The sequence below is a fragment of the Haematobia irritans genome, chromosome 2, assembly GCF_050003625.1.
Source record: "Haematobia irritans isolate KBUSLIRL chromosome 2, ASM5000362v1, whole genome shotgun sequence".
Lineage (NCBI taxonomy): Eukaryota > Metazoa > Arthropoda > Insecta > Diptera > Muscidae > Haematobia > Haematobia irritans.
In genome coordinates, this window is record NC_134398.1 from 113,252,908 (window position 1) to 113,324,996 (window position 72,089).

Consider the following 72,089-nt stretch of genomic DNA (forward strand, 5'->3'; position numbering starts at 1 on the left):
GAACGAACACACAACAAATAAGCGAACCTGTGTCGTAGTGTTTATCCGACCGTCTAAGATCCGCTTAAGATTCTTTACAAACACCGACATTCCGTCCGGAATAACTGATAATCTGTAAACGGCATTCGATATCGAATTCATAATCGTATCGAAAAAATTGTCCATACGATTAAAAGTTTGGATCACGGCATTCGATTGAAATTTTATGCAATTTCTCTAGCATTGCCAACAGCAAAAAACGAAGCAGAACAAAATGAAATGACAAAATTAAGTTAGAGGCACAAAATAGAATGTAGAAAAACATATGTTTTTGAAGATTTCAAAGTAAAAAGTTAATTGAATTGTATTATATCTATGAACCTATATCTCTTTTTACATTCCTCCAAATTCCTTCCTAATTGGAGGATGAGATGAATATAAAATAATTCGGCGACAAATAAAGAATAAAAGTGCACATTGTTATTGGTGTAAGTACATGGGTTTGAAATGGTGTGCACTGTTAGAAAGTCACCTTTTTGCAGGCGATTTCGGCTGACGAAGGAGGCGTTCAAATGGAAAATAATTTTTGGTGGTATGTCAACGTCAATTCTATCGCTTTACAATTGTCTGCCGTCTTTTTGCCAGTGGAAGCCTTCATCCACTATTCTTACAAGGTGGTCCAGAAGCGTTATGTTGCCACGGAATGGTACGGTCTTGGATATCGATCTAGCATGTGCACTTTATATATGGTTCTTTGCCAAGCTAGGATGCTCGCTCCCGAACTCGAACTATGACCAATATTTGTTTAACTTTTATTGGAGTTGCATTAGTCCTAAATATTCAAAATATGTTCATTATATGTAAATTTGCTACAAATTAGAAACATTTTGAACTAAAACTAATATATTTACTATTCCTATGAGGCGAAAACAATCGCCCTTATTCCTGAAGTCGCCCTCGCCGTCGCTTTTTGTCAGTCGCCAATAATTGGTATTCCGTTCGTCGATATATTCTGCTATCGAAGAAAATCGGTATTCCTGGTGTCGCTTTTTTTCGCCAACATCGTCGCTTTTTGTCGCCTTTAAATTTACCAGCGATGAGTTTAGTGTTTAATTTTTGAAGAAGTTGTTTAGACTTTATTAATCGAACAATTGAAAAATAAATGTAAAAAATGGAAATTGGTAATAGGTAAGGTGACTAATCTTCAACAATTACAAAAAAAAAAAAATGGGGAAAAAAAATATAGCAGTTATGGTCATCACATTCAAATCATAGAAAAGAACACTGTACAATTAAAGTAAACGTGTTGATTTTCAATTCCATTTATTGTTAATAGAAATCCTTCAAGGCCAATGTATTTTATTTAGCACCAAACTTAGGTAACAATTGATGATTCTTGGACACATAATGTCAACGTCGTTCCAATTGTATATGCCGGATGTTGTTATTGTCCTACTGTAGATATCTAAATCATGTCCCGAGTCAAATTTATCTTTTATTTTGATTTTCCAAGTCAACATTGGATTACAAACAAACAGCATTTTAAACACAAATAATTAAAATTCAGTTTTTTCTTTCACGATGATCCTTGTGCCATTGATCTCAGCGTCGTTTTGTAGTTTTGGAAGCTTTAACTGTCCTCGAATATATATATCCACATTTTTTCCGCGTCAAATTAAATATTTTTTCTTGATTTTCCGACTTAGAATTGCGTCAGAAATAAAAATATGTTAAACCGAAAAAATTAAAATTCTTTTTTTGCACATCAGCTGATTGTTTTCTAGTGATATCGGCCTTTATTACCGAGTATTGTAATTGGTACAAAAAGTAATCGTCGCCGTCGCCACTTCGCAGGAATACCAAATGAATGACGAGACGACTTAAAAGCGACAGACGACAAAAAGCGACGGCGAGAGCGAGGACGACTTCAGGAATAAGGGTGAATGTAAAAAACAAGTGAAAAATGTTTTACAATTGCAATGTACCAATCGAAAAAATTGTCCATCAAAAAAACTCGATTTCCCGTGATCCGAAAAATTTAGATTTCGATCAAAAGTTCTCGATATCGAATGCCGTGATTAGCCCCCAGATTTGCCACATAGGAAACTTATATGTGCGAACCATTAGAAAGTCAATCAACACAGAGTGGATAACACACAGACCTGTCAAAAACTGACCTTCGTTCTAAAAAGCATATTTACGCAGTAATCCCCCAAAGAATTTTCATGTGAAGTCCAAGATCTTCTGTGAAACTTATAAGTATATCGTTTTATTAAATGCTTATACAAAAACTAACAAAGTCAAAAAATAATTTCGAATCCGATGTTCTAAGAACATCAACTGATTCTGTTTTAAAATTAGTTTCGCGTCTTAAAGTTTACACCAAGTCTTATGATAAATCTCTAGCTGCTTCTGGATTTGTAACATCCATGTCGAAACATCTACATGAGCATGACGAAACTGGGCACTCAGCGTATTGTCTAAAAAGGTTGAAAATTTTACATTAATTTCCAAATAAGCACTGGTTGTACAAATATTTTACTTAAACCATTGCATGAGGTGTTCAGTATGACCACCATGGCGACAGGTTTGACACCAAGAAAACCATTTCGAAAAGGGTTTTGATTGCCAACCAAGGCTTTCGTGGCCCCCTTCTCCTGTTGGATAAGCATTTAGAGTTGTTCCCATATGTAATAGGCATAAGGAGCAACGTGGCAGTGGTTTACGACAACTGGGACAAGACGAAAGCTATTTATGGAGAATATCATATTAAAAAAGTCTATTTAAACATTCCTGTGGTTCTGACCTTATTGATATTCGAAGAAACATTACGCATTCGAGCATCTTCTTGTAAAGCGTTCGATACAGATTTGCCACAGAAATTGCATGACAAATAAACCGTGCGGGGACTTCGTTGTGTTGTTGACCTTAAGTTAGCAATTTTGATTTCTAGTTCTGCACGTTTTTCCCAGAAACCCCAAGAGTTAAGACAGTCCATATAGCTGAAATGAAAATAGTTTTAATGAATGTTTTCCTTATCTCCAAAGATCTCAATCCTACCAATTTATCCAATATTGTATGCGGCTATCATTGAAGAGATCGCGATGGAAATAATTAATTGCAATAAGTGCTACCGTTTGTATGTCGAAGTCTGAATCCATATAAGCCTGCAATATATTGATGCCATCCTGGGACTCGCCTGTGAGCAGTAGTCCATTTAGATCGCCTTTTTCTATAGATTTTTGTATTTGCAGCTTCACATACTCCGAAAGTTTTGATTCCGATAAATATTTGCAAGCAAATCCCATTCGATCAGCTAACGAAATTCCTTCATCCGACTATGAAATAGATATAATATGTTAGAGGTTTACAAATTTTAGCTAAATGCCTGATGAAAATCGGGTATATTCTGGATTTCCCTTCACATAGATTTCACCTTTCACTTGGATTTCGCCCCAACATTTTTTGGTTGTTCTGTTTCCCGTGAAACAAGATTTTTCCAATTCACCTGCCGAAAAATGAAAATCTGCAAATCATATGATTTGCAGAAGAAAAAGTAAACAAGTTGTTTACATTGCTGTCATGAACCAAGTATTTTTCAAAGTTTTTGGAAAAATACAAAATGCATGCTTCTTGTTTGCTAATAGTTAATTGTATACGAAGAAACTCATTTTCTGAAACACGAATTCACTTTTTTAAGAGTTCAGAGCCGAGCTACTAATTTGAAGATTTAAGACGATGCGCAAAAACTTTTAACGCCGTTAGAAATAATCTTTATGTTCGCACTAAAATCGATTACAAATGAAATGAATTAATTTTCATCGAATTACAAATTCAAAATTGCCGAATATTTTGCATTTTATGCTTTTTTTTTACTACACAAAACAAATAATTTTGTGAAGACGGCGAGAACTCTTAACGCAGTTTATTATACTTGACACATGATGAGCGTTTTTCAAATGCAATAACTTTTCAGTTTGAGGGTAAATATAATTTTCAACATAAATTCAACTTGACTTGAAACAGCTCATCTTCAATACATCTTCAAATTGTTTGCGAATTACTTCCAATTTGCCAAAATGTTGATGAAATCTTTCAAAAAGTGTTGAAGATAATATGAGAAAACTTTGACAAAACACTACCCTAAAATGCAACGAAAAAACCATGCGGTTTTCAATACTTATTTGTGCAACAAAGTTCGTGGTCAATTGGAAGAAATAAAAAAAATTTAGACAAATAACTGAATTTACTCCAAATAATTTATAATAATAGGTAAGTGAAAATAAAAAATTAAATAAAACTTTAAGGAAGTCACTAAATGTATGTCTTTGCAGAAAACCAAAATTATGGATTCTACGTTCTACGATGAAAACATTAAAAAGCTGACCGATGAAAAAGTTGGACAATTGACTGGTTTGTAAACACTTTCGCATTGATAATTCGATTTCCTTCCTGTTGGTGTCATAAAACAGCATTAACATTTATTAATATACGGGCAATTTGAAATTAGAACGTGCTGGACCGCATGTTAGAATAGATTTCCAGCAGAAGGAATTCACAAAATATCCATTTTAAACTGATAATGGGATGTAAATTAAACTGACGATGTGATGCACATTTTCATCCAGAAGTTGTTGATTTTTACAATTTGTTGTTTTTAACAATTTTAATTGGTTGCACTTTGAAATGTTTCTGGAAACTTTTCTTGTCGATAAGCCACTCATTTCTGATTGGTCAGCTTCTTAATGTTTGCAAGAATGTAGCATCCAAAGATTTTAGTTTTCTGCAAAGGGATTTAAATTTAGTGACTTCCCTAAAGTGTTGATTTAATTTTTCATATAGACTTACCAATTATTATAAACTATTTGAAGCAGTTCCAGTCAATTGTCCAACTTTTTCATCGGTCAGCTTTTTAATGTTTTCAAGAACGTAGAATCCATAATTTTGGTTTTCTGCAAGGACATATACATTTAGTGACTTCCTTAAAATTTTATTTAATTTCTTATTTTCACTTACCTATTATTATAAACTATTTGGAGTAAATTCAGTTATATGTCTAAAATTTTCCAATTTTTTTTATTTCTTCCAATTAACTACGAACTTCGTTGCACAACTAAGTATTGAAAACCACATGGTTTTTTCGTTGCATTTTAGAGTAGTGTTTTGTCAAAGTTTTTTCCTATTATCTTCAAAACCTTTTCAAAGATTTCATCAACATTTTGGCAAATTGGAAGTAATTCGCAAACAATTTGAAGATGTATTGAAGATGAGCTGTTTCAAGTCAAGTTGAATTTATGTTGAACATTACATTTACCCTCAAATTGGAAGTAATTCGCAAACAATTTGAAGATGAGCTGTTTCAAGTCAAGTTGAATTTATGTTGAACATTACATTTACCCTCAAACTGAAAAGTTATTGCAATTGAAAAACGCTCATCCTGTGTTTATTGGGAAGTGGAAGGAAAATCTTGGTCAATTTGTGATACATTTTTAAATTTTGTTTTTAAGAGGGTTTTCGCGCTATTTTATCATCCAATACTTATGAAGCATATGGCAGATTGAAACTAAATGATTTACTTTGGCATTAAATCCTTCGTTTTGTAAATATTAAAGATTCCACTAAAAAAATTCCGTGCAAAGTTCTTACTAGATACAAATTGTTGCTGTAAATTAAAAATCAAATTTCCTTTGTGATTGCTAGTGGTTGAATCTTTCGTCAAATACCACGGTTCAGACAATAGATGTACTATATAAGGGGCCTGTCTCTAAAAGTACGTGGTTAATGATGTACGAAATTTAGGATCCAAAAAATCAAAATGATGATGATGATCTGATTCTACATTGATATTCATTTTGTTCGTATGGTTGTTAGTCATATACATTTGATTTGATGTAAAGAGGTAAAGAGAAAATTCTCTCAAAATAAAATTTTATATTTGCGCCATTTTTGACTCATTTTTGGTCAATTGTAGTTTTTTAATTAATTTATAAAACGTGTGGCCCATAAAAGTTCAAATTTTTGGTAAAATTGGAAAATTGTGAAAAGGAAAAAGAAAGAGAAGGTAAATGTCCTCTTATTTTCTTTTTTGTTCCTATGTAATCTATAATCTATGTAAGGTTTTTCGCCGATTTCAAACAGAGACACTAGTGAGTCACGCTAAGAATACACATATATTGTTATGGATTGACATGAAAACTTTGATTGAATAGCAAAAGATTGTGCAGTTGAAAAAAAGTAAAATACTTCGGTTATAAAAAATGGAGTTAGATATAGTGAGACTCACTTATATTGCTAGTTTAGCTAGGACAGATCTAAATATATCTTTAAAACTAAATTAATAAATTGATGTCATCATAGAGGATGACATTTTTTCATTTAATTACAATTTCCTTTTAATAATTATTATAATATGGAAATGTAAAATCCCCGGATGGCAACCCGTAAAAACCCCCTAATACTGGTATCACCTAAATAAGATCCGATATCGCCCATGTACAACACCAGCCGAACTACAACAATGAAAAGAAATGAGCAAAGTTTGAGCTGTCGAACATACTTGTCGTTGATCTTCTAATAGTTAGCGTGTTCGCCGTGAACCAATGACGCCCAATTCGTCATGGGTTCAATACCAGTTTCGTTCAACACCAAAAAGACATCTACTCTATAATGCTGGATACATTTCTGAGTGTTTAAAAGCTTCTCTAAATGATTTCACCGCTATAAAAGGTTCCCTGTCATAGGACTAAAAACATAGAATCGTGAGAATCTGGGAAAAATCAGGTTTTTTAGGTGTATTTGCTCAAAAATCTGAGACAATTTCCTAAAGCGTATTGCTTTCATTATTTTAAATTTTTTGCTTGTTTGTCATACTAAAAAAATTATTTGGCAAATCGCATTTAAAAATAGCTTTCTATTTTTGCTGTTTTGGCAGATTTTTTCTGCTATGTCTACTAAAAAATATTTTCTAATTTAACGTGTTGTTATTTTTATTCTATCCCTGGATGCATAATATTGTGTCTCATTCACTTGAAATTCGGCTACAAGGGCTGCACTCATTAACAGAGTGAAGTTCAACCTCATGAGATGATAATTGATATCAGTATCAGAACTTAAACTAGTAGTCGTCACTTTTATACAATGTAGATAACACAGTGTCAGACTTATTTTAAACAATTTAACATGCACCGATCGACTTTATTAAAGTTTTTTTAGTAACTTATTGTTTTTATGTTTGTTTAGTAAGTCTTAATATTATTACCAGCGGCTATTTGTGGCTGGGATGCCCTTAATAGTGTTTTTTACTGTGTTATATTTTTCCTAGCATTAATTGTTGTCATTGTGAAACGTGACATATTAGCCACGTTTAATGTGTTTATTTGTATAAATAGTGGTGTATTAGTTAAGCATACTTTAAATATTTTTTATGAAATAAGAAAACATTCAGAAAAAAATAATTACCAAAACTGCATCGAAATTGTCATTATCTGCTATCAGAAAAGAAAATATCGCCCTTAGATGAGCATCCTGGATTTGCATGTTTGCCAATGATCTCTGATTACGCCATGCTGTACTTGTTCGATCCGCATTAAAGCTAGAAAGTGCTATAGCAGCAATACGAAACATGCTAGGATCTTTGGACTGTTCCACCGCTTTGGATAATATATCACAGGCTGCAAGAACTTTAAGGTGGAAGACATAAATCATGGCAGCACGACTGAATTCCTTTATAAATTGAAAACAAAATTACTAGTTCTTCATCAATATGCTAAGGACATACGAATACTTACCTTATTTTCACATAAGGTATTTATAAAACGGTCCAAATCCTGTTCTGATGCCCAACCACATAACTTCAACGCCGTATCACGTTGGTCACTTCTGCAAAATAATTGTAATAGAAAAACAAGTAAAGAAAGTCTAAAGTCGGGCAGGGCCGACTATATTATACCCTGCACCACCTTGTAGATCTAAATTTTCGATACCATATCACATCCGTCAAATGTGTTGGGTGCTATATATAAAGGTTTGTCCCAAATACATACATACATACATACATAAATATCACTCGGTCTGGACAGAATTTGATAGACTTCCACAAAATCTAAAGACTCAAAATTTAAGTCGGCTAATGCACTAGGGTGGAACACAATGTTAGTAAAAAAATATGGGAAACATTTAAATCTGAAGCAATTTTAACTTCGCAAAAGTTTATTTATGATTTCTCGCTCGACATATATTATTAGAAGTTTAGGAAAATTAGGGTAGTTTTTAAAACTTTTTGACTAAGCAGAGGCGTTTTTACAAGGAAAATGTTGGTATTTTGAACATTTTTGTCGAAATTAGATAAACATATATAAAGGGTGATACCGTCAAAATTTGGTCAATATAAACTTGACGTATTTCTTTCAATTTTGCATTTAAAAAACCTGAACACCCCTCATTTTGAAGGTGTGTGTGTGTAGAATGTTGCTCCTATTTTGATTTTGGAATTCACTCTTCAGTTGTCAAAATGCCGTCCAAGCAAGAAGAGCAGCGTATCAAAATTTTGCTCGCGCATCGCGAAAATCCGAGCTACTCGCACGCAAAGCTGGCAAAATCGCTAAAAGTTGCCAAATCAACCGTTACAGATGTAATTAAAGTGTTTGGGGAACGTTTGTCGACAGCCAGGAAGTCTGGATCGGGGGGAAATCGAAAACCGGAAGCCGCTGAGACGACAAAGAGAGTTGCCGGTAGTTTCAAGCGAAACCCTAACCTCTCTCTCCGAGATGCCGCAAATAAGCTGGGTGTATCGTATACAACCGTGCATCGAGCCAAAAAACGAGCCGGACTATCGACTTACAAGAAGGTAGTGACTTCAAATCGCGATGATAAACAAAATACGACGGCCAAAGCGCGATCCCGGAGGCTGTACACGACGACGCTGACGAAGTTTGACTGCGTGGTAATGGACGACGAAACCTACGTCAAAGCCGACTACAAGCAGCTTCCGGGACAGGAGTTTTATACGGCAAAAGGAAGGGGAAAGGTGGCAGATATTTTCAAGCACATAAAGCTGTCAAAGTTCGCAAAGAAATATCTGGTTTGGCAAGCCATCTGTACCTGTGGCTTGAAAAGCAGCATTTTCATAGCTTCCGGGACTGTCAACCAAGAAATTTGCGTGAAAGAGTGTTTGAATAAACGTCTGTTGCCTTTCCTGAAGAAACACGGTTGTTCCGTACTGTTTTGGCCGGATTTGGCATCTTGCCTTTACGGTAAAAAGGCCATGGAGTGGTACGCCGCCAACAACGTGCAGGTGGTTCCCAACACCCAAAGAAATTTGTTAGTAGGGACAGCAGAAAAGTCTGCTAAAACAGCAGAAAGTCTGCTAAAACAGCAGAGTCTGCTGAAAAAGGGACAGCAGTCGGTGTTTGCTGAAATAGCAAACATTTCCTGCTATTTTTGAAGCTCGATTACACTAAAACATTTTTTGTTTTGGCTAAAACAAATAAAAATGTCAACTTAGGAGCTATCCTAACATAATTAAAACAATATTTTATGAATATCTATAGTATTTGACCAAAAATCTGAATATTTATCGAAGTGAGGCATAACAGCAAACAAAATGTTTGCTGATCGTATTTAGGAGCTTGTAAGTATATTGCAGTGCAAAAATATACCAAAAACTACTTTTTGTTCTTAAATAGGCTTTGGGTAAAAATGTATAACCTAAAAATTTTATAAATTGTTGTTCATTTGGCCCTGAAGTACAAAAATATAACAGCAGACGTCGACTGCTGTTTTTAGCAGACTTTTTTTCTATGAGTGAAGGACAAGAACCCTCCCAACACGCCAGAGCTCCGCCCAATTGAGAAATACTGGGCTATTGTCAAGCGGAACCAAAAGAAGACCAAAAAAACTGCTAAGGACGAGCAGCAGTTCAAGGCAAACTGGCTTTCTGCGGCGAACAAGGTGGACAAGATGGCTGTACAAAATCTGATGGCAGGTGTCAAACGTGAGGCCCGGCAATTCGGATTTGGAAAAGCGAAAGCCTAACTGAATATTTTTCCTGAATTTTATACTAATTGAACTTGAAAAAGAAATTTAATTTGATTTTTTAAATAAACGATTTCACCGATTTACACGCGTTTTCCCTTGACCAAATTTTGACCGTATCACCCTTTATGGGAGCTATATCTAAATCTGAACCGATTTCAACCAAATTTGGCACGCATAGCTACTATGGCAATTCTGTGCAATATCGGAGTAAAAAATTGGCCTCTGTGGTCATATGAGTGTAAATCGGGGGAACGATATATATGGGAGCTATATCTAAATCTGAACCGATTTCAATAAAATTTGGCACACTTGAGTACACTACTAATTGTACTCCTAGTGCAAAATTACAACCAAATTGGAGTAAAACTATGGGACCATATTAGTCCACAGTTTGGCGCAGGGTATAATCAATATTATGCGTTTATATAAACAGCTTACCTGTAACATACTAAATTACTAGAGTTGTTTATAAAATCTGGCCATTGTAAGACATGGGATTCAATTCTGGATGTATTCATAAATGCCTCAGATGTATGGCTTAGACCAATGCCCAGTACACTTTTTAAACCAACCAACCTCTCTTCATTGCGGTAAAGATTGGCTAAGCTCAGCCAAACTGTGATGAGATATGCAGTCAAATGGTAATCCCCGCTTAGACGCTTACCATTTTCCATTTTCAAACCGTAATCACTCAATGCCCGCTCTCTTGTCCAAACAACAAGATCTTCCTCCAAAAGCTTGTGGTCTATGACTTGAAAATTTAATGATGAACTCGCATTCGTAAGCTCCGATGAACTTGTTTGACTTGTTTCGCTGCTATGAACTGGTGTATTGGGAGCAGAGAGTGGTCGCTGCAATAAAAGGGGCAATTTCTTGTGATTGCTATAGGCAGTCAGTATAGATAAGGGTAAGCGAAAGTCCATAATGCTCCCTGTTTCCGAAAGTAGTAATGCTCTTTCAAAGTCAAGATTATGCCAGGACAATGCTGTCAGAGCGTAACCTTTATGAGAAGCATGGTGTTTGGTATGGAATGGCAATAATTGTTTCTTTACGCTATACACTTCTCGAGATTTATCCACATCCACACACCGTATGTCGTATAACGAAATGTAAGGGGATTCTCGTTGCAATGACGACAGAAGGCTCGACCTTGTGGGACACCAACTAATTTGTAAGTGATTCTTAGCCGACTGAATTTGCTTGAGGGGCCTATCGATTGCACGAAGATCCCAAACCACAATGACTGAATCGAAGAAGCTACAAATGTAGTTTCCATTTGGAGCCACTCCCAAACCATACACTGTTTTTGTTTGTATAGACTGACAGGTGGCCGTACTTTCTACATTAAGCATAAACATTCATATAAAGAATTTGGTGTTTCTGTATTTACTTACGTCGTAGATCGAAGAGTTTAATTTGTTTTTGGTTCATTCCTGCAATGAGAATGTGATGATTTTTGTCCCAACATAGGGAATGTGCTGACTCCGACACACCAAAGAAAGTGGAACCTGTGAAAATCAAAAATCGTTATCCTAATGGACAAATAGTGGAGTTTTTTGTTACTCTTTTTATGGCGAAAACGTGTGTTTAGTTACTTCAACTTGGAAATATTTCTTATCATATCAACCAATTTTATAACTTCATAATAAATACCAATTTATTATGAAATAAAGAGACTAAATACAATTAAAAAATTGCATATTTACATAATTGATTGCATAATAATAACATATTATATTCAACTTTACCTAGTGCTTACAGTATAGAGACTGTAATCAAAATATAAAAATCGAGCCACTTTGATGCAATGGTTAGCATGCCCGCCTTACATACACAAGGTTGTGGGTTCGATTCCTGCTTCGACCGAACAGCAAAAATTTTCAGCGGTGGATTATCCCACCCCAGTAATGCTGGGGGCTAATCACGGCATTCGATATCGAATTCATAATCGTATAGAAAAAATTGTCGATACGATTAAAAGTTTGGATCACGGCATTCGATCGAAATTTGATGCAATTTCTCAAGCGTTGCCAACAGCAAAAAACGAAGCAGAGCAAAATGAAATGACAAAACTAAGTTAGCGTCACAAAATAGAATGTAGAAAAAAAACATGTTTTTGGAGGTTTCAAAGTAAAAAGTAAATTGTATTGCATTATATCTTATGGACCCATATCTCTTTTTACATTCCTCCAAATTCCTTCCTAATTGGAGGATGAGATGAATATAAAATAATTCGGCGACAAATAAGGAATAAAAGTGCACATTGTTATTGGTGTAAGTACATGGGTTTGAAATGGTGTGCACTGTTAGAAAGTCACCTTTTGTAGGCTCAATGGACGATTTCGGCTGACGAAGGAGGCGTTCAAATGGAAAATAATTTTTGGTGGCATGTCAACGTCAATTTTATCACTTTACAATTGTCTGCCGTCTTAAAACTTTTTGCGAGTGGGAGCCTTCATAATTCACTATATGTTGTCACGGAATGGTACGGTATTTGGTCGATCACAATCTCTTGAATATCGATCTAGCATGTGCGCTTTATATATGGTTCTTTGCCAAGCTAGAATGCTCGCTGCGAACACTACTATGACCAATTTTTGTTTAACTTTTATTGGAATTGCATTGGTCCTAAATATTAAAAATATGTTCATTATATGTAAATTTACTACAAACTAGCAACAATTCGAACTAAAACTAATATATTTACTATTCCTATATGGCGAAAACAATGTAAAAAACATGTGAAAAATGTTTTACGATTGCAATTTACCAATCGAAAAAATTGTCGATCAAAAAAAACTCGATATCGACTCCCGTGATCCGAAAAATTTAGATTTCGATCAAAAGTTCTCGATATCGAATGCCGTGATTAGCCCCCTGGTGACATTTCTGAGTTCGGACTCAGCTATAAAAACGAGGTCCCTTGTCATTGAGCTTAACATGGAATCGGGCAGCACTCAGTGATAAGAGAGAAGTTCTCCATTGTGGTATCACAATGGACTGAATAGTCTAAGTGGGCCTGATACATCGGGCTGCCAACTAACCTAACCTATCACTAGGAATATTCGACAAAATGACGTTTAAAAAGCGTGGTGCATTTTTTCGTGTCACCAACGATCGCCACAATCTCATAAAGCCTTTTACCGGAGTTCCAACATTTGTTAAATTTAGGTAGGCATTATGCCTCTTGTCTAAATACAAAATGGAAGTGCAACGACTCAGTATAAACTGGGTAAATGGTAGAGTTTAAAACTGATTACCAAGAGTGTTTCTGGCATACTCTCACCAATACCGTAGTCTTGGAAATAATGAATTACCATCACCCGAAGGTTTAGATTGCTATCATTAGAGTTCTATGAGTACTTCTAGAAACCTCCATACAATACTTACAATTTAGCTGTTAGTAATGCAGTTGTAGTACATTTCTCAGAGGAATGTCCTCGAAGGTAAACAAGATTTCAATTTAATAGTAATTGGTTACCAATTGCAAATATACTAACAATGGCAAAATGGGAGTACTGATAATAAATTTCGCTCGCAAAAAAAGTTGCAACCCTCTCACTTCCGTCTCAGACAAAAAAAAAAACAAATATAGCATTACAATTATTCGATATAATTGTGACAATCGTAAATAAATTGCCAAGATTATATTTCAATCTAAAATTTAGTGCTAAGTTCAAGTTTAGCCGCTCAAATCAAAAATAAATTTGAAAAAACTGTATAAAATGATAAATTTTTGTACCAAATTTTCTTGCAACTTGATAAGGTGCAAGAAAATTGAAAAAGAATTCGCTCGCGCATAATTAAAATTGTCTTAGGTTGAGTACTATGTTCAAATTTCAAGTTGAAAACCAGCTTGTTTTCAAGGTTACTTGTTTTAATTAATTAATTTAGAAATATAACAGGTTGGCTGATAAGTCCCCGGCCTGACACATAGATGGCGTCGCTAGTATTATATGCATATTATTTTTATATAGTACCAACCTTCAAATGATTCGTGTCAAAATTTGACGTCTGTAAGTCAATTAGTTTGTGAGATAGAGCGTCTTTTGTGAAGCAACTTTTGTTATTGTGAAAAAAATGGAAAAAAAAGAAATTTCGTGTTTTGATAAAATACTGTTTTCTGAAGGGCAAAAATACGATGGAAGCAAAAGCTTGGCTTGACAATGAGTTTCCGGACTCTGCCCCACAGAAATCAACAATAATTGATTGGTATGCAAAATTCAAGCGTGGTGAAATGAGCACGGAGGACGGTGAACGCAGTGGACGCCCGAAAGAGGTGGTTACCGACGAAAACATCAAAAAAATCCACAAAATGATTTTGAATGACCGTAAAATGAAGTTGATCGAGATAGCAGAGGCCTTAAAGATATCAAAGGATCGTGTTGGTCATATCATTAATTAATATTTGGATATGCGGAACCTCTGTGCAAAATGGGTGCCGCGCGAGCTCACATTTGACCAAAAACAACAACGTGTTGATGATTCTGAGCGGTGTTTGAAGCTGTTAACTCGTAATACACCCGAGTTTTTCCGTAGATATGTGACAATGGATGAAACATGGCTCCATCACTACACTCCTGAGTCCAATCGACAGTCGGCTGAGTGGACAGCGACCGGTGAACCGTCTCCGAAGCGTGGAAAGAATCAAAAGTCCGCTGGCAAAGAAATGGCCTCTGTTTTTTTGGGATGCGCATGGAATAATTTTTATCGATTATCTTGGGAAGGGAAAAACCATCAACAGTGACTATTGGCGTTATTGGAGCGTTTGAAGGTCGAAATCGCGGCAAAACGGCCCCATATGAAGAAAAAAGTGTTGTTCCACCAAGACAACGCACCGTGCCACAAGTCATTGAGAACGATGGCAAAAATTCATGAATTGGGCTTCGAATTGCTTCCCCACCCACCGTATTCTCCAGATCTGGGCCCCAGCGACTTTTTCTTCTTCTCAGACCTCAAAAGGATGCTCGCAGGGAAAAAATTTGGCTGCAATGAAGAGGTGATCGCCGAAACTGAGGCCTATTTTGAGGCAAAACCGAAGGAGTACTACCAAAATGGTATCAAAATATTGGAAGGTCGTTATAATCGTTGTATCACTCTTGAAGGGAGCTATGTTGAATAATAAAAACGAATTTTGACAAAAAAAAAATGTGTTTTTCTTTGTTAGACCGGGGACTTATCAGCCAACCTGTTAAAATAATTTGCAATCAATTCATTGTATCTTTTCCATCTATTATTTGGCAAGACTTCATCAAAATATAATCGTCTTCATAAATATATATGTTCTTTCAATTTAGTGTTTTAATGAAATAACCGAATATAGTACTCACCTTTAACCAAATTTCACTATCAGCACTTACCACTTTCTTTCGGTGAACCCCTTTCAGTATCCCAAATCGTAATGCACGAATCAGAGCGATAACGATCATGACCAATGGCCAGTATATTGGGATTAATTTCATTCCAAGCTAAGCACAGACACATTCTTTGTTGACGTGGAGCTAGAAAAATTTCGTATGCATTGGTTAAATTCATATGTGAGGGAGGAATCTTTTCAAGCTTACTGTATTCCCAGCTGTTATCTACAACATCGTGAAAGTCAGAAAGGCATATTTTTCCATCTCCCAGACCTACAGCAATAATTGGTCGGTCTTTGTAGTAGGAAGGTTGAACACATCGGGCATATTGGTATCGATTTTCAATGGCCAAAAAATTGGCAGATATATTGGGCAGACGGGCTGAAAGATGACACAAAATGTATATGGTACAAATGTCTGAATGAATTCTTGCGCTTTGAAGTGTGTACAGCCTCTTAAAAGATTACCTTTCACATCAGTTTCACCTTTTCGAACTTCATACAAATTTATTTCCTGTCCCCATGTCACGAATTTGTCTGGGATGTTGGGAAACCAACTCAATCCATGAATGTTCCCACTCATTTTGATGGCCGCAAATCTGTTCCAAAAAATAAGTAAACACAAAGAGCATTTAATAGAAGAGAAAGTTTTATCTCTACAATTTCTATGCGCACATACTTAATATAGATGGCGCTTCTCGTATACAATATAGTAATTACTGAAAAAGTTGCATTTCATTAAAAGATGGCGCTGATTTCATGTTAGTATGATCCCAGCAAAAAATGGAGCACTATTTCAGCAGTTTTGTAAGGGAGAGAGACACTCAAAATGTTCCCACTCATTTTGGTGGCCGCAAATCTGTTCTCTTCGAGAATCTGCACTTCACCAAAAAATAAGTAAACACAAAGAGCATTTAATAGAAGAGAAAATTTTATCTCTACACCTTCTTTGCGCACCTGCTTAAATGTAGATGGCGCTGATTTCATATTAGTATGATCCCAGCAAAAAACGCAGCACTATTTCAGTAGGATTGTAAGGGAGAGAGGCACGCTGCCATCATTTCAAAGTTCCATTTCATCCTCATCGCTACTACAGACTCGTGACACTGCAACAATCGCCAACTGTGATGGTGGAAGCGTATGAAAAGTATGAACTTTTTCTGATTGTTTGAAGGGGCTCTTATTGGCGTTGTTCTAAATTTATTAGGTTAGGTTAGGTTAATGTGGCAGCCCGATTAAGATTCAGGCTCACTTAGACTATTCAGTCCATTTGAGAACCATTTAAATGCTGATTGCCAGCATACATGTTTCTCTGCTCGAAAATTATTTTTACAAAGACAAAATACATGGTTTTCGCGACAATTACTTGCTCTAGATAAGCATTAAATGGATGCGGCAACCATGTCCAAACAAGTTTTTTCTGTGTGTGTGGGAAATTTTGTCAACATTTTATTTCCTCACATTTCACGTTTCACATTTGCGGACGAATGTTGCATAGGCAATATTCCTCTCAAAAATTTTGAGATCTTGTAATAAAAACTAAAATATCCTCATTGTGGTATATGTTTATTTTTTCAATGTCCGCTATTTAAAGGGTGATTTGTTAAGAGCTTGATAACTTTTTAAAAAAAAAAAAACGCATAAAATTTGCAAAATCTCATCGGTTCTTTATTTGAAACGTTAGATTGGTCCATGACATTTACTTTTTGAAGATAATTTCATTTAAATGTTGACCGCGGCTGCGTCTTAGGTGGTCCATTCGGAAAGTCCAATTTTGGGCAACTTTTTCGAGCATTTCGGCCGGAATAGCCCGAATTTCTTCGGAAATGTTGTCTTCCAAAGCTGGAATAGTTGCTGACTTATTTCTGTAGACTTTAGACTTGACGTAGCCCCACAAAAAATAGTCTAAGGCGTCAAATCGCATGATCTTGGTGGCCAACTTACCGGTCCATTTCTTGAGATGAATTGTTCTCCGAAGTTTTCCCTCAAAATGGCCATAGAATCGCGAGCTGTGTGGCATGTAGCGCCATCTTGTTGAAACCACATGTCAACCAAGTTCAGTTCTTCCATTTTTGGCAACAAAAAGTTTGTTAGCATCGAACGATAGCGATCGCCATTCACCGTAACGTTGCGTCCAACAGCATCTTTGAAAAAATACGGTCCAATGATTCCACCAGCGTACAAACCACACCAAACAGTGCATTTTTCGGGATGCATGGGCAGTTCTTGAACGGCTTCTGGTTGCTCTTCACTCCAAATGCGGCAATTTTGCTTATTTACGTAGCCATTCAACCAGAAATGAGCCTCATCGCTGAACAAAATTTGTCGATAAAAAAGCGGATTTTCTGCCACTGATTTTGGTAATAAAATTCAATGATTTGCAAGCGTTGCTCGTTAGTAAGTCTATTCATGATGAAATGTCAAAGCATACTGAGCATCTTTCTCTTTGACACCATGTCTGAAATCCCACGTGATCTGTCAAATACTAATGCATGAAAATCCTAACCTCAAAAGAATCACCCTTTATAATTTTTAGAGTTGAGTTCATATCTGAGAACCATTCACATTTAGGGCAGAATAACTCTATATAGAGTAATTGTGATGAAAAAGTATCAAATGGCTCGCGGTCGTGCCACGGTGCTTTTCACAGTCGAAATGTATCAAAAAAAGCACAAAGTGTCAACTTTATCAATCCTGAAGCCAACACACTATCCACTGGGCTACGTGGCTGTTAATGTCAACAGGCAGTTATCAACAGACAATTATCGTTATATTTCTACAGCATAGTTTGCGGCGCCCACGAGCCGATGCAAACAAAACCTTAATTAACAGAAACATACATTTGTTGGCCACGTGGTGCAATGGTTAGCATGTCCGCCTTGCATGCAAAGGGTCGTGGGTTCAATCCCTGTTCCGACCGATCGCCAATATATTCCAAAAATACCGAAAATATGTTCGACATTACATATTACTATATTAAATTTTTACAATGAAAATTCGAAATGTGGGTTATTAAAGATTTACAGTCAGAAAAGAACAGTACCAGATATACACGAAATGCAAAAATAACAATTTTGTAACACAAAAATGTTTGTGGTATACAAGTGTGAAATTTTCGAAGAAATTAAAAAAACTCTAACAAAAGAAGAACGTGAAGTCGAGTATAAACATAAATATTTTTCCATGGAATCCTAAAGTTTACGATAACCATTCAAAGGCACATTTTATTTAAATCCAAAACAATAATGTTAGGTTAGGTTAAAGTGGCAGTCCGATTAAGATTCAGGCTCAGACTATTCAGTCCATTGTGATACCACATTAACTAAAAGTACCTATTACATATGGGCACTTCTAGTTTTAACCGCTCAACCGTCTCGATTATTTTCTTCAATTGAACCAACCAGATTGTTCCAAAAACATTAGCAGACTGCTTAAGTCCGCCAGTAATCTAAAGTTATATACCTCTAAAATTTGCTTACGCCTTACAAAAAAAGCAGGACACTCACACAAGAGGTGTTTAATTGATTCCTTTTCCTCCGCATCATGACAGCTCATACAATAGTCATTATAATTCGCGCCAATAGTTTTTGCAAAATCGCCTATCCGGCAGCGACCCGATATAGCAGATACCAGGAGTGATATCTAACGTATCGAGAACACTAGCATATCTAGTGTGCGGTTTAAGTTTAAATGGGGCCATATTTGCTTGGTATCGTTACAACCCTTGATATTCTCCCATCGAACATTTGCCATCATAACAGCCTTCTCACGCAGTAAGAGCTTGCAGGTAGCCAGATGCATACCAACAGTTTCTAGTTCCCCTGGAATATGTAAAGTAGTCCCTAGCCTTGTCAACACAGCCGCTTCGCAGTTCCCCGGTATGTTCCTATGGTCAGGCACCCAGATTATGTGAATATTGTGCCGCTCAGCCATCTCATTGGGAGATTTGCGGCAGTCGATGGCCGTTTTCGAGGTAAGGAACACAGAGTACAAGGATTTTATTGCAGGTTGACTGTCTGAGTATATATTAATGCCAAAATTTTTTGGAACATTACTTCTCAGCCAATTCGCCACCTCTCTTATTGCTAATATTTCAGCCTGAAAACTCCTACAGTGATTAGGTAATCTTTTCGCTTTTCGAAGTTCCAGATCTTTAGAATATACTCCGAAACCCACTTGTCCATCCAATTTGGAGCCATCAGTGTAGAAATCTACATATCGTTTATTCTCCGGGGCCTGTGTGCACCACGCCTCACTTTTGGGAATTAGAGTTTCAAACTTTTTGTCGAAAAGTGGTCTCGCCAAAGTATCATCCACTACGTTAGGCACATCTGGCATTATTTTAAGGACCGAACTGTGACCGTAACTTTTTTCCGGCCACAGCGATAGCTCGCGCAAGCGCACAGCCGTTGTTGCAGCTGACTTTTTGGCCAAAATGTCTAAAGGCAATAGATGCAGCATGACATTAAGGGAATTTGCCATACGCTGAACTTCTTGTGAACTTGTCGGCTGGTGAAGTGCCGGCCACCAGACTACAACACCATATGGCATTATAGGTCTAACCACTGCCGTGTATAGCCAATGCACAATTTTTGGTTTCACTTTTTTCCTATTGCCTTTTTGCACGATTACAAAGCTACCGTTGCTTTCCTCGCCCTTTCTTCAATATTAAGCTTAAATTTACGCTTCCTGTCCAAAATAACGCCAAGGTATTTTGCACACTCCCTAAAGGGAATTTCAATACCCCCTAAGGAAATGGGTCTAACCGTGGGAGTTTTGCGATCTCTGCAGTACATGACTAGTTCTGTCTTTGCAGGATTTACACCAAGACCATTATCTTTCGCCCATTTCTCAGTCATCCGGAGGGTTCTCTGTATAATATCTCTAACTGTTGATGGGAATTTTCCCCTGACTGCTAGAGCCACATCATCTGCGTATGCCACCACTTTTATCCTTTCTTTTTCTAGGGTAACCAGAAGGTTCTTTATAGCAACATTCCAAAGGAGAGGTGATAGAACTCCTCGTTGGGGAGTGCCTCTGTTCACATACCTTTGTATGTTTGCTTGTCCTAGTGTGGCTGAAATACGTCTCTTCATTCGTCTAACAACTTTCAATAAAGCTGACTAGTTCATGTAATGCGGTCTCAGTAGACCTGCCCTTCGAGAATGCATGCTGTCGTTTCGAGAGCAAACTTGAATCGACGCTAGCTCTAAGATAAATATCTATCATCCTCTCCAGAGTCTTAAGTAGGAATGAGATGATTGGTCGGAAATCCTTTGCACTCAAGTGAGAGTCTTTTCCCGCTTTAGTGTTACAACGACAGCGCAGTGGGACCTTTTTAGGCAGCACAGCGTTGGTTTGGGTGAGTATGATACAGAGAATGAAATAGAGTACTCATAAGGGGAGTATATATGGGAGCCACCGTGGTGCAATGGTTAGCATGCCCGCCTTGCATACACAAGGTCGTGGGTTCGATTCCCGCTTCGACCGACAACAAAAAGTTTTTCAGCGGAAACATTTTGAATCCAAAAATATTATATGCTTAGAAGAATTTTCTCCCATAGAAGATTTGGCTCAAATTTTTTTTCTGCCTAATTTATATTAACTCACATTTTTCTCACTTCCACGAGTTTTTTAGTTCTTAGCACCTTTTTCTGTAATACAAACATTTTAGAAGAAATTATTCAATTTTATATTTTTTTTTAAATTTTACCTTTTGCCGGACGGGGATTCGAACAGCGGACCACACAGTTTGTAAGCCAGCATACTAACCACTGAGCTACGTAGCTGTTATGGTCATCAAGAGATAATTATCGTTATAAGTTATATTTATATAGCATAGCTTGCGGCGCCCACGAGACGTTGCAAACATAACATTGTTTAACAACATAACATAGTTAAACATACATTTGTTGGCGGCGTGGATCAGTGGTTGGTACGTCCGCCTTGCATGCCAATATTTTTTTTTTTACATATATTTTTTACGTATATTCCAGATACGTTCGGAATATCCCGAAAAGGCGTTCAACATTACATACTACTATATTAAATTTTTACTACGAAACTGTAAAGTGTGTCTTATAAAAGACTTAAAGTGAGAAAACAACAGTGCTTGATATAAACGAAATGGACTGAGTTCAAATCATATATTACTTTTTATTGCAAAATTAAAAATTTTGTAACAAAAAAGGGTTTGTATACAAGTTTGACATTTTCGAAGAAATTCAAAAATTCTTACAAAGGAAGAATGCGAAGTCGAGTATATATATAAATATTTTTCCATCGAATCCTAAAGTTAACGATAACCATTCAAAAACACATTTTATTTAAATTCTAAACAGTAATTTTACAACCAACACATGCATTTATTTAGGTGTGAACAATTGTTTGCTTTCTTTAATAATTTATTCTAAAGAAAATAAACTTATTCAATTGTTGCTTGGGATCATTCCCCACCAAGTTATAATACAATTTGCCTAAAAAAGTTATAATGTTATTCTGGTTTTACCGATCCGAGTTTTGCCGTTAAAATGAGAAATAATTTTAGTGCCAAAACTCAAACTCAATGTCCGCTTTTATTTTCGAAAGTATCCGTTAACTCCTCTTGGACTACTTATTAATAAAGAGGAACTAAACTTTGTTTTTATAGATCTTACTGTTTAATTTTTCACTGTTTCCCAATGTTTTCATTTTACTGTCACAACTCTAAAAAGAGTACACTCGGCTTCATTGGCTCGGAATCAATACCAAATTTGTTAAAATAGAGACACAATCTTTGGAACCGAGCATGGTATTTTTCAGTGTATAGTGTCCTTTCGTTAGTTTTTATGAAGATCCCTTTAATTACCTTTGTTTGAATATTTTGACTTACTCGTCCTACGTTACGATTTGTTTTGACGAAACAAAGAAAAGTGCCCGTAATGCGAAAATGATAAACAAAACTCATGCTCTTTTTTTCAAATGTCTTTTCTCTTGGTTCCGAATGAGTTTTGTCTCCGAATACTGGTATACTGGTTTGGTGGTCTTATATCAACATATATATGTTTACTCCAAATTTGTAAATTTATACTTGTTTATATTCACACATAGTATTTTTCCAATCTTTAATGGAATTTTCTTTGTGTATATATATTTTTAAGGCGCCAATTGGTTACTTTCATTATTTTACTTCCAGCATACACTTTAGTCTCTCTTTCTAAACACATATATGTTCATAGTCTATTTCTAAATTAATATATGTTTGCATCGAAGCATATTATATTTACAAACATTTTATGTCCCAAACATAATATGTTCTAACATATTAACATATATGCCCCAAACATGTTATGCTAGTTTATGAACATTATATGCTTGCACTTAAAAATATTGTGTTTACAAATTTGAGTTCCAAACACATAATTTTTACACCCAAACATATGAAAAACAGTCTTTTTCGTCCGTGTAGGATGAATATCAGTATGCATTGCTATAATACTCCCTTCGACATAGGTATTTTGGGTAGATATAAATCCATACCGGTTTGCGTTCTCTGGTACGAAAGTATAAAAAAAAGAAGATTCGTGGATCGATATGGAACAATTTTTGCATGATTGGTACACGCTCACAAAAAATCGCTTCTGTAACATATATTCCCTAACATATTTTGCTTCAAGCATATACATTTTTGGCTATTGCCCAAACATTTATATGTTTGATCTCTTCCAATATATAATATGTTTGAAAGCATATTGGTCTAAACAATATATGTTTGGGTAGTCAATTTCCAAACATTTTGTATTTTTGCATCCAAATTCAATAATGTTGTCTTCCAAAAAACAATATGTTATTATGTGAACATATAATATGTTTGGAAGCATTTTGCACCCAAAAATATTATATGCTTAAAAAAATTCTCCCAAACAATATTGTGCTCAAAATTTTATTTGTTTATTTATATATTTACAATCATAATGAATTATGAAAATAAACAGGTAATATAGGTGCTAACAACATAGGTTTTCGACCTGAATGCTCAAAATTTTGTTTCTGCCCAATTGTATATTCCCCCACCTCTTTCTCACTTTCACGAGATTTTTTAGTTCTTAGCACCTTTTTCTGTAACACAAACATTGTAGAAGAAATTATTCAATTGTATGATTTTTTTTATTTTAATTTTACCTTTTGCCGGACGGGGATTCGAACAGCGGACCACACAGTTTGTAAGGATCAAAGAAGTAGCTGATCAATTGCCCAAGGAAAAATAAAATGTTAATTTTGTAATAACAAGCAACAACCACCAACTTAATTCAATATCGCTCCCTGTTAAATAGCGCTCCAAGCTACTAAACACATATATGTTTATAGGCTATTTCTAAATTAGTATATGTTTGCATCCAAGCATATTATATTTAAAAACATTTTATGTCCCAAACATAATATGTTCTAACATATTAACATATATGTCCCAAACATGTTATGCTAGTTTATGAACATTATATGCTTGCACTCAAAAATATTGTGTTTAAAAATTTGTGTTCCAAACATATAATGTTTATAGCCAAACATATGAAAAACAGTCTTTTTCATCCGTGTAGAAGGCAGATCGGATGAAATTTGCTCTCCCAAGAGGCTCCGTAAGCCAAATCTGGGGCTCGGTTTATTTGGCGGCTATACCTATACCGTACATTTGCAATACCATCCGACCTATCACTTGTACAAAGTTTCACGTCGAAAGCTTGTTTGTTTCAGATGTTAGCGTAATTTCAACAGACGAACGGTCAACGTTAGATCGACACAGACTTTCACCATATACTTTATGGGGTCTGAGACCAATATTTCGATGTCCTACAAAGGGAATGAAAAAATTAGTATACCCCTCATCCTATGATAGCGGGTATAAAAATCGTAGTGTCAAAACGAGATACAAAAAGTTTTAATTAGCAAAATATTCATATTTTTCAGACGATATTTCGGGCCAATACGCTATGGTGCATACATTGATGTCTTTTTTAAATAGAACCTAATATGGCAAGTATTTTATATGTTTTTTTCGGAAGTGAGTAATTATCGTTTGATTTAAAAAAATATGTGTTAATAATTTTTTGTAATTATTAAATGATCTTTACATTAAAGTGATCATTTTTATATTCAGATATACATAGTTTCAATGTATAGCAGTTTCTGTTAAATATGATTAATTTTGAATGCAATCAAAATGCAAGTAAAAAATAGTTCACTTCTAAATACATGTATGTGTGTAGAAAAAATATTGTTTGGGGTCAAAAATAATGTATTTGTCGTTAAAGGACTATAATATTCGACGGAAAATATTAATGTTCATATGCAACTATGCACAAATAATTTTTAATTTGAAAGAAAATCACAATCTTGTTTGGGGTGAAATGTTGTAAAGTGCTTCCGAAGATATTTTATGTTCAAATGAACAAACATCATAATGTTTCGGTAGTATATTAAAATATGCGTGTTTCCTGCGAGTGCAAGTATATTTATTTATTTATTTACACAGCATAATTAGCAGCTGGTTACAGTAAAATAAAAAGTATGACGCTTATAATACATTAAAAATAAAATAAAATAAAATAAAATATATCTATATAATCTATTTTAGAAATTGTAGGGACAATAGAAGATTTATAGGCACACTGTTAAAAAAATATGTTTTTCATATGTTTCGATATAAACAAAATGTGTTTCGGGCACAATTTTTAAACACAATATATTTAAGTGCAAACATTTAATATTCCTAAACTAACACTAAATGTTTGGGACACATATTTTCATATGTTAGAATATATTATGTTTGGGGCATGAATGTTTCATAAAAATAATATGTGTGAATGTAAACATATATAAATTTATAAATTTCGAGTAAACATATATATGTTTGCAATTTCTGTGAAACGGTTGTATGTTGTTTCGGAATACTGCTTTATGATAAGGCCAAAAATTTGATATGCTTAAGTCTCAATATTATTTAATTTGAATATTAGAATGAGTATTCGGAGTAAAGAGAATAGACATTCGGAACCAAGAGAATAGAGATTTGAAAACAACAGCATGTGTTTTCGCATTGAGAGAAGAATTTTATGTATGTGTGGACAAGTGTTTTGTTTATCATTTTGGCATTATGGACACACATTTTTTTAACGGCCTTAAAAATGAAATTAAGTACAAAACTCGATAAGTTTTACATGCATTTAAAATGGTGTTAAATGCTAATAAAAAACGGTTAACGCCTAAATAAATTTATGTGTACATTATAAAATTATTTATGTATGTTATGTTTATACTCTTCTTTTGTTAGAGTTTTTGATTTTCTTCCAAAATTTCAAACTTTTATACCAAAAACAGTTTTTTTTGTTATAAAATGTTATTTTTGCAATAAACAATAATATTTTATCCAAAAGCCATTTCGTTTATATAAGCACTATTTCTGACTGTAAATCTTTAATAACCCACATTTCGAAGTTTCATTATAAAAATTTAATATAGTATAAATGTCTAAATTAAAAAAAAAAATGGTTCGGTCGGAGCAGGAATTGAACCCACGACCCTTTGCATGATAGGCAGACATGCTAACCACTGCTCCACGTGGCCAACAAATGTATGTTTCTTTTAAATAATGTTATGTTTGCATGGGCTCGTGGGCGCTGCAAACTATGCTATATAAATGTAACTTATAATGATAATTGTCTACTGGTGACTATAACAGCTACGTAGCCCAGTGGATAGTGTGTTGGCTTACAAACTGTATGGTCCTCGGTTCGATTCTCCGTCCAGGCGAAAGGTAAAATTTAAAAAATTTATAAAATTGAATAATTTCTTCAACATTATTTGTATTACAGAAAAAGGTGCCAAGAACTATAAAATTTCGTGGAAGTGAAAATTATATGAGGGAATGAGCACAATCTTCTTTGGGGAAAATTCTTCCAAGCATATAATAATTTTGGGCTCAAAATGGTTCCAAACATATAATATGTTCACATAAAACAAACATATTAATGTTTCGACAGTATCCAATGGTATATGTGCTTCCTGCAAAATATGTTTGGAACATATGTTAGAGAAGCGATTTTTTTTGAGGGTGCAGGATTGGGACTAAGAATTGGATACAAACAACAAAAAAACAAGATAAAAAAAGAAGAGAAAAAAAAACGATAAGATAAGGAACAATTTTACAACAAGAATTGGGAATATAGTGTAAAGCTGGAGTAAATTCATTGCGGAAAAACTGGGATACCAGGGATAGAATGGGTTTTGTATTAGACGAATTATGGGTCAGGAACTAAGAGAATCAGGAACTAGGATGAATCAGGAACTAGGATGAATCAGGAACATGGTGATAGCAGGAATAAGAACAGCAGGAACGGATACAGGAAATGACGCCAAAGCATAGTAGGAGCATAGTAGGTATGTTGAAAGGAAGAAATTTAGGCAATTACAAGTCAGGAACCAGGAAGAATCAGGAACACAGCAGTATAAGGATGAATCAGGAACTAGGGTGAATCAGGAACATGGTGATAGCAGGAATAAGAACAGCAGGAACGGATACAGGAAATGACGCCAAAGCATAGTAGGAGCATAGTAGGTATGTTGAAAGGAAGAAATTTAGGCAATTACAAGTCAGGAACCAGGAAGAATCAGGAACACAGCAGTATAAGGAAATGGAAAATAAAATCGGAGAGAATAATATCGCTTGAACGGGAGTTATTGCAGGAACATGGTGATAGCAGGAATCAGGAACACAGTGATAGCATGAATAAGGATAGCAGGAACGAACACAGGAAATTACGTTAATGGACAGGAGCATAATAGGGAGTTATTGCAGGAACAGACAGGAACAATAAAATACGAAATACGATATAATGTTCATAAACTAGTATATGTAATATGTTTGTGGCATATATGGTAATATTTTAGAACATATTATTATTTTTTTAACATAATATCTCTGATAAACGAGCAGTATTTTATATAAAATGGAGGGATAAATACTACAAAAACATTATTTTTATTACCATTGAGTAAATCGTCATTCTCATTACACTTCCAAAATCTACTTTAACAATTTTCAACTGTAATTTTCTTTGCAAATAAGGGACTTCAAATCCATTTTGAGCAGATTTGGAGTCTCATGTGAATGGGGTATAATATAGCATAAGTAGAGAAGAATATATAATATAATTTAATTGTTTTTGGCATTTTTGTTCAGATAAAATAAACTATGAAATGAAATAATTTAAGTTAAAATTTTCAATTTCTTTGGAAATTACATTCTCCTATTTGAATATGGTTTGAAGTATTGAATTTGTAGTAGTAATAGTTGCCTTGTCCGACACATATAGTCGTGGGTTCTAGCCCGGGTTCTAACGGCCTACCAATTGGTTAAAAGAAGGATGCTCTTCCTAATTTTTATCGTCAGATTTCTGTAAACCGTCATTCCAACACCCTCAAAAAAAATCGCTTCTCTAACATATGTTCCAAACATATTTTGCAGGAAGCACATATACCATTGGATACTGTCGAAACATTAATATGTTTGTTTTATGTGAACATATTATATGTTTGGAACCATTTTGAGCCCAAAATTATTATATGCTTGGAAGAATTTTCCCCAAAGAAGATTGTGCTCATTCCCTCATATAATTTTCACTTCCACGAAATTTTATAGTTCTTGGCACCTTTTTCTGTAATACAAATAATGTTGAAGAAATTATTCAATTTTATAAATTTTTTAAATTTTACCTTTCGCCTGGACGGAGAATCGAACCGAGGACCATACAGTTTGTAAGCCAACACACTATCCACTGGGCTACGTAGCTGTTATAGTCACCAGTAGACAATTATCATTATAAGTTACATTTATATAGCATAGTTTGCAGCGCCCACGAGCCCATGCAAACATAACATTATTTAAAAGAAACATACATTTGTTGGCCACGTGGAGCAGTGGTTAGCATGTCTGCCTATCATGCAAAGGGTCGTGGGTTCAATTCCTGCTCCGACCGAACCATTTTTTTTTTTAATTTAGACATTTATACTATATTAAATTTTTATAATGAAACTTCGAAATGTGGGTTATTAAAGATTTACAGTCAGAAATAGTGCTTATATAAACGAAATGGCTTTTGGATAAAATATTATTGTTTATTGCAAAAATAACATTTTATAACAAAAAAAACTGTTTTTGGTATAAAAGTTTGAAATTTTGGAAGAAAATCAAAAACTCTAACAAAAGAAGAGTATAAACATAACATACATAAATAATTTTATAATGTACACATAAATTTATTTAGGCGTTAACCGTTTTTTATTAGCATTTAACACCATTTTAAATGCATGTAAAACTTATCGAGTTTTGTACTTAATTTCATTTTTAAGGCCGTTAAAAAAATGTGTGTCCATAATGCCAAAATGATAAACAAAACACTTGTCCACACATACATAAAATTCTTCTCTCAATGCGAAAACACATGCTGTTGTTTTCAAATCTCTATTCTCTTGGTTCCGAATGTCTATTCTCTTTACTCCGAATACTCATTCTAATATTCAAATTAAATAATATTGAGACTTAAGCATATCAAATTTTTGGCCTTATCATAAAGCAGTATTCCGAAACAACATACAACCGTTTCACAGAAATTGCAAACATATATATGTTTACTCGAAATTTATAAATTTATATATGTTTACATTCACACATATTATTTTTATGAAACATTCATGCCCCAAACATAATATATTCTAACATATGAAAATATGTGTCCCAAACATTTAGTGTTAGTTTAGGAATATTAAATGTTTGCACTTAAATATATTGTGTTTAAAAATTGTGCCCGAAACACATTTTGTTTATATCGAAACATATGAAAAACATATTTTTTTAACAGTGAATAGACTGGTAGACTAAGTAAATCTATATGAACAATGAGTCATTTTACCTTATATAACCACTTTTGCAATTGTATAATTTCAAAATATTTTCATAATTATTGCAAGGATGTGTTTATGAAATATTAAAATGACAACTTTTATTATGATAGTTACTTTAATTTCACACTCTTAGAAAAATATGTTTTTCATATGTGCCGATATAAACAAAATGTGTTTCGAGCACAATTTTAAAACACAATATATTTAAGTGCAAACATATACTGTTCCTAAACTAACACTAAATGTTTGGGGCATCTATGTTAATATGTTAGAATATAAAGGGTGATTTGTTAAGAGCTTGATAACTTTTTAAAAAAAAAAAACGCATAAAATTTGCAAAATCTCATCGGTTCTTTATTTGAAACGTTAGATTGGTCCATGACATTTACTTTTTGAAGATAATTTCATTTAAATGTTGACCGCGGCTGCGTCTTAGGTGGTCCATTCGGAAAGTCCAATTTTGGGCAACTTTTTCGAGCATTTCGGCCGGAATAGCCCGAATTTCTTCGGAAATGTTGTCTTCCAAAGCTGGAATAGTTGCTGGCTTATTTCTGTAGACTTTAGACTTGACGTAGCCCCACAAAAAATAGTCTAAAGGCGTCAAATCGCATGATCTTGGTGGCCAACTTACCGGTCCATTTCTTGAGATGAATTGTTCTCCGAAGTTTTCCCTCAAAATGGCCATAGAATCGCGAGCTGTGTGGCATGTAGCGCCATCTTGTTGAAACCACATGTCAACCAAGTTCAGTTCTTCCATTTTTGGCAACAAAAAGTTTGTTAGCATCGAACGATAGCGATCGCCATTCACCGTAACGTTGCGTCCAACAGCATCTTTGAAAAAATACGGTCCAATGATTCCACCAGCGTACAAACCACACCAAACAGTGCATTTATCGGGATGCATGGGCAGTTCTTGAACGGCTTCTGGTTGCTCTTCACTCCAAATGCGGCAATTTTGCTTATTTACGTAGCCATTCAACCAGAAATGAGCCTCATCGCTGAACAAAATTTGTCGATAAAAAAGCGGAATTTCTGCCAACTTTTCTAGGGCCCATTCACTGAAAATTCGACGTTGTGGCTCGTTAGTAAGTCTATTCATGATGAAATGTCAAAGCATACTGAGCATCTTTCTCTTTGACACCATGTCTGAAATCCCACGTGATCTGTCAAATACTAATGCATGAAAATCCTAACCTCAAAAGAATCACCCTTTATTATGTTTGGGGCATGAATGTTTCATAAAAATCATGTGTGTGAATACAAACATGTATAAATTTACAAATTTCGACTAAACATACATATGTTGTGATATTTTATTCAAAGCGACAGAGAGAGTATAGAGAAAGAAATAGAGATGGAAACCGGGAGAGTTGACAAAAGATATCAACATAACACAGCGAAAGAATCAAAAGATAGCAATTTCTGTGAAACCGCTTGTATGTTGTTTCGGAAAACTGTTTTATGATAAGGCCAAAAATTTGATATGCTTAAGTCTAAATATTATTTAATTTGACTAAAGAGAATGGACATTCGGAACCAAGAGAATAGACATTTGAAAAACAAACAGCATATGTTTTCGCCTTGAGAGTAGCATTTTATGTATGTGTGGATATGTGTTTTGTTTATCATTTTGGCATTATGGGCACAATTTTTTTCTTGGTTCGTTAAAAGAAATCAGGGGTCTTCATAAAAATAACGAAAGGGCACTATACTCTTTTTAGAGTTGGGACAGTAAAATGAAATAAGGAGGAAATAGTGAAAAATTATGCAGTAAAATGTATAAAAACAAATTTTAGTTCCTCTTTATTAATAAGTAGTCCACAAGGAGTTGACGGACACCTTCAAATATAAAAGCGGGCATTAAGTTCGAGTTTTGCAACTAAAACAATTTAAAAAGATTATTTTCTTTAAAATGAATTATTAAAGAAAAATAAAAGGCATTTTAGAGCGATGGTGTTAAATGCTAGTAAAAAACTGTTCACGCCTAAATAAATTTATGTTTATATTATAAAATTATTTATGTATCTTTTTACTCGACTCCACGTTCTTCTTTTGTTAGAGTTTTTGAATTCCTTTCAAATTTTAAAGTTTTGTACCAAAAATAGTTTTTTGTTACAAAATTGTTATTTTTGCAATAAAAAATAATATTTTATCCAAAAATCAGTCAATTTCGTTTATATCAAGCACTGTTACTGACTATAAATCTTTAATAACCCACATTTCGAAGTTTCATTATAAAAATTTAATATAGTATAAATATAAATGTGTAAATTAAAAAAAAGTGTTCGGTCGGAGCAGGGATTGAACCCACGACCCTTTGCATGCAAGGCAGACATGATAACCACTGCTCCACGTGGCAAACAAATGTATGTTTCTGTTAAATAATGTTATGTTTGCATGGGCTCGTGGGCGCTGCAAACTATGCTATATAAATATAACGTATAACGATAATTATCTGTTGGTGACTATAACAGCTACGTAGCCCAGTGGATAGTGTGTTGGCTTACAAACTGTAAGGTCCTCGGTTCGATTCTCCGTGTAGGCGAAAGGTAAAATTTAAAAAATTTATAAAAGTGAATAATTTCTTCAACATTATTTGTATTACAGAAAAAGGTGCCAAGAACTAAAATATTTCGTGGAAGTGAAAAAATTCTTCCAAGCATATAATATTTTTGGGCTCAAAATATATAAAACAAAACATATAATATGTTCACATAAAACATACCTATTAATGTTTCGGCAGTATCCAATAATATATTTGCAATATAAAAATCTTACTACGAAATGTGGACAATTTACTAAGAAAAAAATTTGTATGGAAAAAAATTTTTGTAGTAAAAATTAACTTAACGATATTACCGATTCGTATGATGGCTACCTACAGATTAATTCCCTTTTTATTATAAGTTGGAGTGTTTTTCCTCACATTGAAAATTTTAGATAAAGTATAATAAAAAGTACACTGTTAGAAAAATATGTTTTTCATATGTTCCGATATAAACAAAATGTGTTTCGGGCACAATTTTTAAACACAATATATTTAAGTGCAAACATGTAATGTTCCTAAACTAACACTAAATGTTTGGGACACATATGTTAATATGTTAGAATATATTATGTTTGGGGCATGAATGTTTCATAAAAATAATATGTGTGAATGTAAACATATATAAATTTACAAATTTCGAGTAAACATATATATGTTGTGATATTTTATTCAGAGAGCGACAGAGAGAGAGAGAGAGAGAGTATAGAGAAAGAAATAGAGATGGAAACCGGGAGGGTTGACGAGAGATATCAACATAACACAGCGAGAGAATCAAAAGAGAGCAATTTCTGTGAAACTGCTTGTATGTTGTTTCGGAAAGTCTAAATATTATTTAATTTGAATACTCGTGTAAAGAGAATAGACATTCGGAAGCGGGCATTAAGTTCGAGTTTTGCTAAAAAATTGAAAAAAGGTTATTTTCTTTAAAATGAATTATTAAAGAAAAGTAAAAGGCAAAACAGGGTCATTTTAGAACGATAATGCCAACTTAATACCGGCCTTAAGGGTAAAAATGAAATTAAGTACAAAACACGATAAGTTTATTATAGAATTATTTATGTATGTTTATACTCGACTCCACGTTCTTCTTTTGTTAGAGTTTTTGAATTCCTTCCAACATTTCAAGCTTTTATACCAAAAACAGTTTTTTGCTACAAAATTGTTATTTTTGCAATAAAAAAAATTATCCAAAAGCTCAGTCCATTTCGTTTATATCAAGCACTGTTCTTTTCTGACTGTAAATCTTTAATAACACACATTTCGAAGTTTCATTGTAAAAATTTCATTTAATAATATAAAAATATAAATACAAAAATTAAAAAAAAAATTGGTGTTCGGTCGGAGTAGGGATTGAACCCAGGACCTTTTGCATGCAAGGCGGACATGCTAACCACTGCTCCACGTGGCCAACAAATATATGTTTCTGTTGAATAATGTTTTGTTTGCATCGGCTCGTGGGCGCTGCAAACTATGCTATATAAATGTAACTTATAACGATATTTGTCTATTGGTAACTATAACAGCTACGTAGCCCAGTGGTAGTGTGTTGGCTTACAAATTGCATGGTTCCCGGTTCGATTCTCAGTCCAGGCGAAAGGTAAAATTATAAAATTGAATAATTTCTTCAACATTATTTGTATTACAGAAAAGGGTGCCAAGAACTAAAAAAATTCGTGGAAGTGAAAATTATGTGAGGGAATGAGCACAATCTTCTTTGGGGAAAATTCTTCCAAGCATATAATATTTTTGGGCTCAAAATGCTTCACAACTTATATGTTCACATAAAACAAACATATTAATGTTTCGGCAGTATCCACTAATATATGTGCTTCCTGCAAAATATGTTTGGAACATATGTTAGAGGAGCGATTTTTTCTGAGGGTGTAGTTAATATAATCCTTGACGGGTGTATATCATTTTTTATAGATTCCTCATAAATTTGGTATATATTTTACTTTAACTTATAGATAGAATTCCAACTAATCAATAAAAGTGCTAATGGAAAATGAAGTGAGAAGAGAGTAATGAAATCATTGCATCATGAGAGGGAATTTTTAGAGACATTTTGTGTATATCTCGTATGATTGTTTGTGTTTGTTATTGCGTCATTTATGCTGTTGTTGGTTGTTTTGATTCTAGAGACAATGGAATGTCCCTTGTGTGTTGTTGGTATTTTTTGTGGTGAGAGTTGTTTTATTGCAATAGCGAGATCAGAAATGGATCGTGTGTGTGTGTGGAGTTGTTTTTTTTTCGGCAGGTATTGTAACGTGTGGGAAATTTATTCTAGAATTTCCATTCTAAAAAAATCAAACATAAACCCTTTTTTATGGTAAGAGCACTAAGTCGAGTGGGACTCATAAATCACTAGCTACAACGGTGAATGGGGGGGTTCTTGACTAGCCTCTTACAAGTAAACGTTACAACTTTAATTTAATGAGTCCCTTTTTCCTCAAATTAATACGGAAACTAAATGAGCGATTGGACAGTAAATAATATTTTAATTTTGAAACGGGGAATTTCATGCATTAATGATTCAGATACTCTTTGGTGACATGTGGTATCCTCTTTCACCCACCCTACCAATATCTTCTTGACTTACATGTTTGTAGAAGATCCCATAACGCTTTTACCCACCAGATAAGAAGAAAAGTCTAAATTTAGCAATTCATTTTTTCAGATTTAATGTATTAAGTAAAAAGAATCATGTTTACAATATCAATTTTAGTACGTACTTCAATTAACTGTTGAATAATCTTTAATTTAAAATTAAAGTATAACATAATAGAAAGCAAATATTAAATAACAAAATAAGAACAAAATAGATCATAGTTTTGATTGTTTTGCTGTACAGTAATATGTAAACTTGAACATGTTACATTGATTGTATTGTTGTATTATTGGTATCTTTTTTCTTCTACGTCATACTATATTCCCAATATGTTTCTCATTTTTACCATGTTTTAACAAATAGCTTATAACTATCATAGAGTACAACTCACCAAATGAATGTAGTACAAAAACAAAACTCACAACAGTTGTAGAGGCCTCTGGAACTTATTGCGGTGAATGCTGTTATTAATTTTCTGTAATTAATGGGAATAATGTAATTCGGTAAAAAGTTAATATCGTATAGTAGATCAAACCCGAAGATTAGAAAAATTATTGTTTTGTTCTGTTTTTTTGTTTTTTTTTTTATGAAAATTAAGCTCCAACAAAATTTAGTAATGTTGATAGAAATTTCTTTTGATAAATATAAATAAAAAAAATAATACTTTGATTCGAATATATTTCAAAATACAATATTTTGAGGTTATTTGTTTTTTTTTTTTTTTTTTTTTTTGATTATTATTATTTTCTTTTTTTTTTCTTTTTAAAACGTTTTCAAGACTATCAGGAATTTAGGTTGTAGAAAGCTGCATTGGTTTTCAAAAATTTTGTTTTGTTTTTTTTTCTGGACGATCAATAGGGAACCGGTATAGACAATTGAATGGGATACAATTAGTAGCACGTTGCAAATTCCAAAGCTCCACTTCTATTTCCAGCAAAAGAATTTTCAGGAATTTGGTTTTTAATCCCACGTTGGATGGTTTTAAAAATTTCAGTGATTTCACGGAATTTAATTGTTCATTTAGACACTTCATAAGATTTCTTTGTCTATTGTCAATTCCGACTTATTTTATTCGATGGAATTTTATGTAATATAATTTTTGACACAATTATTTTAGTTAAGTCTTAATAATTTCTGATTGTCTTTTTTTCTGGAGATCTTTGCTTGTCGAAGTATAGTTTTAAAAAAAGATCGACATGAGTTTTCTATTTCTAAGCAAGTCTCCTCAACAAACAAAAAAAATGCTAACGGTCTGTCCGTTTCTCATTTATGACCCTCACCAACTCACTATTATCATTCAATTTATGCCAGCGAGAACCAAAAAATAGCAAAAAGAATTAAAAAAAAAATTATGATATGCTCCTTTGTCTTCCTCCCATTACTAGTTCATTTCTGTTATACCTATAGTTATAGGAGAGATGCAATTGGAGGCTCTGTTATATGATTGCCTAACATAACTCTGTTATAAATATGTTTCCCAATAAAACTCTCACTTGCAATCTCTGCAATTGAGCCTATTGCTTAGACTCTTCGTGATGTTTTTAACAGAGGTCTGAGTGCAAACAAATACCATAGGGGACTTCAATTAGCATGTCAGATTTTGTATATTAATTTCGAACATTACAAAACCAGATAAGATGTGTTTGTTTAACAGACATCTTAGATGGAAATGTTAGATATTCTAAGACTTGATGTCTTTAGCATGGAACTTGCCTATTATTCTACCATTTAAATCTTCTAGTAAATATATATTATTGCCACATTTTTCCTTGACTTTTGCCTTGACAAATGGTGGTGCTAATTTAGCACTGAAATTTCCAGATTTTCTACTCTGCACAAAATTTCGTCTATAAACATGTTGACCAATTTCGAATGATACTTGCCGAGCACGTAGATTATATTGTTTCACATTTGCGTTATATGCCTTGCGGATATTTGTCATTACATCTTGCCTGATCAAGTATAATCGGTCGTCCTGATTTAATTGGAATGAATGTTCACCTAAAGACTGAATATTATTGAGAAGAGTGTACGTTGAACCATGGGTAATCATATTTATCCCAAATAAACAATAATATGGCGATGTACCAGTAGATTGGTGATGGGAATTTCTTAGCGCGCAGGATATACCAGTGAGATTTTCGTCCCAGTTTCTTTGATCCATGCCGATGTATGCTCTTATTGCCGCAAGTAACGATCGGTTCACGCGTTCTGACGCGTTTGCTTGCGGACAATAGAGAGCAGTATAAACATGTCTTACCCCCAAGTTCTCCAAAAAGTCATTGAATTCCTTCGCCCGAAATTGCACCCCGTTATCACTAATCAGTGACTCCGGAACTCCATATACATGAAATATGTTTCTAAGAAGAAATTTTTGAATAGGTTCCGTTGAAAATTTCTTCAAAGGACATATCCAGTGAAATTTGGAGAAATGATCAAGTACAATAAGTAGACCAATGTAACCATTTCGGCTACGGGGATATGGACCCAAAAGGTCCACATACAGACGTTGAAATGGTCTAACGGACACAGTGGGAGCTCCCATTAATGGCGTCAATTTCCTATTAGTCGGTTTGGTACAGTTACATACGTCACAGGCTTTTATATAGGCACGGACGTCCTTGACTAAACCAGGCCAATAGAAATACCTTCTGATTAGCTCGATAGTCTTAGACATTCCTCCATGGGACGCTATTACACAATCATGAGCGCGTTGTATTACAGCTCCTCGTAATGATGTGGGTACCCAAAGTTTCCAACAAAGGTCCTCTTGGTTCACGTCACCAGCATAATGATCGGTCCGTATATATATAAATCTATCAATTATTTTGATATCAGGATACTTGTCCTGATTATCGAAAATTTTCCTTTTCAGAAGAATGTATTCCTCTTCATCGAAACCTGGGGATTGTAAATCTATCTCGGGGCCTATCATTTCTATAGATTCAACGCATTCTCCTATCCTAGAAAGTGAGTCTGGAACGATATGGTCCTTCCCCTTCCTATGGCTTATGGTGAAGTTGTAGCCTTGGATCTTTAGGGCCCAGCGAGCTAGACGACCGCTGAGGTTCGGTTGCCTCATTAGCCATACTAGACTCGCATGGTCCGTGATGACCTCAAATTCCTGAAGCTCCACATAACATCGGAACTTCTCTATTGCCTCCAACGCCGCCAGACATTCGCGTTCTGTGACGCTATAGTTCCTCTGGGCCGAGTTGAGTTTCCGGGACATGAAGGAAATAGGCCGTTCGTCTCCATTTTCGTCTTTCTGTGTCAAAACTGCCCCGATTCCCACATCACTAGCGTCACAGTGAATATAAAATTTTCTTGAAAAATCAGGATTTACTAAAATGGGTGCGGACGTCAAAAGTTCCTTTACCGCTACAAACGCCTCATTAGCCTCTTTAGTCCATATAAATTTCCTTTTTGAAGACATAGTCTCCGTAATGGGAAATGTGAGTTCCGCAAAATTTTTAAGAAAACGACGGTACCAGCCAGCAAGTCCCATAAAACCCCGGACTTGCTTAACATTTTTCGGTTCTGGCCAGGACAAAATCGCGGACACCTTTTCTGGGTCCGTCGTGATTCCTCCGTTTCCAATAATGTAACCCAAATATTTCGTTTGGGTAACACAAAAATTACATTTTCGTATATTTAGTGTAAGATTACCTTTACGAAATTGTTGAGCCAATTGCATAAGGACTAGCAGGTGCTCTTCAAACGTTTTGGACACAACACAGACATCATCAAGATAGCCGAATACACAGTGTGACAGTTCAGGAGGTATTATTTGGTCTATTAAACGGCACATAGTAGATGGGGCATTGGTTAAGCCAAATGGCATAACCTTAAATTGATAAAGCGGACGGCCAGGGACGGAAAAGGCTGTTAATGGTTTGGAATTATCGGACAGACGGACTTGCCAATAGGCATCTTTCAAATCTAATTTAGTGATAATATTCGCTTTCGGTATTCGGGAAAATATTCTCTCTATGGACTGTATGGGATACGCATCCTTTACTGTTACACTGTTTAGTTTTCTGGCATCAAGACATAATCTGACTTTGCCAGGTTTTATGACTAGTCTTACCGGAGAGCTCCAAGCACTTTGCAAAGGCTCGATTACTCCCAAACTCAACATCCGATCAATCTCAGCAAACATTAGTTTTTCTACCGCCGGAGAAACGGGATAACTACGCTGCTTAATTGGCTGAGATTGACCCACGTCGATATGGTGTGTCACCAAGGGGGTTTGACCCAGACCCTCATTTTCGAACTCGGAAATAATGATTTAATCGCCTCAAGTTTTCGAATCTGTGACTCATTGAGCGGAAAACTTTGGTTACACCCTTGTGTGGTATCATCCGAAATTGGATCATCTGTCATATTTATGGATCCTATTATACCTGGTGCGAGTCTAAATTTTCGCCAAAAGTCTGTGCCTAATATAAGGTCTTGTTTTATTGACGGAATAATATATAGTCGCATTTTCTCCTTCTGTCCCTTATAAATCATCTCTATTTCTATAAAGCCCGTCACAATATGATTCTTACCATCTGCAGTCTGAACGACGGAGTGTATTTTCCTGAAAGTACTTAAATTCGTAAATCCCTCCATTGCCATATCACTTCCTATACAGGAAATATTCGCGCATGTGTCTAATAATCCATGAACTGTCCTATTCAAAAACGATACCTCCGCATAAAATCTATTGTCCTTGGAATTTAATATTGAAGAAACAAGCTTTTGTTGAGTTTGGCGAATTTTTTTATAAAAGTTTCTTAAACGAACGGTGGACCTTTTCGGTTCGGATTGTTTTCAACGTTAGGTTCTAAATGTTCATTAAATATTCTCTGTCTAACTCGATTATAATTCTGAAGCCTTTGATGGTATGTTGAATGGGGAAAAATTATGTTATTCAACTCAGTATCTAAATTTGAGCTAACTTCTTTTGAGTTAGTCTGTAAATCGGTAATGTTATCCACTAATGTGGTTATTTGGGTAACATTCGGCTGTTGTTGAATGTTCCCACTGCAGAGTTTCCCATGTTACGAGACTTACATGTAACACACTGTGGTTTGTAAACATTAGGAGTGCCACATCCATAACAGAAAATGGTTCTGTCTCTAACACAATCCATCCACCCATGGCCTAATTCACCGCAGTTCCAGCATTTACCCGTAGCAGCATTTGTGCTTGATCTAATAGCTGAAATTTTTGGCTCATCATCAATTTGAGATTCTTCTTCGACCGGTTCAACCGCATCTATGGCATAAATATTTCCCCGTGGGGCATTTTGAGTGATTGGTCTACTCTGTGTTCGACGAAAAACTTCATCAGAAAACAAATTTTCTCTTTTCTGACAAAGCATTCTCAAATGACTAACGGAGTTTATATGAACGTACAGTAATTCGTGCCTGATCTCCGGTCGCAAATTTCTGACTAAAATTTCAATTAATTCGTCCTCAGAAAACCCTTCATCTAAACAATCTACCATTGACAATATCGAGTCAAGAAATACTTCAAATTTTTCATTTGGTCGTTGTCTTCGATTTCTAATTTGATACTTCAGATCAAAATCCGTTCTACAATCCTGATATTGTCGCGAAAAATCTCTACAAAAATCATTCCAATTAATGTTATCAACCGATTTTCTATAACGCCAATACCAGGAAGACGCTTTTCCTTTCAAAAGTATTGGTAAATTTCTACATAAAGCTCGAAAATCGCCATTGAGACAGTCATGAGTCAATGTACGTATTCGATACAAAAATTCCTTTACTGATATGCTGTTAGTTGACCCATCAAAAAATATATTCCAATTCTGAATAATATTAGTGATTTTATCTGCTGAGAATTGGCAGTGCCCCCTTATGGGATGAATTGGAATGTCTGAGGTGAAATTTAAATTAAAAGGCCTATTTGACGGCGGTGGATTTTCCATATTTCCAGGTTGAGTTCGATTTGTAGAGTTTAATCTCATTGCTAGTAATCGCTCTACACTCTGCTCTATCATTTGACTAATTTGATCAAAACTGAAACAATTCTCGGTATTTGGTTCTCTTGGAGGAATTAAAGACGATTGCAAGAATCGATTATGATTCATTGAGCTATTCTGTAAGGGCTGATAGTTAGTCGAATTGTGCTCCATGTTTTGACCAACATTCAAATTGTTGTCGTCGTTAAGGTTTTGGGGATTTGTGTTTCCTTGAGAAACTGACGAGTTTGGTTGATTCTTAAAGTCATTTAAAGGAGAAAGTCCTAACTGTCGACGACTACGTGGAATATATCTTTTCTTTCTACCTCTTTTTGAAGGATTTTGTACTACATTTTGTGACTGGGCTGTGTCCATGGTGACATCTTTAAGATCTCTCAAACCTGTCAACTTTCTACATACCGGACATTCGTGGTGGTCTTTAACCCAACTGGTTATACAAGCTTTATGAAACATATGATTACATTTTGCAGACAATATTTCCTCAGTCGGAGATAAGACTAATAAACAAATGGTGCAAGTTTGGTTGGTATTTGCAATTTCAACTGCTAAATTATCAACGTTTGATGGATTCATTTTACAAAATTTCATATATTCAAATTTTTTCTTCTTACTGGCGGTACTAGGGTTATTGCGTATATTTCCTTAATGCATAAAAGACAAACAAAACCAGGCTATTGTACGTCATTTTGAACTCAGAACATGAAAGTTTATATTTCGATTTCGAACCTACGTAGGACAGATATTTGCTGGAGCCATTATTTGTATTTCCAATATTCCAGCTCAAAACCTAAAACTTTTCGTAGCCTTAGTTCAAAATGAAAATTGTTTATCTTATGGGAATAACTAACAATCTATATATCTGGCGGTCAAAAAAAAGCTGTCTCTGCCATATTTTCGAAATTCCTGACAGATACGAATGTCTATCATTCCATAAGTAATTTATATGAACTTTACGTTTGCATTTTAGAGCCAAACTATGACCATGTTGCCAAAATTGGATTTTTGTAATAAATATATACAGTTTTATGACCACAGGGCCCCACGTTGGGCGCCAAAAGTTATGTAACGTGTGGGAAATTTATTCTAGAATTTCCATTCTAAAAAAATCAAACATAAACCCTTTTTTATGGTAAGAGCACTAAGTCGAGTGGGACTCATAAATCACTAGCTACAACGGTGAATGGGGGGGTTCTTGACTAGCCTCTTACAAGTAAACGTTACAACTTTAATTTAATGAGTCCCTTTTTCCTCAAATTAATACGGAAAGTAAATGAGCGATTGGACAGTAAATAATATTTTAATTTTGAAACGGGGAATTTCATGCATTAATGATTCAGATACTCTTTGGTGACATGTGGTATCCTCTTTCACCCACCCTACCAATATCTTCTTGACTTACATGTTTGTAGAAGATCCCATAACGCTTTTACCCACCAGATAAGAAGAAAAGTCTAAATTTAGCAATTCATTTTTTCAGATTTAATGTATTAAGTAAAAAGAATCATGTTTACAATATCAATTTTAGTACGTACTTCAATTAACTGTTGAATAATCTTTAATTTAAAATTAAAGTATAACATAATAGAAAGCAAATATTAAATAACAAAATAAGAACAAAATAGATCATAGTTTTGATTGTTTTGCTGTACAGTAATATGTAAACTTGAACATGTTACATTGATTGTATTGTTGTATTATTGGTATCTTTTTTCTTCTACGTCATACTATATTCCCAATATGTTTCTCATTTTTACCATGTTTTAACAAATAGCTTATAACTATCATAGAGTACAACTCACCAAATGAATGTAGTACAAAAACAAAACTCACAACAGTTGTAGAGGCCTCTGGAACTTATTGCGGTGAATGCTGTTATTAATTTTCTGTAATTAATGGGAATAATGTAATTCGGTAAAAAGTTAATATCGTATAGTAGATCAAACCCGAAGATTAGAAAAATTATTGTTTTGTTCTGTTTTTTTTTTTGTTTTTTTTTATGAAAATTAAGCTCCAACAAAATTTAGTAATATTGATAGAAATTTCTTTTGATAAATATAAATAAAAAAAATAATACTTTGATTGGAATATATTTCAAAATACAATATTTTGAGGTTATTTTTTTTTTTGATTATTATTATTATTTTTATTTTCTTTTTTTTTTTTTTTTTAAACGTTTTCAAGACTATCAGGAATTTAGGTTGTAGAAAGCTGCATTGGTTTTCAAAAATTTTGTTTTGTTTTTTTTTTTTTTCTGGACGATCAATAGGGAACCGGTATAGACACTTGAATGGGATACAATTAGTAGCACGTTGCAAATTCCAAAGCTCCACTTCTATTTCCAGCAAAAGAATTTTCAGGAATTTGGTTTTTAATCCCACGTTGGATGGTTTTAAAAATTTCAGTGATTTCACGGAATTTAATTGTTCGTTTAGACACTTCATAAGATTTCTTTGTCTATTGTCAATTCCGAGTTATTTTATTCGATGGAATTTTATGTAATATAATTTTTGACACAATTATTTTAGTTAAGTCTTAATAATTTCTGATTGTCTTTTTTTTCTGGAGATCTTTGCTTGTCGAAGTATAGTTTTAAAAAAAGATCGACATGAGTTTTCTATTTCTAAGCAAGTCTCCTCAACAAACAAAAAATGCTAACGGTCTGTCCGTTTCTCATTTATGACCCTCGCCAACTCACTATTATCATTCAATTTATGCCAGCGAGAACCCAAAAAAAAATAGCAAAAAGAATTAAAAAAAAAATTATGATATGCTCCTTTGTCTTCCTCCCATTACTAGTTCATTTCTGTTATACCTATAGTTATAGGAGAGATGCAATTGGAGGCTCTGTTATATGATTGCCTAACATAACTCTGTTATAAATATGTTTCCCAATAAAACTCTCACTTGCAATCTCTGCAATTGAGCCTATTGCTTAGACTCTTCGTGATGTTTTTAACAGAGGTCTGAGTGCAAACAAATACCATAGGGGACTTCAATTAGCATGTCAGATTTTGTATATTAATTTCGAACATTACAGTATGTATCCTTTATGACTATTTGTGTCTTTAAGTTTTATTGCTGCATTCAGTTCTGTTGATGCATTTATAAAGTGCACACGTGGTTTTAATTTTGCAAAATTGTACGTGCGGTATTGGTGTTTATTAATGAAAATACATTTATTTCGAAACATTTTAGAAACTGAGAAGTGTATGATGTGATGTCAGAGAAATCGCAAACGCTTTTTATTGATAAAAAACAAAAAACAGATTAAGGAACTGTATATTTATGTTAATAATTTAAAATTAGTGCGGATTTTTAATTGATTTACACAAAAATATACAACATGGATCACAGGTTGGAGATGCAACCATTTTTTTGAATCTATATTTTTATGTTACAGCAATTCCTACAGGTGAGTACTAAGTTCGAGTTTAGCCGCTAAAATTAAAAATAAATCACTAAGAAATGTATAAAATTATACGTCTTCGATACAAATTTAAATTTAACTTGATGGAGAAAAAAAGTTTTTTTATAAAGATTATTTTTTAATTTCATTTCATTTTATTTTTTAATTTCATTTTATTTTTTAATTTAATGGATTTCTTTAATAATCCATTATCATGAAAATTGAGATTTTAGCCTCTAAACTCGAACTTAATATCACCCTTAAATACTAACTGCTATACTGACAAGTGGAAATTATGTCTAATTTTATAATATTTTTTATTTCAAATATATTCTGAGACGTCCCATTAGTCCATGGATATGATTCCAATAATGTACCTACTGGATGGATTTTCAATGTGGTAAGTTTTTCTATAAACGGTATTTTGTCCGTTTGTAATAAAATCAAAATTTCAATTTATTAAAAATAATTATTTTCACTTGCAGGTAGACAGGTCTTGTAATGGTAATTTTTTTGAATATTCTTACTGTTTAATGCTAACTAAGCTGATATCCTTATTGGCTCTAGTAAATACTCTTGAAAACCGTAAGTTAATCAATATGAACGATATAATTTAATAGTATTTTTCTTATATTTTGTATAACTTTGCAATTTCAGATGCTTATAAGACAAATCCGCCCAACAAAAGTTAGCCAAATTCGATGAAATTGGACAACAATTCAATGAATATATAGCAACTTATGCCATATATATCTTTCATATGGATAGAAAACATGGAAATTTAAATTAATTAGTTTAGTCCTGATAACATAGAATATTACTCTTTTGAAGAAGCAATTACTAACTACCGACAAGTAACTGCATCCAACGTACGAATAAAAATATTTCCTTTATTGTATATCATAGTTTTGTGTAATATTATAATAATTTTTTGAAATAAAATACTTGTGGTTATAGAAAATTTACTTGTTTTGTACGAAAAATTTCTTAGTTGTATACAGGCTTGTTGTACCTTTAATTCCTCAATTTCTCTAATTTTTTTAAAATTATACTGACAAGCAGTTTATTTCAAACCAATTTCTTAATACAGGTTTCCCAAAAAATTGTTCATTTTTCCGGATAGCAGGAATATTTTGAATGAGTGTAAGTGCATTCTTCCCACAGCGTAGTAATAATGAACTAAAATACGATGCAATACATGAACTAATTTATAAGAAAATCATGAACTCATCTAGACGAAAAAAATCTTTGGCGCCAAATCATGGTCATTCTTACTATGGGTTAGTTCATTTTTCATAAAAAATAGTAAACTTTTTTTTCGGTGTAAGTTTCTTTCATTTACATACAAGTTTTAATGTTACACAGAAAAACAAGTGTCTTGTTAATTTAAGGACCATTTTAACTTCCACATAGTTAAAAAATTTACTGTAATATAGTTCATTTTTCGTAACCACAACGAAAATTAACTTAGCTAATGGAAAACTTATAAAATTTCAGTAAATGTTTTTTAGTTCACTAACTACGAAATGGGAAGGATTTTTCCTTAATTAAATTTCCAACGCAGTATTTAATACATCGTTGATTGTATTATAAAAATACATAGGCAATATAAAAGTCTTATTTCGAAATGTGGACAATTTACTAAGAAAAATTTTTATATGGAAAAACATTTTATTATACGTTGGAATATTTTTCCTTACATTGGAAATTTTAGATAAAGTAGAATAAAAAGTAGTTAATATAATCCTTAAGGGGCGTATGCGATTTTTTATAGATTCCTCGTAAATTTCGAATATATTTTACCTAGAATTCCAACTAATCAATAAATGTGCTACTAGAAAATTATTGCATTATGTGAGGGGGTTTGTAGACATTTTGTGTATATCTCGTATGATTGTTTGTGTTGGTTATTGCGTATTTTATGCTGTTGGTTGTAGCAGGTATGTGGTTTTAATTTTGCAACATTTTGCGTGCGTTTTGGACACTGAGAAGTGAATGGTGTGATGTTAAAGAAAACAAAAACGCTTTATATTGACACAAAATAAATAACTCAAAAACAATATATTTCGGTTAATAGTTTAAAATTAGAGTGGATTTAAAATTGATGTACATAAAAAATATACATCATGAGTGGTAATAGGATGATCTATATTTACTCTACACCTGAATCACATGCTGGAGATGAATTTCTGTTTTATGTTACGGAAATTCCTAAAGGTGAGACTATGTTCGAGTTTAGCTGCTAAAAACAAAAATAAATCAGCAAAACAGTATAACATAATACGTCTTTGATGCAAATTTCAATATAGCTTAATAAGGAATAGCCCAAAGCAGTTTTTTTATAAAGTTTATACTCATTAAAATAGATTATTAAAATTAATTAAAGTAATCGCGAAAAAAATGGCGACTTTAGCGGATGAACTCGAACTTAATACCCACCTTTAATACGAAATGCTATACTGGCTAGTGGAAATTATGTATAATTTTACAAAATTTTTTATTTCAAATATATTCTGAGAAGAATTTCAAAAGTTTCCCATTAGTCCATGTATATGATTCCAATAATGTACCTTCTGAATGGATTTTTTTCAATGTGGTAAGGTTTTTCTATAAACGGTATTTCGTCCGTTTTTAATAAAACCAAAATTTCAATTTATTACAAATAATTATTTTCAATGTCTATCTGCAGGCCTGCTAATGGTAATTTTTTTTTAATATTCTTACTGTTTAATGCTAACTAAGCCGATATCCTCATTGGCTCTAGGAAACTACTCTTGAAACCAGTAAGTTAAAAATCACTATGTACGATAGAATTTGATATTTTTATAATTTGTATAACTTTGCAATTTCAGATACTTATAGAGTAAATCCACACAACAAAAACTAGCCAAATCGATGAAATTTAAATTCAGTGAATGTAGCAACACTGAAAAAACAGTGAACCCTTTTCCATTGCAAAATGAACTAAACTGTAGTAATATTGACCATGATTTAGGCCCTTAAGATTTCTTTCAACTTGTCTAGTTTATGATTCTCTTTAATTTTAGTTCATATATAACATTGTATTTTAGTTCATTTTTACAACACCATACGATTTATATACCCATACCAAGTTAAAAAGTCAGTATTATTTTGGTTTACTTGCTTATTTTGTGAGAAACCCGATAATAAAAATTGGTTAACAGTCTCTTTAAAATGTCGACGACTAAACTATTTTTAAATCAATCATTCCACAGTACAGAGAAATTAAATAATTAAAGGAACAACAAACCGTTTTACTATTATGAAAATTTTCATACATTAAAATTAAACTTTCTTTAAGCAAAAGTACTTTACTATAAAAACTTATGATGAAAGTTCTTAATACAATGTTTTTTTGTGAATAAAAATTATGACCACGTGGAACAGAGAATAGTTCATTTGAACTCGCTGTTTGGACATTTTGACTTATCCTTGTTTTATTCATCGTAGGTAATTTTTTCACATATCTTGCTGGAAAAAATGGAAACAATAATGAAAATTGTTAAAAATTAACACCATGTAATGAAATATAATTTTTAATTCTTCATTTTAGCTTGTAACTTACCATATTTGGGGGCATTTTTTCAAATGGTGTAAGGAATTCAACATTTCTTTGGAAAACGTATCTCATAAAATTTGTACCTGTAACAATTAGAGAAATAATGAAGTATTCTAAATAACTCATAAAACTGTGTTGTTATCGATGTGAAGAATATAATAAAATAAATATTCTATTTGAAAAAAAGCCAAAGTTTTAATATAAAACTTACCAATTCTCTATTAAATTGTACGCTGAGGGGAAATATAAAAAGTTGTCGAAATTTATTTGGGTTACTCTGAAATTAAATATTTATTTTTTACATTAATTAAAATTATTAAATAGGTTTTCAAAAAATCTAATGAAAAAAATAATAATATACATAAAAAACCAAATATTCTTGATAACCCTAGACAGTCATCATTCGCCAAATTGACGACACGTAATTTCATTTTCGATTTAAACTGCATTTTAGTTTTTTGGGAAATGGTAAATTTAAGTTATACTAATTCGACCGTTTTATGAATTTTTGTTTCATACAACTTAAAACTAAATTGAATAAGAAAATAAATTCAAGTTTGGTTCACTTTTTCGCTCACGATGAAAATTATAGCGCCTTGAAATCAGCCGTAGTCAAAATGAAGAAGGATGACGTTAATGTACAAAAAATAAGGATGACTGTCCAGGGCTAAAAGAAAGTTAAAGAATCCTTACCAATTCACTATTAAATTACAGGCAAAGGAGTACTAAACATTTGTCCAAATTTTTAAGGGGTTATTCTGAAATTAAATATTTTTTTTACATTAAAAATATTACATTGGTTTCCAAAAAATTTATTAAAGAAATACTAAAATAAGGTATTAAAAACCTGTAATTTTGATGATAAAAAGGTCATAAAAACGTAAATATTCTAGTCGAAAAAAGGCAATTTTTAAAAGAAAACTTACCAATTCTCTATTTTTTAGATTTGTTCGAATCCATCTGGAGTTGCTCTGAAATTAAATATTGTTTTTACAACAAAGAAAACCATTAAACTGATTTCCAAAAAAATTAATTAACAAATAATAATATACATAAAAAATATTTTTTTTAAAAGAAAGTCATATTAAAAAAAAATACTTACCAATTTATGAATAAACTATACGCTGAGATATAACAAAAATTTTCCAAATTCATCTGGAATTGAATATTAATTTTTTACATAGAATAATAAAAATTTTAATACACTTTCAGTATCAACATATTTTCCTAAATATTCTTAATAACTTTTTTCTAAACTACTGGTAAAATATTAATAACTTTCATTTAAAAGGTTTAATTAACAAACACCAATATATGTCTCAAAAATCCAAAATATTCCACGTCTTTATATTCCCTTGTTGCATACCAGCTAAAAAGATGCAACAGCCCACGCCAACGCCAACTATACAACTGAAGCATGCCAAACAAAACCAAGCAAAGCCAAAACATTCCTACAACAACAAAAACACATGTGCCTTTATTGAAAACAACACCTCATCCAGCCAAATAAACCATCCGCGAATAACAAACACACACACACACAAACCACTAAATGGACAAAAATAAAAACAACCCAACACTCATCTATACACAACAAAACTCAAGTAACATCATTTTTACATTAATCACATTCCACTATGCCGATAAAGATCTCTGTACTATGCATTAGTTCATCGCATCTGCTGACAATTTACTCTAAGAATAATATTTGTAAAGGCACACCAGTTTATGAACGATGAAAAGTTTAACTTAAAATTTGCAAAATTTTCATGAAATGTTATCTACCATTTTTGACGAAAATGTCTATAAATTTAATTACATGTGAACTAAAAATATTTCATTGGGTAATTTTTTACCAACAATTATTAACTATAGGAATTGTCAGTAAGAAATTGCTATCCACTTTCAAGTTCATTTTTCGTAAAAAAAATATTTTCTCATACAAAAAAATCTTATAGTAAATTGCACTTATTATTTAGAAAATACTTTACATTTCACAAGTAGTTTTATAGCATGACAAACGAATTTTTAACTACCAGTTAAGAAATTTTTTAAGGAAATTTCCATCGTATTTTGTAGGCCATGAACTAAACGATTGCTACTTAGAATTTGTAAAATTTCCTTTCGAGTAGTTAATTTTCGTTGAAGATACGAAAAATGAACTAAAATTCTGGAAAATTCTTCTAATAAATTATTGTAAAAATCTTCTTAAATTTACGAGACACTTTTTTTCTGTGAACTTATGCCATATATCTTTCATATGGATAAAAATTAGTTTAGTCCTACATAGAATATTACCCTTTTGAAGAAGCAATTTCTAACTACCGACAAGTAACTGCATCCAACGTGCGAATAAAAATATTTCCTTTATTGTATATCATAAGCCATAGTTTTTTGTAATATACGAGGCCGGTTCGGAAACTTCTTAGCCTATCAATGAAAGAGAATAGTTAGTTTTTCAAAAATATTTTTATTTTTCAATATAATCTCCTAAAACTTCAATACACTTAGTTCAACTCTTTTCTAGCAATTCTATCCCTTGATTAAAATAAAATTTGTACATTTAATTGATCCAAAAGGTTGCAATTGTACTCTGAATTTATCGTTTTACTCTTTTGGAGATAGTCAATCAATAAAATACCTTTGAAGTCCCAAAAAACCGTTGCCATAACCTTACCAGCCGATTGAATTATTTTTGCCTTCTTTGGGGCACTTCCTCCAGCTTCAGTGCATTGTTTGGATTGTTCTTTTGTCTCTGGAGTATAGTGGTGGATCCATGTCTCATCAACAATTATGAAACGACACTTAAAATACATTTTATTTCGCTTAAAACGATCCAAACAAGTTTGCGAAATGTTCATTCTTATGCGTTTTTGATCGACTGTTAACAAATGCGGCACTCATCTTGCAGAAAGCTACAGAACTACAGATGAAGTTCTTCATGCAAAATTAAATGGACTCGATCATTTGAGATGCCCATGATATTAGCAATTTCACGCACTTTTATTCGTCGATCATTTAATACCATATCATGCACTTTGGGTACAATTTCTGTTGTTGTTGCTATTTTTGGACGTCCACTACGTGGTTCATCTTCAATGCTTGTACGACCACGTTTAAATTCAGCAACCCAATTTTTTACTGTTGCATATGAAGGAGCACTTTCACCTAACAAATTCACCATATCATTATGAACTTCTTGTCCAGATAAATATTTATTGACAGCACGCATTTCTAATTTTTCCATTGTACAAAAATTGCGGATGCGTATTTTTTGAACACCTGTTTCTATGTGAAGGAGTGCCAGATCGAAACAAAATTTAACATGTGTTCATAACAGAGATGGAAGTTTCCAAAACACTTAACTTTTTTATGTTTATACCGCGCTTTTTGTGCTAGGCTAAGTTTCCGAACTGCCCTCGTAATAATATTTTTTTTGAAATAAAGTAATGGTGGGTATAGAATAAAGTAATGGTGGGTATAGAAAATTGACTTTTATGAAAATTTTCGTAGTTGTATACATGCTTGTTGTACCTTTGTTTCAATATTTTCTCTACTTTTTTGAAAATTTTACTGACAAACAGTTCTTAATATAGGTTTCCCAAAAAATTGTTCATTTTTCCGGATAGCAGGAATATTTTGAATGAGTGTAAGTACATTCTTCCCACAGCATAGTAATAATGAACTAAACTACGATGCATTATTATCTAGATGAAAAAAATCTTTGGCGCCAAATCATGATCGTTCTTACTATGGGTTAGTTCATTTTTCGTCAACAATAGTAAACTTTTTTTCCGTATAGGCCGGTATGCACCTCTAGCGAAATTTTCGGTAGCAAAAATTTATTTAAGTCTACAACAAAAAAACAGGGCTGTGTACACAAATTATAAACCAGCTAATCGCTTTTAAAAATTGTTAATATATGTTCCAAACATTCCCCAAATAAATTGTTTATTATTTACAGACCTTTTAAAACTTTTACGCACACAATGATTTGACAACCCTGTTATTTTCATTAGAGGTGCGTACCAGCTTACGAAATTGAACGCTACCGAAAATTTCGTTAGCATAAATAGCAATGCATTTCTTATGGGAATGAAATTTTTCGCTAGAGGTGCATACCGGCCTTATATTTACAAAAAAAGTCCCACTAGATCGGAAAAGACTGTCCATTGTAACCATTGTAAATGTTTTTTGTATTTTCTAATTACAAAATATTTCTTGTTTTAGAATAATATAAAATGTTAGTTGTCCAGACAGCGCCTTATAACCGTAGCTTTAAGCGATTTCTAAATACATTCAGAGAAGAGTGAATCCATTAGCGAGTTATTTTTAACTAACCAGTGCTAATATTGAACTTCGTATGTCGCTAAAGAAGAGTGTGCCCATAGTAAGTTCAACATTTTCCTATAGGTTAGTCATTTGTTTTAACTTTTGTCAAGTACAAATTTAACTGTTCAGAAGTAAAATATTAACTAAATAAAACATTTTTAAAAACGAAAGAAATTAATGTTCTGGATTTCCTAGACCACCTGGTGACTTGGAGTAAGGAAACCTCAAAACCTCAAGGGGGAGGATCCTCATTTCTACATGTTATATTATATTTAGTACAAGCCACTTACTCTTCTGTAGTACAAATCCTTTAGAATCATTTATTAGATTTTATTTTTATCACTTTATAATTTTTTACCTTTTGTCCGGACTGAGGATCGAACCGCGTACCATCTTGCTACTTGCTTGGCTGCATGTATTCATTAACACATACAATCAAGGGTGCCTATTTTTAGGAACACCACACGAGCACATGTCTCGGAGAGGAACTATTGTCTAGAAATAGATTCTTGGCTGCATGTATTACTTAACACATACAATCAAGGGTGTCTATTTTTAGGAACACCACACGAGCACATGTCTCGGAGACGAACTATTGTCTAGAAATAGATTCACTTAACGGTAGTTAGAATTGACATTCATCGTTAGTTTATTTACACTAAAAATTGAAATTTCGTGCCCAACTAGACTTCGTAATATTGTACAGTAAAATTTCAGTAACGCTGAGAAACTTCTTCGTACGTTCGAGAAAATACTTAGCAAATATAATAATACAAATATTATTATATTTGCTTCAGTCCATTTACGAACTCATTGGGAGTACAGAGGCGATTTAGGGTGTGCTTAATCGATGTGTAGCGGCATTAATTAGCCCATAAGCCCTGATATAAATATCCCGGCTTATGCGAACAATCCAGGAATAGACTATCACTTTTACAAGTCCAATATGGAACGAAGAATGGCGTGCTGCGCAGAGATGGTCTGTATCAACCTTTTTTAGGTTTGCGACTGTCGCAAAGTTGTAAACGTCACATACGCGTCGTAATTGTAAAAAAAGTAACAAACGTTGCAAAGTCAAAATACTTCAGCCGCGTCAGCTGGGCAGCGAATTTGATGATGTCCAAGATGATGATATGTTCGAAGAAGTTTCTATTCTCAGGAATGTTCATAAAATTATTAATGGATTTCTAAAAACTGGACTAGAGAATAGTCTTATTTCAATGGAAAACTTCATGCCAAAATTACTATGTCCTACTAAAGGGTGATTCTTTTGAGGTTAGGATTTTCATGCATTAGTATTTGACAGATCACGTGGGATTTCAGACATGGTGTCAAAGAGAAAGATGCTCGGTATGCTTTGACATTTCATCATGAATAGACTTACGATCTGCCACAACGTCGAATTTTCAGTGAATGGGCCCTAGAAAAGTTGGCAGAAAATCCGCTTTTTTATCGACAAATTTTGTTCAGCGATGAGGCTCATTTCTGGTTGAATGGCTACGTAAATAAGCAAAATTGCCGCATTTGGAGTGAAGAGCAACCAGAAGCCGTTCAAGAACTGCCCATGCATCCCGAAAAATGCACTGTTTGGTGTGGTTTGTACGCTGGTGGAATCATTGGACCGTATTTTTTCAAAGATGCTGTTGGACGCAACGTTACGGTGAATGGCGATCGCTATCGTTCGATGCTAACAAACTTTTTGTTGCCAAAAATGGAAGAACTGAACTTGGTTGACATGTGGTTTCAACAAGATGGCGCTACATGCCACACAGCTCGCGATTCTATGGCCATTTTGAGGGAAAACTTCGGAGAACAATTCATCTCAAGAAATGGACCGGTAAGTTGGCCACCAAGATCATGCGATTTGACGCCTTTAGAATATTTGTTGTGGGGCTACGTCAAGTCTAAAGTTTACAGAAATAAGCCAGCAACTATTCCAGCTTTGGAAGACAACATTTCCGAAGAAATTCGGGCTATTCCGGCCGAAATGCTCGAAAAAGTTGCCCAAAATTGGACTTTCCGAATGGACCACCTAAGACGCAGCCGCGGTCAACATTTAAATGAAATTATCTTCAAAAAGTAAATGTCATGGACCAATCTAACGTTTCAAATAAAGAACCGATGAGATTTTGCAAATTTTATGCGTTTTTTTTTTTTTTTAAAGTTATCAAGCTCTTAACAAATCACCCTTTAGATGATGCGGTAAAGATGACGATCATTTCACGCTCTTAATAAACCTTTCACAAAATTCTGCAAATTTCACAGTTTGCGACAGGCCAACCGTGGTGTTGCGAGAAGAGCCTCCAGAACAGCAATACACAATACCATTCACTTTTGTTTTATGCGTCTTACATTTGATTATGATCCGACAATTGATTACAATGCATATCCCAATATTGATATTGGTACAAAAGATCAATTAAGTGTCCATTGCAAAGCATTTTAATATAAAAAGGAAGCACCAGACAAATGGAACCATAACTTTAAAAGTGAAACGACAAATATACCACAAAGAAGAATGCTTATTGCCTATTTCTGATGAAGAATAAACATTTTAGTAGATACTTTTCCTTGCAATTCGGATAAACTCATCACGAGATGTGCCATCGCTACGGGACGGGATTTTTGGAAAACTTTTCCTGGCGAACCGGCCCCAGCTAGTTCTTGTAAAACTGATTTAATTATAACAACACTGATTTCATTAAAGTGAGCCCCTTTAAAAAAATATTGCCACTTCTTATTGCGAATTTTAATCAACTTCGAAAGAATCTTTGAAGGTTTTTCAGAATCTGGGAGACTCTATAAGCAATACCAGAATTAAGAATTCCAATGTGCATTGGTTTGTTGTAAATGTTTCTATGTTTAATCATATCTAATGTTCATTTTATTGAAATGTATAATTTGAAATAAAAATAAGTAAGGAAAGTCTAAAGTCGGGCAGGGCCGACTATATTATACCCTGCACCACTTTGTAGATCCAAATTGTCGATACCATATCACATCCTATATATAAAGGTTTGTCCCAAATACATACATTAAAATATCACTCGATTTGGACAGAATTTGATAGACTTTTACAAAACCTATAGACTCAAAATTTAAGTTGGCTAATGCACTAGGGTGGAATACAATTTTAGTAAAAAAATATGGGAAACATTTAAATCTGAAGCAATTTTAAGGAAACTTCGCAAAAGTTTATTTATGATTTATCGCTCGATATATATGTATTAGAAGTTTAGGAAAATTAGAGTCATTTTTACAACTTTTCGACTAAGCAGTGGCGATTTAACAAGGAAAATGTTGGTATTTTGACCATTTTTGTCGAAATCAGAAAAACATATATATGGGAGCTATATCTAAATCTGAACCGATTTCAATCAAATTTGGCACACATGACTATATTACTAATTGTACTCCTAGTGCAAAATTTCAACCAAATTGGGCCAAAACTCTGGCTTCTGGGGCCATATAAGTCCATATCGCATAGATATACATAGATATAGCTTCCATATATATGGAAGCTATATCTAAATCTGAACCGATTTGGCTGATATTTTGCAAGTTTTTCGAGACTCATAAAATATTCGGATATACTGAATTTGAAGAACATCGGTTGATAAACACGCTAACTATGACCACATCGGGGATAAATATATATGGCAGCTATATCTAAATCTGAACCGATTTTTTTTCAAAACCAATAGCGATTGTCTCTGTCCCAAGAAACGGCCCTATGCCAAATTTGAGGACGATAGGACTTAAATTGCGAGCTGTACTTTGTGCACAAAATTACATATACAGACAGACGGACAGACAGACAGACGGACATCGCTAAATCGACTCAGAATTTAATTCTAAGCCGATCGGTATACTAAAAGATGGGTCTATGACCACTATTTCTTGGCGTTACATACAAATGCACAAACTTATTATACCCTGTACCACAGTAGTGGTGAAGGGTATAAAAATGGTTAACTTTAGTAAAGTGAACATTTTCTGATGTAGTAAGTCACGTATTATTCAATGTCTATAAATCTTACTCCATACACAAATTTAATACGTCTTATACTCTTGAACAATGCTTCTTCGCCAAGAACAATAATCCTCTTAATATAGGCTGTTACATATGATTGGTCACTAACGGAAGTGTGTGTGTGTGTGTGTTTGTTCAGAATAGCAACGGGGTGAAAGTTTGATTCCAGGACAAACAGACACCCAGTTCTTGTTTTACCTTTCACTCCCAAACTTGTCCACGTAAACGTATCCGATAGTTTGCAAATCAGAAACAATCAATTCAAGCCAATGTATGATGAATGTGTCTCTAAATCATGACCACAACAATAGACAAAGGACAGGACATCTCATCATTAATTGATGGCATCAATCCATTGCCGTTATATTGAGCCCACATGGGCGACGATTTTGGCCATCCCCAGCACCACAGATACTAACGAGCAAATCCTATATTTGTTGTGACGTACAAGAAGATGACGAAGCACAGGACATCGACAAGCCAAAAATGTGCTGTTATTGATCACAATCGTGCTAGTACGTAGGTGCAAAGTTTTTGTAAGGAATGCAGACGGGATAATGGAGAGATCTGAGTGTTTGACCAAGTTGTGATATGGGGATTTCTATTATCCTAGATTACGTTAGATTGAAAAGAGGAATAGAATTTTCTAATGTCGGTAGGCGCACACCGATGTCAGCATTTGCTCTCCTGTGCCGAATATTTTCAAATTTAGTAGTTTCGTTGCTTCGGCCAGGTTATACCCTAATCAGTCTCCAATTGTTGTTGCCCAGCATTTTCAAGTTCGATATTGTCCAAATACCAAGTGCAGTCATTACCAGGGATCCAGAGCGGTCGATTTTTACCGTTCCGTGAAACAATTGCGCTCCACGCTCCAGGTAAGACAGAAAACATTTCTGGCTTATCCAAGTTTGCGGCTGTATCAACCTTTGCAAATTCAAAATATTTCAGTCCCTTCAGCTAGACAGCGAATGATATCCAAACAAAAAATCGCTTCTCTCTAACATATGTCCCAAACCTATTTTCCAGGAAGCACATATGTATATTATACAGGAGAACAAAATTGATTTTTTTTGTGTTGATTTGAAATTTATAATCCAAATCTGCACTTGGTTTTTATACCCTCCATGTCCGTCCGTCATTCTGTTGAAATCACGCTAACTTCCGAACGAAACAAGCTATCGACTTGAAACTTGGCACTAGTAGTTGTTATTGATGTAGGTCGGATGATATTGCAAATGGGCGCCATATCGGACCACTTTTACGTATACTAGGTTAGGTTAGGTTAACCTAACCTACGTATACTAGCTCCCATATAAACCGACGCCCAGATTTGGCTTGCGGAGCCTCTTGGAGGAGCAAAATTCATAGTGTTAGTACATGGTCTCTAACAACCATGCAGGAATTGGTCCATTTTGGTCCATAATTATAAGTAGCCCCCATATAAACCGATCCCCAGATTTGGAGGAGCAAAATTTGGTACGTGGTGAAATTTGGTATATTGCGCTAGTATATGGCCGCTAACCACCATGCCAAAATTGGTCCATATCGGTCTATAGTTATATAGCCGATCCCCAAAAATAATCTACCAAAATTTTATTTCTATAGAAAATTTTGTCAAAATTTTATTACTATATAAAATTTTGCCAAGATTTTATTTCTATAGAAAATTTTATCAAAATTTTATTTCTATAGAAAACTGAATTATATATGTATTTAATCGGCCTTTTTGTGTTTAATATATACCCACTTAAATAGTGAATATTTTTTTTACAATAACAATTCGTTAAACCAACATAACAGCACAGTTGTCTGTCCGACTGATGTGCGCGCTCTATGCGCATGCCTCCACAGGCAACAACAAACTAATTTAAAAAAAAACAACTAAATTCTATTCGTTACGATGAGCAATGAAAACAATAAAAACAACATCTGTGCTCTCAGTGAGAACCACGAAGGTATGAATCTAAGCGAGAGTAGCAGCGATGATGAAGAGAACTGGCAGCAGGTACCACTGAAGAGAAAATGTAGCGGATCACCAATAACATAACGGTATATCTCGAAAACTCGAGCTGAAAGAAAACAAGTATATACGGCCGTAAGTTCGGTCAGGCCGAATCTTATGTACCCTCCACCATGGATTGCATAGAAACTTGTACTAAAGACTAGAGGTGTGCGCGTGACTGAAATTTCACTCACACTCACGCACATTCACGAAGCAAAATGTTTATTCACGCACGATGCGTGTGGTAGCCAATCCCACTCACGTACATTCACGAAATGAAAACCAGTACTCACGCCCGCTCACGCACGAGCTACTTTTAAAGACTCACGCTCACGCACGATTCACGACAAATTCACGAGACTCACGACATTTTCCAAACGGAAATCGACAAAGGTAACAAAATTCAAAAATAGAATATAGTCGAAAGCTAAATTAATTTCAGTTAACATACGAGTATGAATTAAATCTTGATTTTTTCGTGAGCGTGATTTTGCAGAAATTTTATTCACGCACATTCACGAACTGATTTTATTTATTACACACGTTCACGCAAGACATATTTATTTTACTCCCATTCACGCACATTCACGAGAGTTTCTTTGGATTTTGTTCACGACTCACGTGATTCACGCGTGTCACGAGAATTTCGTGTCACGCGCACACCTCTACTAAAGACTGTCATCCACTATCGAATTACTGGGTTGCGGTAACACTTACCGATGGCAAGGTATCGTAAAACTTCTTAACACCGTCTTCTTAATTGTAAGTTAGTCCATACGGGGTATATATTAACCACAAACAAGTATATACGGCCGTAAGTTCGGCCAGGCCGAATATTATGTACCCTCCACCATGGATTGCATAGAAACTTGTACTAAAGACTGTCATCCACAATCGAATTACTGGGTTGCGGTAACACTTGCCGATGGAAAGGGATCTTAAAACTACTTAACACCGTCTTCTTAATTGTAAGTTAGTCCATACGGGGTATATATAAACACAAAAAAGGCCGATTAAATACGTATACGAGTATAATTCAGTTTGACAAAATTTTCTATAATAATGAAATTTTGACAAAATTTTCTATAATAATAAAATTTTGACGAAATTTTCTATAATAATACAATTTTGACAAAATTTTCTATAGAAATAAAATTTTGGTAGATTAACCGCATGTTATACAATTTCTCTCATGTGGGCTCCGATCCGAGATTCGAAAAGGTCCGAATCTGCCAAACGTAGATTAGGCAAGAGACATCTGGCACCACTGCTGATCGACCATGATGGTAAATTACTCGAAATACTTTGAAGAACCATCGCATCCGCATCTGTCCTCACCGAATTATCCATAGGCGAACCAATTGATATCGAACACATCCTATTCGATATAATAGATACGGCCTGATTCACTCCCGATATAGTAGCCTGCCCTGAGCGAGTCGATAACTGAAGGTGGCTTCGTAGTCGTTCAGAAATAAACGAGCCTTCCGAAGCCGGGTCAATCAGAGCCTGTGCCCGGTACGTAGTACCCTGGTGACCAACATGCGTCCCATCTTTTCTACCAGAATCCCTTCTAGAATCATCAATACCTCTCAGATCACGAAGACACGGAAGTGTCTGAATCCTTTCCGAAAGAAAGCGATCCATATCCCGCAAGGATGACAAAGAAGACTTGTCACAAATGCCCTGCTCCCACAACGTAACACTATTTTTCGGTAGACGTTGACTACACAAAAACACTAAAATTGGGTCCCAGTCGTTCGTAGAAACGTTATTGACCGCCATTGCCGAAATACAAGCGTTTATACCACGCTGTAAATTCTTTAAACCTGAACTTGTTTCAGTATCCAGGACCGGAAGGTCGAAAAGAGTCTTCAACTGATTGCTAACAATAATTCGAAGATTGTCATGTGTCTCCCCTAACGCTTTCCATGTAAGCTCAAAACTTCTTTCAGTGAGAGAAAATCTTCCAACAATTTCACGGGTGTCGCCACTAGTCTTTTTGAGCAAATGACACAATCGCTCAATATTGCTCAAACGAGAGTTTCCTGATGTACACATCAAAAACATCAATGTCGAATGGGAGTAACGCCAAACTATGGTAATTTGATCGGACTGGCACATTACCAATTGAGTGTCTATTCTCGAAAACGGAAGAAATATGTGTCATATCAGCACGGGGAATTGGTGTGGATGGTCTAGGAATTTCCTTAAAATATCCATCTTTCTATTAATGGAAGAAATTATACGGACGTAGACCTCATAAGTCGCCTCATATTTGCCATCAACAGCTTCGACTGTTTCCTTACCAGAACTTTCTTGGACATAATCGAGACATTCCTCATATTTAATTTTAACTTTGTCCCATAAAGACCTCACCTCTTCGCACTGAGACCGCAAAATATGTATGTCCAGATCCTCATCCTTGAACTAATTCACCCTTCTCATCCTTTATATATCGGCGACAACCAGGGCATAATTTTGTCAGTCACTGCTTCTAACTCCGCCGGATTAATTCCATCGGGTCCGGGGGATTTGAATGGTCCAAAGCTATTTAACGCCCATCTTATTCTAGATTCCGATACAATTTCCTCGATAGGAAACGACCGCTGAGCCACTGTGGCACCGCCAGGACCTGGTTCAACCGTCTGATTTCAAGGACAATGTGTGTCCAATAGTACCTCCAGCGTCTCCTCAATGAAACCTGGAGCGGAGTTAGTGGATGCTGTACTAGCATCCACTAACTCTGGAAGCCTCGGACGTATTCTCAATACTGCTGTAGTAAACATTCCAAGAGTTATATTGAGCCTTTCTCAGTTCTCGCTTGTATTCTCTCAGATTCTTCTTGTAAGCGTCCCAATCCTCAGGAGCTCTGGTGGTCTTTGTTTTGTTAAAGAGCTTCCTGCAGGATTTCCTCAGTTGAAACCTCCTCACACATACGGTATCTATCGATGTCTTCAACTTTGGTATCTCCCTCGACTTCGCAAGAGGATCCGCTTACTTCTGATTCAAACAGAGGCTTGTCCATTTCTGAATCCTTTAGCTGATCGTTTTTATATACCTTCATTTGAATATAATGCAAGCCATAACATACACAGCCCTGGAACTTTGCTAGATGTGGCAAAGTCTAAGTGTTCAATATAAACACTGCATGCCGTCTTGGTCCATCCACTTCATCCAAACGGCCATCAGCTGTTGGAAGGTCTGGATTGCATCGTTTCAGTCTATTTAAAATAGATTCAGGGTCAGAAGGGTTTGCAGGTATCCACGCATGTGCTCTAGGTCTAGCCGGTATGTCTTTCTTCTCGACTAACTCTAGAGCATCTCCTTCCCAAACTTCACCAATTAGTATCAGAGTAGCTTTAAAACATTCTATAGACCTCTGGTCCTCAAATGCGACTAGCTTACCCGTCCACTGGGCCCTGCAGTTAGCAACCCAGTGGATGACTTTGAATTTCGATGCATGGTGGCTTAATATCCCACCACACTTGAAATTCTTAGTAGGTACCTATTACGATGAGTTTATCCGCTATTAAAAAACACGTCCGTTCCGTTCGACGGTTGAATCTTGAACAACAAACGGTAAAAAGTTCAACTGGTAAATGGTCTGAAAATGGGCAAACCTACATTTGGTCGTTTGTTATTATACAACACATATGTTATTTTCGCTGAAGAGTACATAGGCTCATTAGAGTTTCGTTGTAAATTATAAACATAGATCATGGGTGAGTTAATTTTTTTTATTTGGTGTAAATTTTGGGAAGTGAACTTTCAGATGAAAACGTGTAACAATTACCGGAATTAACCTAAGTGACAAAGAAATTGGAGAAATTGTATTATTTCCTACTCTATATAAATTATATTTCTAAGATCTTAACAAAAAATAATAATTGGTTAGGTCATTAATATAACGTTTGTGTTCATTGATATAACGTTCGTCTTTCATTCAGACAATGAGTGATTTTCATTCATACAGCGTATAAGCTGCATCCACTCAATGAATAAGATTCATTCATACAACGAATAATTTTCGTTAATACAACGAAAAGGCTGCGTTATAGCAACGTAATTATTCGTTAATACTACGAAATGTATCCATAAAGGGTTTCGTAAATATAACATAAAATTACGTTGTTATAATGAAATGCTACGTTGGCTGACTTTTAATGAGGAATTTCGTTAATACAACGTAGGAATTCATCGTATTAACGAAACTTTTTCTACCAGTGCACTAACTAACTTTGCCATTCCATGTGGAACACGTGGTGCAATTCTGAGTCGAATCCGTCTGTTGGAATCGCACTAACTACCGAACGAAACAAGATATCCACTTGAAATTTGGCACACGTAGTTGTTACTGATGTACATAGATTGGATTGTATTGCAAATAGACTATATCGGATCACTTTTAGGTATGGTTCCCATATAAACCGATCCCCAGATCCGATTTCCGGAGCCTCTTGAAACCAACCAATTTCATCCGGTCCAGTTGGAATTTGGTATACTATGTTAGTATATGCTCTCTAACAACCATGTAAAAATTTGACCTTATCGGTCCATAATTATATATAGTTTGGAAGATTCGATCTCCACAGCCTCTTGAAAGACATTTAATCGGATCTGGTTGAAATTTGATTCAACTTTCCTTTTTATACCCTTCACCATAGGATGGGGGGTTTATTAACTTTGTCATTCCGTTTGTAACATATCGAAATATTGGCCTAAGACCCCATAGAGTATATATATTCTGGGTCGTGGTGAAATTCTGAGTCGATCTAAGCATGTCCGTCAGTCCGTCCGTCTGTTGAAATCACGCTAACTTCCGAATGAAACAAGCTATCGACTTTAAACTTGGCACAAGTAGTTGTTATTGATGTAGGTCGGATGGTATTGCAAATGGGCCATATCGGTTCACTTTTATGTATAGCCCCCATATAAAAGGACCCTCAGATTTGGTTTGTGGATCCTCTAAGAGAAGCATATTTCATCTGATCAGGTTGAAATTTGGTACGTGGTGTTAGTATATGGTCTATATCAACCATGCCAGAATTGGTTCCTATCGGTCCATAATTATATATAGGTTCCACATAAACCGATCCTCAGATTTGACCCGATCCCCAGATTTGGCCTTTTGGAGGAGCAAACTTCATCCGATCCGGTTGAAACTTAGTACGTGGTGTTAGTATATGGTCTCTAACAACAATGCAAAAATTGGTCTATATCGGTTCATAATTATATATAGCCCCCATATAAACCGATCCCCAGATTTGACCTCCGGATGCTCTTGAAGGAGCAAAATTCATCCGATCCGGTTGAAATTTGTTACATTGCGCTAGTATATAGCCGATAACAACCTGAAAACGTGTACCGAAACCGTTTTTCTTTTATTAGAGTTTTTTGAATTGCTTCGAAAATTTTAAACTTTTATCACCAAAAAAATTCGTTTGTTACCAAAATTTTTATTTTTTCAATAAAAAAAAGTTATTTTTGAAAAACAACACAGACCATTTCGTTTATATCAAACACTGTTCTTTTCTGAATTTAGGTCTTTAATAAGACACAGTTTACAGTTCAAAATTTAATATACTACAATGTAATGTTGGACATTTTTTCGGAATCTTCCGAACATATCTGGAATATATGTAAACAAAAAAAAACTTTGGTCGAAGCAGGGATCGAATCCACGACCCTTGGCATGCAAGTCGGACGTAGCAACCACTGCTCCACGGTGCCAAACTAAATGTTTGTTTCTGTTAAATAAACTTTGTTTATTCGGTTCGGTGGGCGCCGCAAGCTATGCTATATAAATATAACTTATATGGATAATTATCTATTGATGTCCATAACAGGTACATAGCTCAGTGGTTAGTGTGTTGGCTTACAAAGTGCATGGTCCGCTCAGAATCATCAACACGTTGTTGTTGAGCTCGCGCGGCACCCATTTTGCACAGAGCTTCCGCATATCCAAATATTGATGAATGATATGACCAACACGTTCCTTTGATATCTTTAAGGCCTCTGCTTTCTCGATCAACTTCATTTTACGGTCATTCAAAATCGTTTTGTGTATTTTTTTTATATTTTCGTCGGTAACTACCTCTTTCGGGCGTCCACTGCGTTCACCGTCTTCCGTGCTCATTTCACCACGCTTGAATTTTGCATACCAATCAATTATTGTTGATTTCCCTGGGGCAGAGTCCGGAAACTCATTATCAAGCCAAGTTTTTGCTTCCACCGTATTTTTTCCCTTCAGAAAACAGTATTTTATCAAAACACGAAACTCCTTTTTTCCATTTTTTTTCACAATAACAAAAGTTGCTTCACAAAAGACGCTCTATCTCACAAACTAATTGACTTACAGGCTTCAAATTTTGACACGAATCATTTGAAGGTTGGTACTATATAAAAATAATATGCATTTAATACTAGCGACGCCATCTATGTCAGACCGGGGACTTATCAGCCAACCTGTTATATTACTTAATTAGAGATTTATTTTGTTCTTAAATCTTTTTTTCAACTGTTTTATGAGTCACGATTTTTTGACGAATTCTTTGGGATGAATTTTGACGAAAAATATTTTTAAAATTGACGATTTTCAGCCCAAAACAGTTGGCACCACTGATTACAATTGTGCACAATTTTCGGGTAAAATTTTAGAATATTAGCTTTAACTGTAACAATATCAGTTTCAGGGATGTTTTCTTATCTATATTTTCGTAACTTCATATACAAAGAATTTTTATAGTCGATATCTGCTAAATCACTAATGGCAATATAACACTTTCTTACAAAATTTATGTATGTTTGTAATAGAATATTTTTTGATAAATATATTAACACTTTCAACCATAAAGTTACCTGTGGGCAACTTTTTGTATTTGAGACTAACTGTCAGCGTAGTTTTTGTTTTTGTTCATAAAACTGTAACGGTATCGAAAGCTACAAGTGTTATCTTTAAGTTGAATAAAAACAGCTAATTTGGTTGTCATTTAGCAAGTTTAATTTTGTTAATAACATACGCATTTGCCTCGAATTTTTTTTCAAAAATTACAACAAAACTATTGCAAGTTTTTATTAAATCAGTTGCAGTACATATAAAGGGTGATACGATCAAAATTTGGTCAAGGGAAAACGAGTGTAAATCGGTGAAATCGTTTTATTTAAAAAATCAAATTAAATTTCTTTTTCAAGTCCAGGCGAAAGGTAAACAAAATTTTAATAATTTATAAAATCGTATAATTTCTTCTACATTGTTGGTATTACAGGAAAAGGTGTTAAGATCTAAAAAACCTCGTGGATGTGAGAAAGATGTGAGGGAAAATGCAATTAGCAAGAAAACAATGGTTTTTTTGAGTTAGTCTTTATGAAATTGTTTTTACATCCTGGAAAAGAATAAACGTTTATCACAAAAAGTATATACTTTTCTTGTATATTGGTACAGATGGTGCAAATCCCCCGTTTTATTGAGTCTCGATTAAATCAGATATGTAGATATGTGTGGCTGGGATATTCTGTAAAATTTTCTTTTAGACTTTACGTTTCTTTATACAAACATTATTTCTAATAAAAAGCATCAACACATTTTTCTACGTGTATTTCATCTAAAAATCAGTATTCTACGCACTTAACTCAATTATTATAGTAATTGGTTTACTGAAATACATTGATTACCATCGTAATAAATTTAATTACCCAGTTCAAAAAACGTTGTATATTTTAAAAACTAATGTATTTGGGTTGATTACAGTATCATTGAAATGTCATGACAAATTCCAATTACCTCTCTACTCAATACAAATATTCAAATATTTGAAATTAATTTTACGACGACTTTACAAATTTGGTAATTTGATTCATGATTTTTGTAATAAGCTGAAAATCAAATACAAAAATAATTGAAATCACAATTTTTGTATTTGATTCAAATATTCACTTTATACTGTGTAATTACCGCACAAAAGTTCATATCGGTTCGTAATTATTTCTTCCCTATATACCGGTCAATAACTGAATATATACGTATTTAATCGACATTTCTTTTGTCTAATATATATACCGCATGGACTAACAATTTAGATGATATTAAGAAGTTTTAAGATGCCGCGCCATCGGCCGCAACAATTGTGGATGACCGTCTTTAGTAGAAGTTTCTACGCAATCCATGGTGGAGGGTACATAAGATTTGGCCTGGCCGAACTTACGGCCGTATATACTTGTTTAGTCTAGCTCCATATGGACTAACTTGCAATTTACATATGATTCGGACTGGCCGAACTTTTAACAGTATATTTTTTAAATTTAATGTGTTGTTTTTACCGAAAGGTGGTCTACGAATATCCTGTGGTTTAGTACTAACCGGAGAAACTGGCCATACCACCACAAAAATTTGTAATTTATAATCTTCAATCCCATTATGGTGATGAATATAGTCATTCAGTTTGTAACACATCGAAATATCGATTTCCGACTGCATAAAGTATATGTATATATTCTTGATCAATAATATAACAATAGTCCTCCCGGTATATCTTCTTGGGCTTTTAGACACCACAATTTTTATCCGATTTGCCTGAAATTCAAAATGTGGAGGTGTTTTGGGTCCATAAATAAGTGTGCCAATATGGTGTGTATCGGTCCATGGTTTGATATAGCCCTCATATAGACCGATCTCCCAGAAATTCAAAATTTAGAACTATTTCAGGTCCCTAAATAGGTGTAGCGAATATGCTGTGGATCGGTATATGTTTTGGTATAGCTCCATGTGTTAAGTCTCATGATTTCGATGTTGGTATATATGTTTGCGCTTGGCAGAGTGTCTTTCATTAAATGCATTATATTTTCAAGTAACTCGACGAAGAGTTTTCAAAGGTAACAATTATATTATTTGATTCATGGTGTTGGCGAAATATATTAGTCGTAACCCAATAATTCCACAAATAAAATTTTTGCTATTATAATTTCATTCAAAACAGTAATTTACAAGTTAATAGTGTTGCGTACAGTATTTTATACTTGTCTGTTTACCTCTATACACAGAAAAACAAGTGTCTGGTAAATTTAAGCAGATTTTTACAATAATTTATTCCAAGAATTTTCCAGAATTTTAGTTCATTTTTCGTATCTTTAACGAAAATTAACTACTCGAAAGGAAATTTTACAAATTTTAAGTAGCAATCGTTTAGTTCATACCCTACAAAATACGATGGAAATTTCCTTAAAATTTTTCTTAACTGGTATTTAAAAATTCTTTCGTCATACTATAAAACTACTTATGAAATGTAAAATACTTTCTAAATAATAAGTGTAATTTATTATAAAGAGTTTTTGTATGAGAAAATATTTTTTTTACGAAAATTGAACTTGAAAGCGGATAGCAATTTCTTACTGGCAATTCCTATAGTTAATAATAGTTGGTACAACATTTCTCAATGAAATAGTTTTAGTTCACATGTAATTAAATTTATAGACATTTTCGTCAAAAATGAGTAGATATCATTTCATGAAGTTTTTGCTAATTTTAAGTTAAACGTTTCATCGTTCTTATACTGATATGCATTTAAGAGTATTGTTTTTAGAGTAAATTGTGGACAGATGCGATGAATTAATGCATAGTACAGAGACCTTTCTCGTCAAAGTGGAATATGTTTAATGTAAAGATGATGTTACTTGAAATTTTTTTGAGAGTGAGAGCATGCAATGCAATAATGAGAAATGGTAGCGAGTGATGGGGATGTTGTGTATATCTGAGCGTGGGTTTGTTTTTATTTTTGTTCTTCCAGTGGTTTGTGTGTGTGTGTGTGTTTATTATTCGCGAATGCTTTATTTGTCTGGATGAGGTGTGTTTTCAACAGCGTTGCCAAATTGGTCCGATCGGACCAAAATTGGTCCAAAAGATTTCTAATTTTTAAATTTGGTCCGATGGTCGGACCAAACGGAATTTGGTCCGTTTTGGTCCATTTTCATAAATTTGGTCATATTTATAAATTTAAAAAATGTTTATCACATATTCAATAGTATCTATGCACTGAAAAAAATATTGTCGTGAGGCCGAATATTTCAGTACAGAAGACTCATTTCTCTGATATAAAGTTTTCTCCTTGTCTAAAAGTCGATAAACTTTTCAATGAAGTCGTTTTGTCTTTATAGTTAAACGATTCGACTTAAAATTGGGTATCCTAATATGAAAGAAAATTTCGTTTTACTTAAAAAAATCTGCAAAATTAAAGAAATCATTTATAGTATTGTTGAATTTTTGCATCTTGAGTATAAAACTAAAAAGCGTTTAAAAATATATATTTATTTAACACTTTATTTTAAAGTCGTTTTTTATTTGAAACGTAAAATAATTTTCCCTTGTAGTCGACAAGGGCAAAGACAAAATCTATGAAACCGGGAACGTTTTTTTTCAGTGTGGGATTAGATACCATTTCAATCACAGAAAATCGAATGAAAATTTCGCGTCTTGGGTCAGGTTTTATATTTTTTGAACAATTTTAACCCCAATACTCGAATGTGCACAAGAAGTGGAATATTAGGATTGAGCTATATAAGAATATGGGCCGATATGGACTGTGGTTCCGCATAAAATTATGGGTGCGAAGCAACACTACAGCAAATTGGATGAAAATTCGGAAATCTATTGTATTCTCTCAAGTAGGGTCTTCATGGGGCAAAGGCAATAAACCAAATGCGTGACTGTTGTGGTCTTTAACTTCCTCTAAGTCGGAAGTTTAAATCAACTTTTTGTAATATTGAATTTCGAGTTTTGATATCAACTAAAATTGACTTTAAAATTCGACCTTTTCAAAAAGTTTATTTTCTCAAATTTTAAAAAACGTTGATAAGTCGACGTTTTGATTACTATGTCAGCTAAATCATATCAGTCCTTTCTGGTTTACTTTACTTTTTTAATAAAAGTACTATGTCCAACAATAAAATACGTTTTAAGGCATTTTTCTTCGAAATTGGAAAATTGGTCCGCTGGAGGGAATTTTGGTCCGATTTTTGAAAAAATTTGGTCCAAAATAAAATTTCGCTGTGGCAACGCTGGTTTTCAATGGAGGCACATGTGTTCTTGTTGTTGTAGGAATGTTTTGGCTTTGCTTGGTTTTGTTTGGCATGCTTCAGTTGTATAGTTGGCGTTGGCGTGGGCTGTTGCATCTTTTTAGCAAGTATGTAACAAGGGAATATAAAGGTATGGAATATTTTGGTTTTTTCAGACATATATTGGTGTTTGTTTATTAAAACTTTTAAATGAAAGTTATTAATATTTTAGCGATAAGATGTACGATGGCGAAGTGGTGATCGGTAGCTTAGAAAAAAGTTATTAAGAATGTTCAATATTTAGGAAAAAATGCTGAAATGGAAAGTATATTGAAATTGTTTTATCTAATTTAATTTTTATTATTCAATTTAAAAAATAAATATTCAATTTCAGAGTAACTCCAGATGAATTTGGAAAATTGTTTGTTACACCTAGGGATGCCAGATTTTGAAGAGGCAAAAAGAGTACATTCAGCTTATAAAAAGAGAACATACGAAAAAATAGAGCACACTTTTTCAAATAAAAGAAAAGCATTTAATTCCAATTTATTGAAATATAATTCATTTAAACATAACAAAAAGGTTCATACCATAGACATAAAATAACCTACATTCAACTCAAGCTAATTTTCTTACGATACTTTGTAAGTCATTTTTTGGTGTTTTTGTGAAAAACGTTATTGAAGAAGTTTGTTTACATTTAGAACAGAGCACAAAGTGAAGAAGCAAAATCGGCGTGCTCTTCTACGACCCTGATATATAAAGTAAAACACTATTTAATTAGAAAATAAAGGCTAGGAAAATCTTTTTGTGGTGCGACATTTACGTATTTTCTGATTATTGAATCGCGTTGGATTAATATTTGCTGTGATGCATAAAAAGCGCACTTAACCAAAAATAGAGCACTTTTACGTGCTCTTTTGGCCTATCTTGTTTTAAGAGCACATTTTGTAAAAAAGAGCACGTCTGGCATCCCTAGTTACACCTCAGCGTATAGTTTAATCAAAAATGGGTAAGTATTATTTTTTTAATGTGGTTTTCTTTTAAAAAATAACGTTCTTTATGTATATTATTATTTGCTAATTATTATTATTTTTTTTAACCAGTTTCATGTTTTTCTTTGTTGTAAAAAATATTTAATTTAAGAGCAACCCCAGATGGATTCGGGCAAATTTTTATATTTCTCCTCAGCGTATAATTTAATAGAGAAGTGGTAAGTTTTCTTTTAAAAATTGGCTTTCTTTTCACTACAATATTTACGTTTTTATGACCTTTTTATTGTCAAAATTACAGGTTTTTAATACCTTATTTTAGTATTACTTTAATCAAATATTTTTGGAAAATTTTTGTTAAACCTCAGCGTATAGTTTAATCATAAATTGGTAAGTATTCTTTTCAAAATGTGGTTTTCATTTAAAAAGGATATTTTTTATTTATATCATAATTTGCTAATTATTATTATTATTATTTTTTTGTTTGTTTTGAAACCAGTTTAATGTTTTTCTTTGTTGTAAAAAAAATATTTAATTTCAGAGCAATCCCAAGATGGATTCGGGCATATTTTTATATTTCTCCTCAGCGTATAATTTAATAGAGAAGTGGTATGTTTTCTTTTAAAAATTGGCTTTCTTTTCACTAGAATATTTACATTTTTATGACTTTTTATCATCAAAATTAAAGTTTTAATACCTTATTTTAGTATTACTTTAATCAAATTTTTTTGGAAACCAATTTAATATTTTCAATGTAAAACAAATATTTAATTTCAGAATAATAATTTGGAAACATTTTTATGAATTGGTAAGCTTTCTTTAACATTCTGTTAACCAGAATATTTAGTATTTTTATGCATATTATTTCTTTAATTAGATTTTTTGGAAACCAATTTACCCCAAATGAATTTCGATAACTTTTTAACCTCAGCGTACAATTTAATAGAGAATTGGTAAGTTTTATATTAAAACGTTGGCTTTCTTTTAACAAGATTAACAAGATATTTATTGTATTATGTCCTTCACATCGATAACAACATAGTTTTATGAGTTAATATATTACTTAAATCATTATTTCTCTAATTGTTCCAGTTACGTTTATCTAAGAAAAGTTGAATTTCTTACACCATTTAATAAAATGCCCCCAAATATGGTAACCCAGCGAGCAATTATGTCCGACGTGTCGGACGTCCGAAAACGTCTGCTAAATCTCTGGTATTATATCAGACATTTAGCCGAAATTCTGTTATTTCTTCCGAGATTTATCCGACTTTGTCTGCACATTCTCGGATCTTTTTTCAGACGATGTCTGCACAATCTCTGAAGTTTCGTACGAGAACTAACCGACGTAGTCGGCAGAATCTCTGAAGGGAATTTTGTCAACCGAGATTTGACCGAAAACCTCTGCAAAAGTTCGGAAGGAATTTTTGTTTTTGTATTTTGTTATTATTTTTGCATTCCATTGTCAGTTTCTATTGTGATATCGCGCGGAACAGATCGTACAAATAAAACGGTGAGTGAATAAACAAAATAGTGGCAAAGTGAAGTGTTAAAATAGTAAATAACAAAAATCATAACGGTGTTCTAAAAAAAAAAAATAAATAAAAAACTTTTATTTAAAGACGACAACATTGCTTCGAAATTTTCTTGGTCAAATACGAACAACAACATACCTGTCAAGGATTTCTATTTTATAAAGTTACTTAAAGGTATTTAAAACAGCGCTATTGTTATTATTATAATTTTAATGATTATAACTTCATTTTTTAGATCTCATATTTGAAAGAATTCCTCAAGCGTCGAACTCTACTATTGAATTAAATATGAAGTCTGTTTTCAATGCAGCAAAAGATCGACTGAATAAAAGAAATAAGAGAAAGATTGCCGAACTATACTGTATATATTTTTTAACAATATTAGGTTACATTATATGTAATATATTAATATTTAATTTACAAACTACCATTGAATTGAACAAATTAATATGATCTCTTAGCATAACATAGATTTTTAATAACTTTGAAATATAATTTTAGTTTAAAATCTTTTTAAATAACTTTGAAATAAAATTTTAGTTTTAAATCTTTTTAAATAACTTTGAATCACATTTTTAATTGTCCGACAAAAGTCCTAGCTTCTCGGTAGATAGTCGGACAAAGTGTCCGACAATGGTCCGAATTTCTCCGAACAAAATCGGACATAATGTCCGAGAAAGGTCCGAAATTATCTGCTAAATGTC

At 33.8% G+C, this 72,089-nt stretch overlaps 1 protein-coding gene and 3 long non-coding RNA genes across 5 annotated transcripts; 3 read left to right on the forward strand and 1 right to left on the reverse strand.

Moving 5' to 3' along the window:
• Positions 1-191: 191 nt before the first annotated feature.
• On the forward strand, positions 192-929 carry LOC142223834 (uncharacterized). The gene is made up of 2 exons (XR_012718921.1): positions 192-467; positions 522-929. It is a non-coding gene; the product is annotated as an uncharacterized LOC142223834 (long non-coding RNA).
• A 1,292-nt stretch (positions 930-2,221) lies between these two features.
• On the reverse strand, positions 2,222-15,994 carry mio (GATOR complex protein mio). 2 transcript variants are annotated; one of them, XM_075295911.1, is made up of 11 exons: positions 15,839-15,994; positions 15,579-15,752; positions 15,375-15,515; positions 11,409-11,522; positions 10,453-11,353; positions 7,767-7,857; positions 7,438-7,701; positions 3,040-3,317; positions 2,786-2,981; positions 2,528-2,727; positions 2,222-2,459 (listed from the first exon to the last, which is right to left on the reverse strand). In XM_075295911.1, coding segments are annotated over exons 1-11 (2,475 nt in total). In that variant the 5' UTR covers positions 15,954-15,994; the 3' UTR covers positions 2,222-2,458. The 2 variants fall into 2 exon arrangements, with proteins under 2 accessions (XP_075152026.1, XP_075152025.1); XM_075295910.1 differs by having other exon boundaries at positions 2,522-2,727.
• LOC142226055 (uncharacterized) lies at positions 12,107-12,712 on the forward strand. The gene is made up of 2 exons (XR_012719590.1): positions 12,107-12,288; positions 12,342-12,712. It is a non-coding gene; the product is annotated as an uncharacterized LOC142226055 (long non-coding RNA).
• Positions 15,995-71,355: 55,361 nt separating the features above from the next.
• On the forward strand, positions 71,356-71,932 carry LOC142223835 (uncharacterized). The gene is made up of 2 exons (XR_012718922.1): positions 71,356-71,559; positions 71,621-71,932. It is a non-coding gene; the product is annotated as an uncharacterized LOC142223835 (long non-coding RNA).
• Positions 71,933-72,089: the final 157 nt, after the last annotated feature.

Bases quoted from the DNA above. Each gene is read 5' to 3' on its own strand.
- mio (XM_075295910.1), bottom strand. From the start codon at position 15,953: ATGAGTGGGAACATTCATGGATTGAGTTGGTTTCCCAACATCCCAGAC. The intron at 3,318-7,437 runs GTAATTATTTTT...TCTATTTCATAG, and splicing joins ACAATTTCGATGCAGTTTTG to TCGGATGAAGGAATTTCGTT. The intron at 2,460-2,521 runs GTAAAATATTTG...CAACCTTTTTAG, and splicing joins CACCTCATGCAATGGTTTAA to ACAATACGCTGAGTGCCCAG.